The following is a 53,207-nucleotide window of genomic DNA, read 5'->3' as shown; positions in this document are numbered from 1 at the left end:
GTGTTATTCTGATCAGCTGACTAAATTGATGACTTGATTCCAATGCAATATCATTGACTGATTGAGTTACTGATTTGCCCATAGCTTGACAACTCTGTGTTCAACCCATAGTTAGCGTCGTGGTGTTTATACCGGTTTAGCCTTAGTGCTGTGTGGGCTTGATTTGATTTGTTTGGTCATATTTATACAATGGCTCAAAGGGACATCGAGTCGTATTTCGTTCCGTAAGAAACATGGGCCAGAACCATAAAGATGTGGGTGGAGATCAACCAGTCCATCCTGGAGGCTAATCAACTCTCTCTAAATTAACCCTTTGGGTGTCACAGGGCAGCAGCTGAAGGCCAGCTGGCTCAGAGCTCTGCTAGGAAAATGAGCTAACCCCACCCAGGCTTTCATGATAAGGTGGCAATGGTGTTGAGTGAGACGGGGTTGGTGATATGTGGGGGGAATCTCTGGGTAGGAATGATGGGGGGCTGGCTCTGCAGTTCTTCTCATGGCCCAGCCCAGCCTGCACAACCCCTGGGGTTGTACCTGGTCAGTCCAACTCCCCACTGAAGCTGGGGGTGTGGTTCAAAAGGTTATAAATGGAAGTGAAGAGCTTGTACATTTCCACGGCTGTGGTGCTGGCAAAGGAAATGTATTGGTGTTAAGGGGGGATATTGAGGCATTGCTGAAAGAGGGCAGAGTTAAGATGATGTGGGTAACCTTAACTGTGTGTTTCCTGTTCTTAGAATTTTGAGATTTGCTGAAAATGAGATCTGCCAGGGGGGCGGCATCCCAGCAAGCAAACTTACCTCTGGGTTCACAAAGATTTTTCCCTTTAATTAGTACCAGGAGGGGAGGCCCTGGCTGCCCACCAGGTAATAACCAGCTACAAGCCGACTCCAGGGTTAAGCTCTTAGAAACTCTGTCCCATGGTGTAATGGTCACACGTTACCTCCTGTAATCTGAATTGGAGTCTCCATGAGGCTTAATCACTCTCTTTTTCTTTGCTCCTTGTTTGGATCCAACCGTGATTTGGGACAGACTCTCATTCACAACCCTGATTGTTTCTCCTGGGCTCAGTGGGCAGGAAGAGCTCAGTTGTCAGTGGGACCTGGGACTCCAGCCTCACTCCCCTCCAGCTCCACCCAGTCCTGTTATGCATGGGGGAATTCAGCGCCACTGTGCACACGCAGAATTTTTTTTCTCTGCTGAAAATATATCCTGCTGGAGAGGCGCTACAGTTATGCCTTTCACCCACCAGGGGCTATGGTGGCACCAGAACAGAGGGCAGCCGCTCCCGGGCAGGTGCAGACAGCTGTGGATAGAGAGGAGAAGAGGCTGCATTCTTCACAGCACGCTGCCTGTGGAGCCAGGTGAGGAGGCATGGGATATGGGGGGTGGGGGTAGACACATGGGGCTCCTGGGGACTGGAGTTTAGAAGGGCTAGTCAGGGGGGAACAGAATAGGGGGGGGCTGAATGGGAGTGGGGTGCAGGGACACATGGGGACAGGGGGAGAGGGATGGCTGAGTGAGGGTGCAGGGCAGGGCCGGCTCCAGGCACCAGCTGAGCAAGCAGGTGTTTGGGGCAGCCAAGGGGAAGGGGTGGCACGTCGAGCTCTTCGGCAGCAATTCGGTGGAGAGTCCCTGTCCCTCTCGGAGGGAAGGACCTGCCGCCGAATTGCCGCCGAAGAAGAAAGCGGTGCGGTGGAGCTGCCGCCGATCGCGATCGCGGCTTTTTTTTTTTTTTTTTTTCGCCGCTTGGGGCGGCAAAAACCCTGGAGCAGGCCCTGGTGCAGGGTGTCACGGACTCACAGGACTCGTGTTCTCTCTCGGCTCTGTATGGTCCCTGGGAGGAACCCCCTTCAGTGCGACAACCCTTCTCGGGGGCCCACTCTCTCTTGGGGGTTAAGCCGTAGGCCTCTCTGCCTCCTGGAACCGCACCTCTCTGAGCCCTCAGCACGCCTGTCTCTCTCCCTGGGCCCCCTCAGGGAGTCCACTCGCTCTGGACCCCCGGGCCTCCACACCCTGATCTCTAGATGGGAGCGACTCTCAGCCAGTGTAAAACAGGAGGGTTTATTGAGCATCTGAACCCAGCACAGGAAACTCTCAAGGCCTCGGGCCTAGCAACCCTCAGCATAGCACATCTAGGTCTCTCCCGCCTCCAGGCGGGCACTGTCTGCTCCCTCTCCCCAGTCCAGGAGCCTCCTCCTTCCAGCTGGGCATCCAATATCAGAGAGGTAGGCAACCTATGGCACGGGTGCCAAAGGCGGCACGCGAGCAGATTTTCAGTGGCACTCACACTGCCCGGGTCCTGGCCACCGGTCCGGGGGGCTCTGCATTTTAATTTAATTTCAAACGAAGCTTCTTAAACATTTTTAAAAGCGTATTTGCTTTACATACAACAATAGTTTAGTTCTATATTATAGACTTATAGAAAGAGACCTTCTAAAAACGTAAAAACTTTGCACCCTCGATAATTTATATGTTATTCGCTGATAACCAGAAACTTCTATCATAGAATCTCAGGGTAGGAAGGGACCTCAGGTGGTCATCTAGTCCAACCCCCTGCTCAAAGCAGGACCAATCCCCAGTTAGATTTTTGCCCCAAATCTCTAAATGGCCCCATCAAGGATTGAACTCACAACCCTGGGTTTAGCAGGCCAATGCTCAAACCACTGAGCTATCCCCACCTTCTATGCTTAAACTCTGTACTGTTTACTTTTTTTTTTTAACATCATCTTAATAAAAATTTTAAATCTAATATCTAAAGGTTTATTGAAAGAAAGAAAGAAAGAAAGAAAGAAAGAAAGAAAGAAAGAAAGAAAGAAAGAAAGAAGAGTTAAAATTGGTTAAAGAAATCAAATACATACAATAATGGCAAAGTTCTTGGTTCAGGCTTGTAGCAGTGATGGAATAAACTGCCGGCTTAAGTCAAGTCTCTGGCTACTTCCAAATCATTGGCAGGACCTCAGGCCCTGGGTTAGAATGCTCCCATTAGGATAGTCCATGTTCCAGAGGTTTAAGCAGGGAAGAGGCAAAATGGAGGGGTTTCCAGGGCCTTTTATATCTTCTGCCCTGTGGTGGGAAACCCATTGCTTCCAACAAAGCCCTCAGCACAACTAGTGGAAAATTGCACGTGACAAGATCGTGTTTGGAGTCACATGGGCAAGTCACGTGTTCACACATGAAGGTTTGGACACAGTAGAAGCCATTACCTATACCCCAGGCAGCAGGTTTGCAGGACAGGCCATTCAGTGTAGATGGGCATCTCCCATTGTCAGTTAAGTGTTTCTTGATGAGCCACTTAATTTGACTAAGTCCCGCCAAGCTATGCTGGGTGTTACCTCGTGGGTGTTACCCCAGGAGCCAACATTTGAAATCCAGGTATAGATGCAGCCGAAGAAGTGGGCTGTAGCCCACGAAAGCTTATGCTCAAATAAATTTGTTAGTCTCTAAGGTGCCACAAATACTCCTGTTCTTTTTGAGATATAGAGCCAATACTCATAACTTCAGATACAAAAAATGATCTATATGGTCATATTTTAATCAGATAACATCATGCATTCCATTTGGGAGTATCTGGAGGATGATGGGTTAATCACTAGCAGCCAGCATGGATTTAGCAAGAAGAAATCATACAAACCAGCTTGATTTCCTTCTTTGACAGGGTAACTGGTTTGGTGGGTAGGGGGAATGTGGTGGACATCATATACCTGGACTTCAGCTTTTGACACAGTTGTCCCACGTGACATTCTGATACGTAAGCCGGAAAAATGTGGGTTTGATGGAACTACCATGAAGTGGATACATAATTGGTTAAAAGCAATAGAGTCCTGTGGCACCTTTTAGACTAACAGATGTATTGGAGCATAAGCTTTCATGGGTGAATACCCACTTCGTCGAATGCATGTAACGGAAATTTCCAGAGGCAGGTATAAATATGCTGGCAAGAATCAATCTGGAGATAACGAGGTTAGTTCAATCAGGGAGGGTGAGGTGCTCTGCTAGCAGTTGAGGTGTGAACACCAAGGGAGGAGAAACTGCTTCTGTAGTTGGATAGCCATTCACAGTCTTTGTTTAATCCTGATCTGATGATGTCAAATTTGCAAATGAACTGGAGCTCAGCAGTTTCTCTTTGGAGTCTGGTCCTGAAGTTTTTTTGCTGTAAGATGGCTACCTTTACATCTGCTATTGTGTGGCCAGGGAGGTTGAAGTGTTCTCCTACAGGTTTTTGTATATTGCCATTCCTGATATCTGACTTGTGTCCATTTATTCTTTTATGTAGTGACTGTCCAGTTTGGCCAATGTACATAGCAGAGGGGCATTGCTGGCACATGATGGCATATATAACATTGGTGGACGTGCAGGTGAATGAACCGGTGATGTTGTAGCTGATCTGGGTAGGTCCTGTGTTGGTGTTGTTGGTGTAGATATGTGGGCAGAGTTGGCATCGAGGTTTGTTGCATGGAATGGTTCCTGAGTTAGAGTTGTTATGGTGCGGTGCGTGGTTGCTGGTGAGAATATGCTTAAGGTTGGCAGGTTGTCTGTGGGTGAGGACTGGCCTGCCTCCCAAGGTCTGTGAAAGACAGGGATCATTGTCCAGGATGGGTTGTAGATCACTGATGATGCATTGGAGGGGTTTAAGCTGAGGACTGTAGGTGATGGCCAGTGGAGTTCTGTTGGTTAAATAACTGGAAACAAAGAGTTAATGGAATGATGTCAGATTGGAGAGAGATTCCACAAGGATCTGTTCTGGGTCCGATGTTGTTTAGCATCTTTATTAATGACCTGGATGTAGGAATAGAGAGCACACTGATCAAGCCTGCAGATGTCACAAAGCTGCGGGGGTTGCCAACACTTTGGAGGATAGAGCTAAAATTCAGAGGCATCTTGATAAATTGGAGACTGGGCCATAGACAACAAAATGAAATTCAACAAAGACAAATGGAAGCTGCTACACTTAGGGAAGAAAAACCAAATGCAGAATAGGGGGTAACTGGCTTGGCAGCAGCACTGTTGAGAAGGAGCTGGGAGTTGTGGTTGATCCCAACCTCAACGTGAGTCAGCAATGCGATGCTCTTGCAAAAAAAGCAAATGCAATTTTCGGTTGCATGAACAGAGGCATAGCCTGCAAGTCACGGGAGGTGACAGTACCGCTCTACTTGGTGCTGGTTAGGCTTCAGCTGGAGTATTGTGTCCAGTTTTGGTCACCAATGTATAGAAAGGATGTAGAGAAACTGGGAAGGATCCGGAGACAAGCGACAAAGATGATCAAAGGGATGGAATGCAAGTCATGTGAGCAAAGGCTGAAGGAACGGGGTATATTTAGTTCGGAAAAGAGGAGATGAAGGGGGGACAGGATAGCGGTCTTCAGATACTTGAAAGGCTGCCATAAAAAAGATGGAGATGAATTGTTCTCCCTTGCCACAGAGGGCAGGGCAAGGGGCAGTGGGTTCAAACTACAGCCCAGCAGATTCAAATTAAATCTCAAGGAAAAACTTCCTAACTGTAAGAACAGTAGGACAATGGAACTGATTGCGGACGGAGGTTGTGGAAGCTTCTTCATTGGAGGTTTTCCAAAGGAGGCTGGCGCCATCTGTCTTGGGTGGTTTAGACACAACAAATCCTGCCTCTTGGTAGGCGGTTAGACTAGATGACCCTTGCGGTGACTTCTAACCCTATGGTTCTATGATCTCTTCAGCAGGGGTGCAGGATGGGGATTGGGGTCTATTTGGGGGTACAAGGGGGGGTCTATGGGGTGCATGGCAGGGCATCAAGGATCTGTGGGGATTGGGACACAGGGTGGGGAATCTGGGGTCCTTTTTGGGGTGCAAGAGGAGCTAGGATCTATAGGGGATCTGGAGGCTGTGTGGATCCAGGATAGGGGATCTGGGTTCTGTCTGTGCGGCCTAGGAGCTGGAATGCAAGTTGGCAGGGCTGGAGTGGGGGGCTGGGGGTACAGGAGATCTAGGATCAGTTGTGTGGCCTAGGATGTATGTGATTGCCTATTAGAACCTGCATTTTACTAAACTGTAAACCAGGCTGCGGGGGCTGATTTCCCTTTTGCCCCGTCAGGAAGCAAACAGCGGGGCTCATCCCAGAGTGGGAAGGCAGCCTCCATTCCCCGCGTCAGCCCCATGGGGCCTGTCCAGCTCTGCTCAGACTTCCCCAACAGAGCCGGCAGAAATGAAACTGACCAAGGCTCAGAACCACATGGCGTTGTCAGGCTGGAAGCAGCCATTTACCAGCTGGGATGGGCGCAGCAGGGTCTGTCCAACAGCTGATCCTGCCCTCGATTCCCAGCCCTGTTTCCCGGTGCGTGCCCCCTACACCCCCGAGGACACTCAGCTCCCCCCTGCTGGCTGCTGAAAAGCTCCCTCTGTATTATGTCCAAGGCTCCTTGCTGATCCCCCTCCCTGCCAGTCCCCCATGCACAGGGCTTGAATCTCACTCACCTGCCAGCCCCTTTGTGCCAAGCATGGCCCCCTGAAACTCCCCGCCGCACAGGGGTCCTCCCATGCTGGTGGCATAAGGGGCCTGCTCCCAGCCATGGGGCACTGCATGGACCCTGGCTGAGACTGGGTGGTCCCCCTCATGCTGGGAGCTGCACCAGCCCTGACCAAGATCGGGCCACCCCTAATGTGCCGAGTGCTGCACAGACCCCAGGCGGAGTCAGGGGGTTCCCCCATCACACCAGGTGCTGCACAGACCCCAGGTAGGGTCAGGGGGTCCTCTCCGTTCGTACCAGGTGCTGCACAGACCCCAGGCAGGGTGAGGGGGTTTCCCCGTCGTGCCGGGTGCTGCACAAACCCCAGGCGGGATCGGGGGGGTTCCCCCATCGCGCTGGGTGCTGCACAGACCCCAGGCAGGGTGAGGGGTTTCCCCCCGGTCGTACCGGGTGCTGCACAGACATGGAGTCCCTGCCCCAAAGTCCTGACAGATGAAGTAGCCAAAGAGAGGACTGTTCTCCCCACCTGGCAGCTGGGGAGCCTGAGATGCAGCGTCTCACATGAGGAGTTGGGGCAGAGCTGGGAATTGAGTCTGGGGCTTTCACCCCAAGGCCAGCCAGTCTGGGGGGCTCAGCAGCGCCCTCTGCAGAACTAAGAGCCAGCACGCTCCTGGGTGTCCTCGCTGGCTGCTCCCTAGGGGTGGTGACCTCCGCTTGTTGCCATGTGTTGCTCCCCCGTCCTCCCCCCACATCAGCTTCCGCACAGCTGGGGCAGTCCCAGCCCAGCAGGGACGTTGCTGAAAGCAGAAAGCTGAAGCGTTCCCTGCGTTTGCCATTTATCAGATGTGGGAGGGGGGCATTTAGTGGTTAGAGCAAGGGGCTGGGTGCCTGGGCTCCTGGGTTCTCTCCCAGGCACTGGGAGGGGAGTGGGGTCTAGTGGGTAGAGCAGGGAGGAATGTTGGCCAGAGGCTAGAGCTGGGGGTTGGGAGTCTGGACTCCTGGGTTCTGTGGTCTAACAGAGCAGAGGACTCAGAGACAGGACTCCTGGGTTCTGTCCTCAGCTCTTGGAGGCAGTATTGGGCAGGGGGCTGGGAGCCAGGATTCCTGGGTTCCCCTTCTGGCTGTGGGAAGGAGCATGGGCTGTGTCTCTTTCTTTCCCTGCCCTGCAGTGGGACACAGCCGGCTGGGAGCACTTCCAGCTTGTCACATCCAGTGACTATGGAGGAGCAGCGTGTATGATGGAACGGACCAGGTGAGGCTGACCACGGAGCCCTTCCTAAGGGAAGGCGTCTGCGTTACGCTGGGAATGGACTTGCTGTAGCCCTTGGTTAAAAATGGCCATGGCTAATCCTGAAATATTTCACAGCCTGTATATAGCCCTGGGGTGGGACAGGATCAGATCACCCAGCACTGAGATGCAGCCACCTCTGGGGTGAGGCACAGTGGCCCTATATACAGGGATCATGTCACCTAGTGCGGAGATAAAGCTACGTCTGTGTTGGGATATGAGAGATGTTTCAACAGCTGTACAGAAACTGCATAATTTTAAGGTGGGGAAGGAAGGAGAATCCAGTATCCCAATGAAAGGGCAGGGGAACGTTTAATGGTAACTGCACGGGGATATAATTTTTAAATGAACTGTCCTTCTCTTTGGCTTCTCTGTAGCGAATACAGACCTGACTGCCTTCTGCCATGGGCTGATCTCAAATGCAGGATTTCTTCAGCGAAGCAGTGCTCTCCATGTCGTTTAAAACAGCTGCCACATTCCACCCTAGAGGCAGCCGCATGTGTTTGGTGGGCGACCTGAGTGCTGGATGCAAATGATCTTTGTGTTCTCTCAGAGCCCCTCAGTGCTAGCTAAGGGCTCTGGATAAATAACTACACAAACTTTGTAAAGTTGAGGGGTAGAAATCAAGTCTCACTGGACATTTAAATGAATCTTCTGGGCTGAATCCCAGGAGCTGCGTCGCCAGGAGTGTCTGTGTCTCTTTAAGAGAGGGGCTGCTCCGAGACTGGTTAGCTCAGCTGCTTGGGGATGGAGCTAGGGAGCCTTTCCCTCCAGGCTGTGGGTTCTAATCCCGCTAAGGGGAGTAATGACTGACAGTCACTCCCACTTAATGGCCGCTCTGGGGGACACGTGTGTGTGTGTGATAGAAGCTGGTGGGTCTCAGTCTGGTTTGGATGGGAAGGCGTACTGTATTTAACACAAGGTGCTATTTTCTCCCTCCCAAGGAGGAAATGGACTTGTAGAGCGCAATCCCACCCTGGCTGGGGATGGACTAGGTGAAGGCTGATGGAGCTGCTCCCATCTGTAGATGGGCATTAGACTGCAGGCAATGGTCTTGCCCTGATTCCCCAGCAGCAGATCCTCCCAGAGGGAAGAGCTGGGCTCTGTGGAAGGGGCGGCAGGGGCTGGGTGCTCTCGGAGCCTCTCCCAGGACTCAATCAGCAACATGCTCCTGTGGCTAGAGGCCGGCAAGAAGGTGCTGGATTACACCACGGCCAAGGGCAGGCCCTGGGAGGGGCAGATTAGTACACCCTGAAACCCCAGGCCACAAGCACCGATAATCCAGGGGGAGGCGGGAGGGGAGGACTCCCGTGAATAACAAGGAGATCCTGGCATAAGACATGGTCAGCTGGGGGGGGGGGGGGGGGCGAATCTACAAGCCCCCTTCCTAGCGCCATAGGGACGCAGCAGCTGAGCGTGGAAACCTCTTGGCTACGCCCTGCAATCCTCGGTTGTTTGACCACTGCCCGCAGCTGGCACCAGGTAGCAGCCCCCACTCTGCATGCTGGGGGAGGGGGCAGCTGTACCTACGCACACCCAGCAGCTGTCTGGCACGCCCTGTGGAGACCAGCCCCAAGAACGCCACCAACATGGAGCGGGCCTCCGTCACCATGGCAGCCGAGCTCAAGAACCCGGTGATCCCCCGGCAATGACAACCACAAGCCCAGCCCCCCACACCCAGAGTGCCCCCCTGCAGCAGGGCTGGGCTGGAGCAGGGAGGGCAGAGATGGGGGCATGGGCGGCTGTTGGGAAGGGGCTTTTCCTCACTCCCCAGTGGGGAGCTGCTCTGTATCTGGGACTACGGCTGAGGGCCAGGACTGCTGGACAGGGGGGGTCTTTGCAGCACCCCATTTATTTGCAATAGATTTTTCTAGGCTCCTGTGCACCTCTCCCCTCCCGCCCCCCCCGCCCCCCCCAAGCCACAAGGCGCACAGTGTTGACTACTAATCTGGGCTCCTGGCTGAGCTACGCCACGATCCATCTTCTCCTCCCACAGCCATTCCCAGCCTGGATGAGCCCTACTGCACCGCTGCGTGCACGGGCCATACAGCCAGCCCCGCTCTGCACTCTTCAGGCCTTTGGAGGGGCGCGAGCTGCTCCAAACCACGCGGGAAGGAATCCCTGAACGCTGGAGGATGTGCAGCACAGCGCAGCACCTTCCTGGGTGGAGCTGGAAGTGGCTTGTTAAGGAAATGCAGCCACGCAGCCCAAGGAGCGAGGACCCAGGCTGCGACGTCCAGGGCAAGCAGGAATCTTCTCAAGCTGCTCCGTAGTCTGCATCCCCTCTTAACGCAGCCTCACGGGAGCCTAGAGCTGAGTTAGTGTCTTGGGATGAGTCTTGGACACGACCCTGGACGTTGGTTCTTCCTGTAGTTGGCGTGAAATGGAATTGGGGAGTGTGTGAAATTGTCTTGCTGGTTCAGGCGACAGCGTTGGCGTAGCTGGGTTGGTCCTGGGGCACGAGAGGGACAAGGTGGGGGAGGGAACCAGCTTGTGCCAGTGAGAGACACGGTTGTGGGGCTGCACGGGCATGACAAGGAGCCCCGTGGAGCTCCAAAGCCTCGAATCATCGACTTTAAGGTCAGAAGGGACCATTATGATCGTCTAGTCTGACCTCCTGCACAACGCAGGCCACAGAATCTCACCCACCCACTCCCGTATCAAACCCCGGACCTATGTCTGAGCCACTGCCGTCCTCAAATCATGGCTTAAAGACTTCAAGGTGCAGAGAATCCTCCAGCAAGTGACCCGTGCCCCACGCTGCAGAGGAAGGGGAAAAACCCCCAGGGCCTCTGCCAATCTGCCCTGGAGGAAAATTCCTTCCCGACCCCAAATATGGCGATCAGCTAAACCCTGAGCACGTGAAGTGCGTCAACGAATGATATTCCCGCACCCCATTTGTGTCTCTTTGCAAATGTCATTGCAGTCAGAGCATGAGTGCTTGACTTTCTCCCCCTTCCACCCCCGGCTCAAGGCTGAGTATGGCTGGAAGGGGAGCTGGAAAAGGTGAAGCGATGTGGGTGTCGCAGGACCTGCAGCAGCAGGTGATGTCGGACAGCAGGGGCCTTGCTAATGCAGAGTGAGAGCCCGTGAGTGGGGAGTCTCAGCTGGGAACTGGGGTGCAGGTTTGTAACACGATGGGTGGGGGACCAATGGAACAGCTCAGAGCCAGGATGGAGCCTTCAGCTCTCTGGCTTTTCAGCGAGATTGTTGCCTCGTTCTCAAGCCGAGCGAGCTCCACCACCAGCTAGGGGCTGCCTGCAGGAAGCAGGTTTTGTGAGGCTCCAGCCTGGGTTACACAGGAGGTCATATGGGATGAGCAGAATGGGCCCTTCAAAACTGACATGAACTGGGCGGGTCTTGACTAGAACAGAGGTGGCCAACCTGAGCCTGAGAAGGAGCCAAAATTTACCAATGTACATTGCCAAAGAGCCACAGTAACATGTCAGTAGCCCCCCATCAGCTCCCCCCCACACTCCCAGCATCTCCCGCCCAGCAGCAGTCCTGCCGCTCAGCCCCTCCCCATCCCTCCCTGCACCTCCCAATCAGCTGTTTCATGGCATGCAGGAGGCTCTGGGGGCAAGAGGGGAGGAGCGAGGGCACTCCAAGCTCAGAAGACGGGGCAGGAAGGGGTGGAGTGAGGGCAAGGCCTGTGGCAGAGCCAGGGGTTGAACAGTGAGCACCCCCTGGCACGCTGGAAAGTTGGCGCCTGTAGCTCCAGCCCCAGAGTTGGTGCCTATACAAGGAGCCACCTATTAACTTCTGAAGAGCCGCATGTGGCTCTCGAGCCACAGGTTCGTCACCCCTGGACTAGAAAGATTGGGGGCAGGTGACAGGAGATCCTGGGTTAAAATTTGCCCCTCTGTCTCCCTGGCAGAATCTCTCCCCCACCCCCTTGGCTCACAGCTGATCTTTTGGCAGGATACCCCCCACACACACCCCCACACCCACACCCAGCTCCTGTGGAGGGACAAGGACCTTGCTGCATTAATTGGCTCATGCATGATCCCAATGGGACGGGATGTTCCCTGTCCTGAGGCATGGGGGATTTAAGGGATGTGTGTTCGATGGGGCCGGAGGTGATGGGTGTTGGTGGGGAAGGGCTGGAACGGGCTGCTGGATTAAAGGACTTCCTGGCAAAATTGTTCTGCGTATTTATCTTATTGCCTTTGAAATAAAGTTAACGCTCTGAACAAGAGCTTGTCTGCCAGGGTTTGACTGTCACCAGCCACCACTGGCAGTAGGTCACAGGGCCCAGAAATGGCACACGCCGGCCTGGGCCAGCAATTTATTCCTCGTATTTAACACCGCTGAGATTTGCAGGGCTTGCTGGTGCCTTATGAATTAAAGGCTCCACCTATCATTGATTCCTAGCTCGCAGCTACAGCTGTGCATCAGTCCAGCTCAAAGCACATTGCAAAGCCGGTCAGCAGCCTTGTCTCTAGTTTACAGATGGGGAAACTGAGGCACAGAGCAGGGAAATGACTCACCCATGGTCCCCCAGCAGGCCCAGGCATTGCACTAGGAATAGAATCAGGTGTCCAGTGCTCTAACCCCTGGGCCATGCTCCCTCCTGCCTGCATCACATTCCCCAGCCAGCAGGCTCCAGCTCGCTCCTTGAGGTTCTTGCGTTTCTTAAGGCCAGACTGCAGCGACTCAAACAACCCCCAGCAGCTTCGGAGCAGGACGAAAGGTTAAAATAAATGGGCCGGTGAAGCAAGTCCTGCACAGCTGCGGAACGGGAAGCCAGGCAGGGGTGCAAAGCACAAAGCTAACAAAAGGCACAGTGCTGAGGGGCCAGGCTGCTAAAACCCAGTTTGGATCTCAGCTTGGCCACCCAGGAGCCTTTATTTTATCTAGGGAAGAGAGAGAGATGCGACGGTGTCATGGATTTAGCTCCCAGTGTGGCCAGGGCAGCTCAGTACAGCCGTTGTCCAAAGCATCTGATTGTGGAAGGACCCCGACCCTCTGCATTGAAGGTATTTAGGCACGTACCACTTCTTGGTGTCCCCCCCCATTCCCCCAGCATACAGCCATGCACCCACGCATACTCCCCCAGTGTATCCTGCCCCCCTTCCTATTGATTTCAAGAGCCAGGCCAAACCCTCTGAGCACAGGGAGCAGCTGGGCTCACGCTTTGCTTGCAACCAGTGCCGGCAGCTAAACGGGCCGGCCGGCCAGCGGGGGCCCAGAACTGCACGCATGCAGCCAGCTCGGGGTGGGGCTGTAGCCTGGCGTGCCACAGGCAGCAACCGGATTGCGCTGCGTCTGGTGGCAGACCACTGCACAGGTGCACTCGGGTGAACGGCCAAGGGGGATCCTATAGGAGCAAAGTCGGGGGGTGGGACCGCTCAGTGCAGCCTGGGGCACACGTCCTGTTCTGATGGACACACTTCAGACGGGCTGCGGACACACTGGAAAGGGCTCAAAGAGCTACGAGAATGATTCCAGGGCTGGAAAATCTGCCTGAGAGCGAGCGAGACTAAAAGCAGCTCAGTCTAGGGGATAGATGAGTGTAATTAACCACTGGACAAGGCTGATACAGAGGGAGACATTCTGGGCTAAATGCACCGGCACTAACCCATCCGTGAAAGCAGGTTGCCAGCTGCTCCGCGCCAACAGGGCTGAACCAGCCGGAGCACTCTGGGGAAATCGACGGCGCTCGCAATTCAAAGACAAATCAAATGAAAAGTGGGCCTTCTTCACAGCCCTGGCCCCTCCCCCATGCAGAACAGCAAACAGAGTTTAAAAGCCCTAACCCCAACTTCCGAAATTTGCAACAGTCTCTAGATTTTACTCCTTCCTGTGGCCCCCCCCGGCATTTCTGGGAGGCAGGTGGCCAGACCCCCCCCGGGTCTATTTCACTGCCTGACCGGTGAAGTTGTCCACCAGGTGCTTCTGAGGCCACTTGCCAAGCCCTTGGGAGGTCAGGTGAGCGAAGAGCTGGTCCTTGGCGCTCTGGTAAGACTCCGCCTGGGTCTAAAGAGGGAGAAAGAGAAACACTCTGAATTGGCCAGGGCACGGCGGGGTTAACGAACTAGAGCAATAAGGTTTAAGTCTGGCAGTGAGACGTGGGTCAGAATCAGCCCCATGTTACGGAGCCGGAGCTGGGGGAGGGGGGCGGGACACACAGAACGAGGACTGAGGCATAAACTGGGGAAGCGATCTGACTAAAGTCACATGCAGAGTTAGTGGCAGATGGGAACAGAACCCAGGAGTCCTGACCCCAAGTCCCCATCCCCCTCCTCCTCTTCTAACCACTAGACCTCTCCCCTCCCACAGCTGGGAGCAGAACCCAGGAGTCCTGACTCCTAGCATTCTTCCTGACATACTCACATACCCCACCCTCCTGTGTCTTCCCTTCCGCACTTGGCAGCCCCTCCCCCCTTGTATAACATGCCCCCTTCCCCACCCCTACCCCCCGCAGCGCCCAACCTTGGCTTGGTGGTACGTGGGCAGCGCCAGCAGGGCGTTCTTGTTCATCTGCTGCGCCACCTCCCTGAAGTATCGCAGCATGGCGGCTTTGCAGATCTGGCTGGGGAAGACCTGGTCCTCCACGATGGGGTTTCTGGAGGGGCGGGGGAAGGAGACGCTCAGATGGAGGGGGCAAGGGCAGCTCCAGATGCTGATCAACAGCCGTGGGTGCTAGTGACCCGGCTTTCTGCACAGACTGGGGACAGACACACCTCTGTCCCAGTGCCCCACCCCCATCCGCAGCCACCAAGGGAGGGGCCAGTTACCACCGGGGCCTGGGCAGTTCTCTGCCATTAGGAACGGAGACGCTCGCTCACGTCACACACGGGCCACCGGGCTGGGGCGCCTCTGGGCGAACACCCAGCTGCGGCCGCACCGGAGGGTGAACCAGGCTCCAGTGCCCATTTCCGCAGCCCCCCAGCTCCAGGGGGATACAGGTTTGGATTGGGGAGGGGGCTTAGATGGGGGGCACTGCAGGAGGCAGAGACATCATCTGGGGGGAGCCCAAGCTCTGTGTTCATGGGGGATGTAACAGAGGAGCCTGGCTTTGGAGAGCAGCCCCCGGGGTACACCCCTCACCCCCGTCCATTGGGGATCACCCCCCAGCATCCCCACCCTGCTGGCACTAGAGGACCAGTCAGGGGACTCGGGGGACCCAGAGATTAATTCCCCCACACACACACACCGTGATCCCCGCCCCCCCACTCACTTCAGCACGGCCAGCCCAGTGGCACCGTCCACCTGCTCTGGGGCTGCGTCCCCGCGGCACCAGTTGAGGCTCAGCCTGCAGCACTCGGCGCTGGAGCTGAGGGGGCCGACGCGGGGTCCCAGGAAGAAGCAGACCTGGTGCTGGGCGTAGGGGGCTGGCAGGCCGGCCTCGGGGCCCAGCTGCAGCCGCTCGTTGATGACCCAGTTCAGGGCGGGCTGGTTGGGGCCAGGGTCCGCTGGGCAGCGGGAGGAGAGAGGCCGAGGCAGCTGCAAGGCCATTGCTGCGTGGCCCCTTCCAAGGCATTGAGCCCCCGCCCCGCTCCCTGCAGCACAGCGCCCCCTAGTGTGCCCCTGCCCCGCTCCCTGCAGCACAGCGCCCCCTAGTGTGCCCCTGCCCCGCTCCCTGCAGCACAGCGCCCCCTAGTGTGCCCCTGCCCCGCTCCCTGCAGCACAGCGCCCCCTAGTGTGCCCCTGCCCCGCTCCCTGCAGCACAGCGCCCCCTTGTGCCATGCTGGTGTCAGCGCTGTGTGGGGACAGCGCCCCCTAGTGTGCCCCTATCCCGCTCCCTGCAGCACAGCGCCCCCTAGTGTGCCCCTATCCCGCTCCCTGCAGCACAGCGCCGCCTTGTGCCATGCTGGCGTCAGCACTGTGTGGGGACAGCGCCCCCTAGTGTGCCCCTATCCCGCTCCCTGCAGCACAGCGCCCCCTAGTGTGCCCCTGCCCCGCTCCCTGCAGCACAGCGCCCCCTTGTGCCATGCTGGTGTCAGCGCTGTGCAGGGACAGCGCCCCCTACTGAGCCCCTGCCCCTGTCCCGCTCCCAGCGGCACAGCGCCCCCCCGAGCCCCTGCCCTGCTCCCTGCGACACAGCACCGCCTTGTAACACACGGAGATCAGCGCTATGCAGGGAGAGCACCCCCTAATGAGCCCCTGCCCCGCTGCGTGGGGAACAGCGCCCCCTTGAGCCACGCTGGGGTCAGTGCTGTGCGGGGAGAGCGCCCCCTACTGAACCCCCACCCCACTCCACAGATCCTCCCCCGACCACCCCCTCCCCCACTCCCTCAGCACCGTGCCCTCATCGAGACCCCTCCATGCTCTACTCCCTGCTGCACAGTGCCCCCTACTGAACCCCCCTGCACCATCCTGCTCCCCACTAGCCCCCCCCCCCCACACTCCCTGCAGCCTGGCACTGCTACTGACCCCCCGCCCCATTACGCCTCCCCATAAGCCCCCTGCAGCACAGCGGCCCCCACTCAGCCCCCCCTGCCCACGGTGGCCTCAGTTCTCACCTAGGATGATGCTGGAGAGGTATAGCGGCTCCATGAAGTGGCTGAGGAGCGCCCCCTGCAGGCCCAGCACGCTCCAGCGGCTCAGCTTGTCACTGCCCGAGGCGCAGCAGACCCAGGCAGCCAGCAGGCTCGGGGGGCAGCTGGAGACGGGCGTCAGCGCGCCCTTGGCATGGACGTAGAGGCCGACTGAGGGCTTCCTCCCCGGGAACGGGATGCTGCAGTGAGCGGGGCGGGGGGACGGGCACGGCGGGTCACAGGGGGGCAGGGGACAGGGGCACTGGGCTGGGGGCAGCTCGGGGTTTATCAGCCACTAGAAAGAGGGCTGATTTCTAGGGAGAAAAGACAAACAGTCCCCAGCCCCACAGCAGCACCCCCCAGCATCAACACACGCCTCTGCCCCTCAGCAGATCCCCACCATCCTGAGCACCACACCCCCAGCACCTCTCTGCCACCCCACTACCCCACATCTCAGCCCCTCAGCTCCACCCCACTGCCCTGCCACACCCTAGTTCTGCTCCCCAGCTCTGTCGTGCCCCTCTGCCCCACGGCAGCACCCTGCCTCCTAGTTCTGTCCCACTCCTCTGCCTCCGTCACCGCACTGTTGATCCCCAGCTCTAACCCCCCCCCAGCCCACCCTCCCACAGCACCACCCCACACCCATGTCCCACGGCACTGCCCTGGCACTCCCCAACACCGCCCCACACCCTCGACCCTTCTCCCCCCCCCAGCCCCCACACTCACGGGAAGTTCTCGGAGGCCCCTGTGGGTGTGCGGCTCAGATACAGGTGCACAAAGACCTTCGGCTTGAGGGCCAGCAGCCCCCCCTCCACCGAGGGCTGGAAGATGCATTTCTCCCGGTCCGCCGGCTCCTTCAGGTTGCACCACAGCAGCAGCTGTTTGTACAGGTACCTGCTGGGCGGGGTGTGTGGGGGGGGAGCAGAGATCCCCCGTCACGGCCGGGACTGGCCCCACAAGAGCTCGGACCCCTGCCTCCACCCCCACAGGATCAGACTGATCTCCCCAACCTTCACGTCCTGCCTATGGGAGGGACAGAGTCCCCTATGACAACTGCTAGGCTCTGTCCTCGATAAGGAGGATCGGGGCCCCTCCCCATCTCTAACCCAGCCAGCCAGCCTCCCATGGCAGCTTAGCGACCGGAGCACATCTCACCTCTGCAGCGCCCGGCGAGCCACCACCAGGCCGTGCGTGTCATGGAGCCGCCAGCCCCTGAAATCCAGCCAGCCACCGTAGCAGGTATCGCCAGTGCCCAGCGCCACCAGCTCAAAGCTCTCCCTGCAACCCTGCTGCGTGTCCATCACCTCTGCAGGGCAGGGAAGGGTTAAACCACAGTGCTGGGGCACCAGGAGGTCAAAGACTGAGGTGGGAGGGAGGAGGCAGCAGGGCTAGGGGTAACCTGCCCTCATCACTGCCCCAGCCTCAAACTACTGTGACTCCTCCAGTTTAGTGATCAGAGCCGGGGGGCTGGGAGCCAGGACTCCTGGGTTCCATCCCCAGCTCAGGGAGAGGAGTGGGCTCTAATGGTTAAAGAGGGGAGGGGGCTGGGAGCCAGGACTCCTGGGTTCTATTCCTGGTTCTGGGACTTCTGCATCACTTAGAATTTGGAAGGCGGCAGTGGGTAGGTTTCCTAGTTTATATTCCTGGCTCCGACCCTTAAATGACACTCCCCTCTGAAAACTGGGGATAGAACCCAGGAGTCCTGGCTCCAAGCACCAGGGAACGCACCAACCCATTTATGATCAGCCACCCATTTGTTCTTTCATCTGCGGAGGGTTCTCCCCAGTCCATACACCCCAACCTCCCACCCCACAGGGCTGGGTGCATCTCCCCTGCTGGGGAGAGCGCCACCTCTGTCCAACACACACCGCAGTGCCTGGGTCAGCCCCCTGCAGGCCATCAGCTGCCCGGCTGCATCTGCTCAACAGGTTCCTTCAAGGTGCCAGGGGAAGGGTGAGCTTCTCCTGCAGCCATCCAGCCTTGTGGGGAAGTGGGGGGGCAGGCAGGGCCTGGCCAGCCAGATGCTCCTCACCTCGCTCCAGGATGAAGGCTGCCACGCTGCTCTTACAGCTCCAGTACTGTGGGTCCCCTGCCAGGAGCCGATCGAAGGTGTCGCTGGTGAGGGCCGCACAACGATGCACGTGGGAGAACACGTTTTCTGCAGCAGGGGGACGGGGAGTGTGAAGAGAGCAGATCTGGTCCCTGGGCATTGAGGGACTCGGCCCAGACGCTGCAGTGATGGGCGTCAGTGTAACCCCCTTATGCCAGGTGGGGGTCAGACCGGGCACACGGGGGAGGGGGGGCAGTGTGACGGAATCAGACTGGGCACCCGGGGGCAGCAGCAGAGGGATTGGGCACACCAGGGGGAGCAGTGTAACGGGATCAGACCAGGCATGCAGGGAGCTGGGGCACGCTGTGGGGAGCAGTGCGACGGGGTCAGATCAGGCACACGGTTGGGGGAGTGGCACAATGGAGATCCGGGAGGGGGGAAATCAGAACTGGCCACAGAAGCATGTGGCATGACAGGCCAGAGGAGAAGGCCTGGGAGAGGGCAGGGTTCAGAGCGACGCAATGGGGTTGGACAGGGCACGTGGCATGGGAAGCAGCGTGATGGGGCCAGACAGGGATGCCCAGGCCTGGGCACGGCTGGGGGAGATGAGTTAGGAGGACCCCCAGGACTGGGCCAGGTGGGGCCAGACAGGGCTGCCCGGGGGCACCTGGCTCTTGCCTGTGACTGGAGGTCTCAGGAAATAGGCCTCTGGCCGCTGCTCTGAGGCTATAGGACGAGAGAGAAAGTGCCGCCAATCGCAAGGGGCAGGGGGAGCGGTCGCTTTAGGGAGCACCAGAGCATCCCCTGCACAAGGCAGAACCCCTGGATTCTATTCCCCAGTTCTGGGAGGGGAGTGGTGTCGAGTGGTTAGAGCGGGGGGCTGGAAACCAGGATTCCTGGGTTCTATTCCCCAGTTCTGGGAGGGGAGTGGGGTCGAATGGTTAGAGCAGGGGGCTGGGAACCAGGATTCCTGGGTTCTATTCCCCAGTTCTGGGAGGGGAGTGGGGTCGAGTGGTTAGAGCAGGGGGCTGGGAACCAGGATTCCTGGGTTCTATTCCCCAGTTCTGGGAGGGGGGTGGTGTCAAGTGGTTAGAGCGGGGGGCTGGGAACCAGGATTCCTGGGTTCTATTCCCCGGTTCTCAGAGGGGAGTGGGGTCTACTGGTTAGAGCAGGGGGCTGGGAACCAGGATGCCTGGGTTCTATTCCCCGGTTCTCGGAGGGGTGTGGGGGGTCTAGTGCTTAGAGCGGGGTCAGGAGGAGGGCTGGGAACCAGGATTCCTGGGTTCTATTCCCCAGTTCTGGGAGGGGAGTGGGGTCGACTGGTTAGAGCCGGGGGCTGGAAACCAGGATTCCTGGGTTCTATTCCCCGGTCCTCAGAGGGGAGTGGGGTCTAGTGCTTAGAGCGGGGTCGGGGGAGGGCTGGGAACCAGGATGCCTGGGTTCTACTCCCAGCTTAGCCACCAACTCCCGAGAGATTAAAGATCTTTGCTGCTGAGCATTATCAGCACAGGCTGGGGAGTCTGGGGTCCCCACCTGGCTTTATGGGACCAGCTGCCCAGTGCAGCTCTGCTCGGAGTCACTGTCACACTCACCTGGGTTCACCGTCTCCATATGGAGCAGCTGGCTCGGGGCGCACCGGCTGAGCGGCACCCTGGGGTTTCTGGCGCACGTCCTCAGGAACGGCCACTCCCAGGGCGGAATGGGCCCAGACAAGGGCTCTCCAGGGGGACTGACACCAGGGATGGATATTGGCACACGGTTGGAAATGCAGGCATGAGTCTCTCCAGCTAAACCCACTGCGGCCCAGCCTCACTGCCCACCCCATACAAAGCCATCCAGCCACCCCCTGTACCCCACCTCCTGGCCCCCCACGCTAGGCCATGCCATCCAGCCAGCCACACCCCCATCCTCACCCTCCACTATGCCACACCATCCATCCATCCCCACACTACACCATGATGTCCAGCTTTCCCTCCAACCTGCAGCCACACACCCGCCCCACGCACCCACCATGGCTCCCCCCGCTTACTAACAGGGTCCACATCTCAGTCTCGTCTGGTTAAACTGTACTGGGAGCTCCCTGCCATGTGCCAGCCTGTCCCCAAACCACCAGGGGGGATGGCAGAGGCCCCCAGCTCCCAGAGTCATGAGACCCCAGCAGGATCTCGCCTTGCACCCAAAAGCAAAATACCGTTCTTGTGGTTAGCAAGAAAAGCTCAAAAAAATGTAACCCGAGCGTAACTGAGGTGACAATGCTGCCTGAGCCCATGGCTGCAAGGGGGGAGGTACTTGGGATGTGACCGACGCTGCCTGAGTCTGCAGAGAGCCTGGGCCCATGGCTACAAGGTGGGAACTGCTCGGGATGTGACCAGCGCTACCTGAGTCTGCCGAGAGCCTGAGCCCATCACGGAGTGTGGGGGAACTGCCTCAGCTTCACTGGGTGTTGACTCCCAGCTCTACTGCTCCAGGGGGCCTGGCCAAGCCCACCCCTCTGAGAGCTGTGTGTGACAGGAGGGGGAGAGTGCCTGTCCACACCCCAGCAGACATTCCCCAGCTGCTGGGGGTAGTATGGCCCCCTGCAAGGGCTGTCAGCCCAGCCGCCCCAGAGAAGAGAGGGTCTGCTGCCACTCCCGGGGATAGGGCCCCATACCAATGCCCCTGCCTCTCGGGGAGGGGAGCCTCACCCCCTGTCACTTCAGGTGGGGCAGAGACACAGCAAGGGGATCAGAGCCCAATGCCATGATGCACCTAGGACTCCGGACTGGCTTAATCCAGCCCTGATATTTGCTCAACCCAACTCATGCCCACCAGCTGCCCCCTGCACAGCCGCACCCCCTGGCCAGGAGGCGCAACCTGGAGAGCCGGGCTCGGGCCAGGGATCCTTCCCCTCCGAGGCCAGGCACTCCCACGGGGACAAGGGCTGGAGCCAGAGCGAAGTCACCAGCCGGGGGTTTCCGTGACCCTCTGGTGGAGCCCCTTCCATGCCAGCTGAAAGGAGCAAGAAGAGCCCAGCCATGGGTCAGACAGCAGAACAGGGAGTGGGGGAGTTAGGAGGAGACCAGGGGCTGAGATTAGATCTGGGGGAGATTAGGAGGTTAGAGCCAGGCAGGGGAAGCAGAGTTAGCGCCACAGGGAGGGGATTAGAGGAGGGGGCAGGATTAGAGATGGGTCCTGGGGAGCGGGGGGTTGGAGGAGAAGGTGGGATTAGTGCCAGAAACAGATTAGGGAAGGAGGTGGGATTAGAGGAGGGGGGAGGTTTATTGCCAGGGTAAAGGGAACAGGCAGGTTTAGCGGGGAAGGAATCAGAGGAGGCAGAATTAGCGCCAGAGGCAAATTAGGGTAGGAGCTGAGATTACAACTGGGGAGGGATTATTTATTCGGATGGTCCAGCCAGCCTGTGGAGAGGGCAACGCATTCGCCCGCCCAGCTCTCGGGAACCTTTCTGGTTCCTTTCATCTCTGAAGGCTAGAGGAGGAAAGCGGGTGGGCAGGGGGTCTAGAGGACAGAGGTGCTAGGGTAGATGTTTGGGGGCGAGAGGGGGGTCCTGGATCAGTGGTTTTCAACCTATGGTACGCGGCTCCCTGGGGATCTGCAGAGTACGTCTGAGATTTCCAAAGCAGTCCGCACCTCCCTTTGAAATGTTTTGGGGGTCCGCAAATGAAAAAGGTTGAAAACCCCTGGGCTACAGGAAAGGATGTTAGAAGATCAGGGTAGGTGTTGGGGGATATAGAGGGAGAGGGGGTCAAGGCAGGTGTTGGGGGGGGTCTAAAAATGGAGGAAGTGGGGGGTCATGGTATTTGGGAGGGTCTAGAGGGAGTGCTGGGGGGTCAGTGTAGGTGTTAGGAGGGGTTAGAGGCAGGGCTGGGGGCTAGACGAGGGGGTGAGTGGTATTGGGGGGCTAGAGGAGGGGATGGAGACTAGAGGAAGGATGATGGGGGCTAGAAGAGGGGAGATTGGGAGGTATTTGGAGGAAGGGAGCTAGAAGACGGGGTGGGAGGTATTTGCGGGGTGGGGATAGAAGAGGGGGAGGAATTTCAGGGGAAGGGGCTAAAAGAGGGGGAGGAACTGGGGGGAGAGGACTTAGAAGACAAGGATGATGGGAGGTATTTGGGCAGAGGGGGGTGGGAACTATTGGGGACAAGGGGCAAGAAGAGGGGGAGGATGGAAGATATTTGGGGGGGTGGGGGCTAGAAGAGGAGGCGTGGGAGGTATTTGGGGCAGGGGGTAGAAGAGGGGGAGGTATTTGGGGAACGAGGGGGAGGATGGGAGGTATTTGGGGTGGGGGCTAGAAGAGATGGGGGAAGGCATTTGGGGGCGGGGGTAGAAGAGGGGGGAGGATGGGAGGTATTTGGGGGCAGGAGGCAGAAGAGAGGCAGGATGGGAGGTATTTGGGGGCAGGAAGTAGAAGAGGGGGGAGGTATTTGGGGAGCAAAAGAGGGGGGAGGATGAGAGACATTTGGGAGCGGGGGGTAGAAGAGGGGGAGGATGGGAGGTATTTGGGGCAGGGGCTAGAAGAAGGGCAGGATGGGAGGTATTTGGGGCAGAGGGTAGAAGAGGGGCAGGAGGTAGAAGAGGGGGGAGGATGGCATTTGGAGGCAGGGGTAGAAGAGGGGGAGGATGGGAGGATTTGGGGGCAGGAGGTAGAAGAGGGGCAGGATGGGAGGTATTTGGGGCGGGGGGTAGAAGAGGGGGGGGATGGGAGGTATTTGGGGCAGGGAGCTAGAAGAAGGGGGAGGTATTTAGGGAGCAGGGGGTAGAAGAGGGGGAGGATGGGAGGTATTTGGGGGCAAGTGGTAGAAGAGGGGGGAGGTATTTGGGGAGCAAAAGAGGGGAGAGGATGAGAGATATTTGGGAGAGGGGGAGGATGGGAGGTATTTGGGGCAGAGGCTAGAAGAGATGGGGAAGGCATTTGGGGGCAGGGGTAGAAGAGGGGGGAGGATGGGAGGTATTTGGGGGCGGGAGGTAGAAGGGGGCAGGAGGTAGAAAAGGGGAGAGGATGGAAGGTATTAGGGGAGGATGGGAGGCATTTGGGGGCGGGGGTAGAAGAAAGGCAGGATGGGAGGTATTTGGGGCAGAGGGTAGAAGAGAAGGGGGAAGGCATTTGGGGGCGGGGGGAGGATGGGAGGTATTTGGGGCGGGGGGTAGAAGAGGGGGAGGATGGAAGGTATTTGGGGGCAGGAGGTAGAAGGGGGCAGGAGGTAGAAGAGGGAGAGGATGGAAGGTATTAGGGGCGGGGTAGAAGTGGGGCAGGATGGGAGGGATTAGGGGCGGGGGGCTAGAAGAGGAGGGGGTGGAAAGCATTGGGGGGGCTGGGGTGTATTTGAGGGGGGCCCCCACCAATTTTACCCTCTCGCGCTCCAGGCCGCTCCACGTGCTGCTCAAGAGGCGCCTCGGGGCCCCCTGACGCCCAAGCCCGCCCTGGGAAGCTCCGCCCATCCCGACACAGCCAATAGGACGAGGAGACAGAGCCCTGACCAATTAGAACGCAAGAAGAAAGCTCCCTCTCCCCGCCCCCCCCCGTGTTTGGATGGGTGGGGGCTGCACGCAATGAGCCAGACACCCCTCACCGGAGGGGGGGTGTGGGGGGAGTGTGCTGCAGTGACCAGACCCCCCCTGGGGTGGGGGGGCTTCAGTGACCAGACACCCCCCACACACACACCAGGGCTGCAGCAGGGAGGGGGGGTGCAGAGACACAGGATCTGGTGGTACTTTGTGCAGCCACTGCTGTGATGAGTTGGTGAGTCTCAGCCTTGAGGGCCAGGCTTCTTGCTGTCACCCACCTCCCAGCTTCCCAGCTTGTCTAGGGGGCGCCCTCCCTTTACTGCCTCCGCCGGAGGAATTTGTTTCCCTTATAACCACTTTGTGTCCCGGAGGCGTGGGTGCCGTGTAGCCGGTGGCCGTGATTCTGTAGCAGGAGCCATGCTAACAAAATAATCCCTCGCACCAGACTCAGTCGATCCTTCCTGAGGACTTTATTCTGGTGACGGGGACCCTGATTTCCAGCCTTCCCCGAGGGAACCTTCCCAAAGGGGCTCTCTGGTGCTGAGCCACAAGACCCTCGCACTCCCCACCAGCGGGGGCAGGGGTCCCGTGTGTTCTTTTGGTTTGGAGGGAAGTAGAAGATGCGTCTCTGGTTTTTGCAGGGCCGATAGAGGGAGAAATCCCTGGTTCTCTCCTCCAGGCACCCAGCAGAGAAATTGCGGAAGAGAGAGACCTTGAGCTGCACCAGGACCTGGCGGGCCTGCAGCACACCGAGAGAGAAGAAGGGTGGTGAGGCCTAGAACCGAGGAGCAGAAATAAAAGCTTTGCCATGCATCAACTTGCGGAACTCCCTGCTGCAGGAGGGCCAGATCCTCTCATAGCTTGTGTAGAAGGCCTGGGAGTGGAGCAGGAGCTCAGCTCAGCAAAAACATATGGCCCTACCTAGCCCCACATCCCCATTCTCTGTGACCCCAAACCCCTGCTTGGCCTCAGCACCCACAATCCCCCATTGCTCCTGCACAACTCCTGTGTCCCATTCTCTGTTACCCAGAATCCCCTGGGGCTCTGCCCAACCCCAGCACCCCAGTCTCTGTTTTCCAGAATTCCCTGTAGCCCCTGCCCACACCAGTGCCCCATTGTTTATTACCCAGAATCCCCAGTGTCCCCTACTCTGCCCCACAGCTGTCGCCTGCAGGCCCCTGGGGAACACGAGAAAGCCCATGGGTCACGCACTGCAGCTCATGCTCCTTTCCCATGATGGGAACCAAAGCCTCCTGAAGGGAGTGGAGCTGCAGAAGTAGGATGGGATAAATCAGAGAGCAGGACACTGGGGTGGTGACAGGGATAGCTCAGTGGTTTGAGCATTGGCCTGCTAAACCCAGGGTTGTGAGTTCAATCCTTGAGGGGGCCACTTGGGGATCTGGGGCAAAAATCAGTACTTGGTCCTGCTAGTGAAGGCAGGGGGCTGGACTCGATGACCTTTCAAGGTCCCTTCCAGTTCTAGGAGATGGGATATCTCCATTAATTTATTTATTTAAACCATCAGCAGCCAAGGGCAAACCCAGCCAGAAAAGGCCAGGGATCCCAAGGGGGGATGAGCCAAGCCCCTCACACCAGGGATGGGGCCCCAGGGAGCCTGTGGGGCAGGAGCACAAGGGGGTACCTGGTAGCTGTGATTGCAGGACAGGAGGATCCCGGCTTTCTGGAACGCTCTGTGCGAAAGGGAAATGAATTGGGGTCAGCCGGAGTGGGGGGAGGTAAAATCACCCCATGATGCCAGCACTGCAGTGCCACCAGCCTCCTCCATGAGCCCCTACCCCACCCCATAGAGCACTAACCAGAGAGAGGGAGCCCCACCTTCAGCAATAGGCAGAACCACCCCCTGACAGAGTCCCTATTCACCCCATAATCATCCCCCTGAGAGAAAGTGCTGACCTGCAGATCACCCCATTATAGATCTCCTGATCAAGAGACCCCAGTACTGTACATCGATCCCCAAAGGAGAACTGTACCCCGTTACAGATTGTCTCGGCCTCTCTCTATACATCCCCACCACTGAGAGCTCCCCTCACTAGAGATCCCCAACACCAAGATCCCCTCACTAGAGATCCCCTCACTATGGATCTCCAACACTGAGATCCCCTCACTAGAGACCCCCAACACTGAGAGATCCCCTCACTATGGATCTCCAACACTGAGATCCCCTCACTAGAGACCCCCAACACTGAGAGATCCCCTCACTATGGATCTCCAACACTGAGATCTCCTTACTAGAGATCTCCTCACTACAGAGCTCTCAGATGAAGATCCCCTAATAATAGATCCCCACCCTATAGACCCATGCATGAGAGATCTACTTGTGATAGATCCCCGCACAGAGTCCCACCTGTCCTATGAGGTGTCCCAATCCCTTGGCCCATAACCAAGGGAGTCCAAACCCCTCTCCAAGCCCCTGCCCCAATGAGAACTTTGCTGTCCCCAAGGAGTGTGGGGTGGGGTTTGGAAGTGCCCCCCCCCCAGGAGGTCTATTCTCTCTTGCTCACCCACCTGGCTGCCAGGCTCACTCTGTGCCCAGTGCCCAGCTCACCCGTTGATGTACATGGTGCGCAGGGCGAGGGCTGCCCCGAAGCACTTGCTGGGGAGCTCAAGGCTTCCACGCACCCAGTGCAGGTCCTGTTCTTCTGCCACACTTCCCTCCTGGGGTGGGAGTGGGGTAAATGCCCCTGAGGCAGTCACATCCCCCCCCCCCCGCCTCCAGGCTACATGCTGGGAATCAAGGGTGGGAGGCAGGGGGATCTGCCAGCCGTGAGGTTCCCTGGAGCCTGGTGGCATTCACAAGGAGAACCGCGATGGCCTGACACCCCAACCCCGTACGAGCTCCCACCCGTGCCTACCACCCGTGCCTACTGCCTCTTGAGCATTCCTCCCTACAGCCTCCCCAATACCTCCCCCTGGCCGTCTCCCCTCCCCTGCAGCTTCCTATCCCCCCCCCCAGCTCCCGCCCTGTGGCATCCCCCCTCTCTACGCTTTCTCCCTGCAGCTTGCCCCATTCCCTCCCTGAGTCCCAGCTCTACCCCCCGACACATCCGTCAGTGCCCCCCACCCCGCCCCCGCCATCAGCAATCAAGCCGGGGAATCACCCCCTTCTCCCCCGCGAGGGCTCCAGGAGGAGGCAGAACCCCCTGCCCCCTGCAACACCAGCCTCCCAGCCATGTACCCTGGGGTGGGGTTGGATAAGGGTGGATTTATTCTTTCCATTCCTCAGATCTAGCCCTCAGCCCCGGCCTGCCCATACGTCATCCAGGGTCTGGAGCAGTTGGCTGCTTACCCAGGGCTACCGAGGAGACTCCGGGAGAAGGGACTAGATTCTCCACGGCTTTGCATCCATTCACACTGGTACCCATCTCACACATAGGAGAAACTGAGGCACCAGGGAGGGAGATATGGCCTGCGCCAGGTTAGATTGGGAGTCTGTGGGAGAGCCAGGAATAGAACCCAGGAGTCCTGGCTCCATGGACAGCATGGGACTCTTCCATTTGGGGAGGCTAGGCAAGCCCGGACTGCGGCCCTGCCCCAAGGCCCGCTCCCGCTCAGCCTCCTCCTGCCGAAGCCCCACCCACACTCCACCCTCAGACCCTCTCAGCACACTCCTGTGAGGCCCCCCGCCCACCTCTTCCCACCTCTCACGTCTCTTCCCCCAAGGCCTCCGCCACTTGCACCTCTTTGCCCTCTCCCCAGAGACCCCCCACTTGCCTGCCTGCCGTTTGCGCCTCCACCCCTTCCCCTGAGGCCCCCATGTGGGCGGATGGGAACTTGGGAAAGGGCGGAGTGAGGATGGGGCCTTGGGGGAAGAGGTCGAGCGGGCGCAGGGCCTCTGGGCGGAGCACGGGCCAGATGCCTCCCCTGGCCTCTTATCCCCGCCGCCCATGCCTGGCTCCCAGCCTCCCCTGCTCTACTAGACCCAGTGTCGTTGGAACAATTTTTATAGTGGGAGGTGCTGAGAGCCATTGAACAAAACTAAACTCTGTACAGGATGGAAACCACTTCAAGCCAGGGGGTGCTGCCACAGCCCCAGCACCACGACTGGACCCCACTCCCTCCCCAGAGCTAGAGGTGGGACCCAGAAATCCTGGCTCTCAACCCCCACTCTAACCACTAGACACCCACTGCCCTCCCAGAGCTGGGAATAGAACCCAGGAGTCCTGGCTGTGCCTCCCCAAACAGCCCAGTGTAGCCCTGCCCAGAAGGCCCCCTCCTGCTCGCCCTTCCCCCTTGGCCCCAGCCCAGGCAGGCTGGCAGCTCCTCCTCAGGGAAGTGTTCTGGGGCTAGGGCTAGGTGGCCACGGACAGCCTGTGGCCGGGACTTGAGGTGCCCAGGGCTGGGGGGTGCCTGGCACTGCCCACCATGTGCTTGGGAAGGGCTGGATGCCGCCTGCCCAGCACTTGGGAGCTGGAGGGGCCGTGCGCGGCCTGCCCACCCAGCATTTAGGGCCTGGGGGTCACAGGTGGACTGGGAGGGGGCATGTGCTGCCCGCTGAGCATGCTGGAGAGAGAGGCTAGTGACCACAGGTGGGCGCTCTGGGCTCCGGTGGGGGAAGGGGCCAGGAGGGGCAGGGCCGGCTGGGGAGGATAGGACGCTCCATAAAGCAAGCCAATGGGCCCACCTAACCTGGTATCCTCCCCATATCACATCAATGGGCTGATCTAACCTCACATCATAGTCATAGAATATCAGGGTTGGAAGAGATCTCAGGAGGTCATCTAGTCCAACCCCCTGTTCAAAGCAGGACCAATCCCCAGACAGATTTTTGCCCCCGATCCCTAAATGGCCCCCTCAAGGATTGAGCTCACAACCCTGGGTTTAGCAAGCCAATGCTCAAACCACTGAGCTATCTATCCCCCCCCAAAATATCACATCACTGCATTGGCTGGGAATTGAACCCAGGTCAACTGCTTGAAGGGCAGTTATGCTCACCACTATACCACCAATGCATCTGAGTGTAGTCACCCTCACACCAGCTTAATGGGCCCATCTAACCTGTATCCCCCACCCCCATCAGATCAATGGACCCATCTAACCTGGTATCCCACCCCTGATCCCCACATCAGATCAATGGGCTCATGTAACCTCGTATCCCCCCACATCAGATCACAGAATCATAGAAAATCAGGGTTGGAAGGGACCTCAGGACGTCATCTAGTCCAACCCCCTGCTCAAAGCAGGACCAATTCCCAACTAAATCATCCCAGCCAGGGCTTTGTCAAGCCTGACCTTAAAAACCTCTAAGGAAGGAGACTCCACCACCTCCCTAGGTAACCCATTCCAGTGCTTCACCACCCTCCTAGTGAAAAAGGGCGGGGGGGCGGCGCAGGGCACGGCGCAGTGCTCGGCGGGGGGGGCTCGGGGGCGGCGCTTTTTTTTGCTGCTTGGGGCAGCAAAAAAGTTAGAGCCGGCCCTGGGTGAGGGAGGGGTAAGGCTCAGCTCAGACCCCCCACTTTAGCCTGCCCACTGGGAACAGGCTGGTGACGCCCCTGCATTGGGGTAAAATTGGAGTAAGTTTTGTAGTTGAGGTCCACAATTCTGAGTGTACCCTGCTGGGAGCCTGCCTGGGCAGAGCCGGGGCACCGACTGGGTGTGTGGTCCCCTGGGAGAGGCGCTGGTGCCCGAGATGGGGCAGGGGGCTTTGGCAGAGAAAAAACAAGGGGACAGAAATTGCGGGTTCTTGGCTGCTAGCCAATAATATTTCTCCTGGTGCTTTGGAGCAGGAACTGCTAATGTCCTTTTTCCTCTCAAAGAGCTAATCCCACCCAAGGTACCCAGCACTGAGGGGCGCGGCCCTGGAAGGAGGTGCTGTGAGGCCTCTCTCAGGGTGGGCCATGGAGAGGAGACAAATGAGACACCCCCCACCCCGCTTCTTTGCTCTCTCTCTCCCTGGTGGGGGTGTGGCCCTTGCTCACTGCTGATGATTAGTATTAGAGTTGCCAACTCTCTGATCGCACAAAACCAAACACCCCTAGCCTAGGGTTACCATACATCTGGATTTTCCCGGACATGTCCGGCTTTTTGGTCCTCAAATCCCCGTCCAGGGGGAATTGCCAAAAAGCCGGACATGTCCAGGAAAATAGGGAGGGGTCTTGGGGCTTGGGTCCGGGCTGGAGCCGCTGGGGCCGGAGCCAGAGCCGCTGGGGCCGGCGCCGCTCGACCAGGGCCGGGGCCGGGCCTGAGCCGAGCTGGGCCGGAGCCATTGGGACCGGGCCTGGGGGTGCTCAGCCGCCGGCCGGAGCTGCTTGGCTGGGGCCGGGGCCGGTGCCCCGGGGCCCGAGCTGAGCTGGAATTGCTAGGGTCGGGGTGCTCGGTTGGGGTTGGAGGTGCTCGGCCGGGGGCGGCGCGCTTGGCCGGAACTAGGGCCCCAGGGCCTGAGCCGGGCCGGAGACGCCGGGGCCAGAGCCACTCGGCCGGGGGGACCGGACTGGGCCGCGCCTCCTCGCGCCTCCCCCCCCCAGCCCCAGCCCCAGCCCCAGCTTACCTGCTGCCTCCCTGTTTCAGGCTTCCCGTGAACATTTGATTCGCGGGAAGCAGGGGAGGGGGAGGAGCAGGGGGCGGACTGTTCAGGGGAGGGGGCGGAGTTGGGGCGGGGTCTTTGGGGAAGGGACGGAGTTGGGGTGGGGCTGGGGGCGGATTTGGGGCGGGGCCGGGGCCCTGTGGAGTGTCCTCCTTTTTTTTTATTAAAATATGGTAACCCTACCCTAGCCCCACCCATTGTCCGAGGCCATGCCCCTCCCGCCCTTCTCAGAGGCCCCACCCCCCACTCACTCCATCCGCACCCTGTGCTAGAGCAATGGTGCTGACCAAAGGCTCCCAGCAGAGCAGCGGAGTTTATGGCTGCACCTGGTTCATTAAGCAGACACATCCCCAGCAGCAAAGCCCCTGCGTCCCCCTCCACTACCTCACCAGCACCCAGAATGTCAGCTACACCCACCTTTCCTCCCCCCATCCCATTGCCCTGACCCCTCAGAGTCTCTGCCCCTCCCCCAGAGTCCTGTCTGCAGCCCCTGCCCAGCTCCTGCTCCCTGTTTGCACCCCGCCGCCTGCCTGACCCTCAGACACCCCCTCCTCCTTCTGCCAGCTGACGGGGAGTGCAAGGCACTTTGGAACCAACAAGGGTCAACATGCTGCTATTGGCCATGGAGGCAGGAAGAGGCCCCCAAGGCCACCCTCAGCTCCTCAGACACGTACAAAAGTGATGGGAGAGGCAGAGCCAGTGTCTGCCGGTGGGGAGCAGGGAGAGCCGGCACGGGGAAAACAAGCCCCCATTCGACCTCCTCACCCCCTGCCAGCTGGCTGCAACCCTGGCATCACAAGGGGAGATTGGCCACAGGCTTCAATGGGAGCTGGATTGTGCCTGGGGTTTTCAGCCAGAACAGTTTAAAGAAAAAACTGGGTCAGGAGGAGCCGCCCTGCTCCTGTTCACACCCCACCTGGAGAACCCTGCAGGGGCAGAAAAGGAGAAACAGCAGCAAATTCTATTCAACTCCCTTCCCACCCGGGCATCCTCCCCCCCCCCCCGCCCTTCAACCCCCATCATCCCTGCAGAGCTCCCCTTCCCCATCCCCTTCTGTGTAGAAATCCCCCTTCTCCCGTCCCACGTGGCTCCCCCATTGCAAACCTCTCTATGGGCCTCGTATAGGCTTCTCACCTCACAACCATTAGCATATTTAGCCACATCAAACCCCTGTGAGGCAGAGTTCTTACCCCATTGTACAGGAGGGGAACCAGGGCACAGCGAGACTAAGGTCACCCAGGACATCTGGGGCAAACCTCTGAGCTTGCCCACAGACTAGAGTCCCAGGTAACACCCAGCGAGAGGAGGAGATGTTGTCACCACCACCCTTGTGACTCCTAGCCCAGTGGGTGTGAACAGGAGCAGGGCTGCGCCTCCTGACTGCTCCATCCCCCCCTCTCTTGCCTTCTTAAAGTTGCTCCTCAAAGGGCTCCCTGCTACCCATGTGAATGATGCAGTGCGGGGAACCATTACTTTCTGTTTATGTATTGGCCAGTCATATAAATTCCCTTCAAACATCCCCTCTTTCCCCTTAGTTATTTAATATCAATATAGAATTCCCTCAGATCTCGGTGTTTTTCTCTCATATTATCAAATGCGTAGCGCGTGACTGATTTCTCTACCAATATCAATGATGGATATAAAATACTCCACAATTTTGCCCCACTTTCTCTCCAGTTATCTATTATTAATTTAATATGCCCTGAGATGTTTCTCTTTCTAATTATTAAAAACTAACACAAAACCTCAGTTTTAGCCCTTTTCACAAATTCTTGAATGTGAATATAAAATCTTTGCAAATATTGCCCCTTTTCTATCTATTGATTTATCAAATATTGATATGAAATACACAGTTTTTACCTCTTATCAACAACTGATAAAAAATCCCTCAGATTTTCCACTTTCCTCTCTAAATTGCAAACATGGGTCCAAAATTCCTCTGATTTCCACTCTTTTCTCTTCCATTTCTGAACATTGCTCTCATATCTCAGGTTTTCCTCTTTCTATGTAATTATCAAATGACAATTGAAAATCTTCTCAGGTTTAGGGGCTTTCCCGTGTTTTTAAATCCCAGCAACTTCTCTTTTTGTGGAGGGAACCTGTTGCCCTGAGTCATTCTCCATCCTGAAGGTTGCAGGGGGTTAAATCGCCCAATGAACATCTTTCCCCTCTCCTTTGAGAATCATTTGTTCCCCCTTTAATCTCCGTTAAAACATTTGCGGATGAGAGAGAGCAGCCACATCTTTAATACACATCAAAGCCAAAGGCCTTCACCTTTGGGGATCAGTGGTTCCCAGCTACTAACAGGAGAGTTGGCTGGACCCTTCTCTTTTCTCCAGATGGCCTGGGATGAGGAGTTCACACTGAGTGCAGCGTGGGTCCAGAAGTATCCCAACCCGCATGACAAATGGTCTTTATGAAGAGTTGCTTCCCACAATGCTATGATGTAGCCACCTGTGCGGTGGGTCCCCGGTGGCCATTATTTGCTAGTGACTGTGAATGGAAACTTCTTAAATGTTTTGGCCCCTCCATGCCTTCCAATCTGCTGTTAAAGCAACATCCCCCAGGGCTCCCTCTGCCTGTGTGAATGTCCAGCAGGGGTGGTGATAACTTTCTATCCACTTATCAAACACTGTGAGTAATATAAGGGCCCTACCATCAATCAGATGTAGGCCCCATCCCCTGACCCCTCAGGCCCCGTGCACCTGTCACCCTAAGACCTGCCCCTCCAGGGGTATTACTTCTGGGGTCAAGACGGACACATGACCGCAAGCAAAGGGTGTCATGTGACCCCTCTAAGAACTCCTCCCACCATCCTCTACCTATCAGGATGGGTTTTGCTCCACATAGGACCAACCCGAGAGGAGATTTGACCAATCAGGGGGTGTTCCGGGCAGGGTGATCCACCAGGAAGTGGGTCATGTGACCCCTCTAAGAACTCCTCCCACTGCCCTCTACCAATCAGGATGGGTTTCAGCTGCAGAAGACCTCCCCGAGAGTGGATTTGACCAACTGGGGGGAGTTCTGGGGCAGGGTGACCTACCCAGAAGAGAGTTGTGTGACCCCTCTAAGAGCTCCCTCTACCACCCTCTGCCAGTCAGAGTGCAGCACTGCCCCTGGAAGTTCCAGTGCTGCGTGGAAAAGGCCCTTCATTCCAAGAATGCATGTTTTAGAAATCGTGGAAATGCTGAGAGAAAACATGGACTCTTTCACAACTCCAGTGAGAACTTCGGACTTTGTTTTAGCTTAGAGACAGTGAGACCCCAGGTAAAAATCACATTGAGAAGAAAGCTACTAGAGCCTCCCCTGAGATAGTGCCTGGGGTGTGCTATAGACCGCCAGGATCCGATTTGGATATGGATAGAGACCTTTTTAATGTTTTTAGTGAAATAAACACTAATGGGAATTGTGTGATCATGGGAGACATTAACTTCCCAGATATAGACTGGAGGACAAGTGCTAGTAGTAATAATAGGGCTCAGATTTTCCTGGATGCGATAGCTGATGGATTCCTTCACCAAGTAGTTGCTGAACCAACAAGAGGGGATGCCATTTTAGATTTGGTTTTGAGGACCTCATAGAAGAAATGGTTGTAGGGGACAACCTTGGTTCGCGCAATCATGAGCTAATTCAGTTCAAACTAAATGGAAGGATAAACAAAAATAGATCTGTGACTAGGGTTTTTGATTTCAAAAGGGCTAACTTAAAAAAATTAAGGAAATTAGTTAGAGAAGTGGATTGGACTGGAGAACTTGTGGATCTAAAGGCAGAGGAGGCCTGGATTTACTTCAAGGCAAGGTTGCAGAAACTATCAGAAGCCTGCATCCCAAGAAAGGGGGGGGGGGAAATCATAGGCAGGAGTTGTAGACCAAGCTGGATGAGCAAGCATCTCAGAGAGGTGATTAAGAAAAAGCAGAAAGCCTACAAAGACTGGAAGATGGGAAGGATCAGCAAGGAAAGCTACCTTATTGAGGTCAGAACATGTAGGGATAAAGTGAGAAGGGCCAAAAGCCATTTAGAGAACCTTGCAAAGGGAATTAAAACCAACAGTAAAAGATTCTTTAGCCATATAAATAAGAAGATAACAAAGAAAGAAGAAGTGGGACCGCTAAACACTGAGGATGGAGTGGAGGTTAAGGATAATCTAGGCATGGCCCAATATCTAAACAAATACTTTGCCTCAGTCTTAATGAGGCTAATGAGGAGCTTAGGGATAATGGTAGGGTGACAAATGGGAATGAGGATATGGAGGTAGATATTACCACATCCGAGGTAGAAGCCGAACTCGAACAGTTTAATGGGACTAAATCGGGGGGCCCAGATAATCTTCATCCAAGAATATTAAAGGAACTGGCACATGGAATTGCAAGCCCATTAGCAAGAATTTTTAATGAATCTGTAAACTCAGGGGTTGTACCGTATGACTGGAGAATTGCTAACATAGTTCCTATTTTTAAGAAAGGAGAAAAAAAAAGTGATCTGGGTAACTACAGGCCTGTTAGTTTGACATTTGTAGTATGCAAGGTCTTGGAAAAAATTTTGAAGGAGAAAGTAGTTAAGGACATTGAGGTCAATGGTAATTGGGACAAAATACAACATGGTTTTACAAAAGGTAGATCATGCCAAACCAACCTGATCTCCTTCTTTGAAAAGTTAACAGATTTTTTAAACAAAGGAAACACAGTGGATCTAATTTACCTCGATTTCAGTAAGGCATTTTATACAGTTCCACATGGGGAATTATTAGCTAAATTGGAAAAGATGGAGATCAATATGAAAACTGAAAGGTGGATAAAGAACTGGTTAAAGGGGAGGCTATAACGGGTCATACTGAAAGGTGAACTGTCAGGCTGGAAGGAGGTTACTAGTGGAGTTCCTCAGGGATCGGTTTTGGTGCCAATGTTATTTAATCTTTTTATTACTGACCTTGGCACAAAAAGTGGGAATGTGCTAATAAAGTTTGTGGATGACACAAAGCTGGGAGGTATTGCCAATATAGAGAGGGACCGGGATATCCTACAGGAAGATCTGGATGACCTTGTAAACTGGAGTAATAGTAATAGGATGAAATGTAATAGTGAACAGTGCAAGGTCATGCATTTAGGGATTAATAACAAGAATTTTTGTTATAAATTGGGGATGCATCACTTGGAAATAACAGAGCAGGAGAAGGACCTCAGAGTGTTGGTTGATCACAGAATGACTATGAGCCGCCAATGTGATATGGCTGTGAAAAAAGCTAATACGGTTTTGGGATGCATCAGGTGAGGTATTTCCAGTAGTGATAAGGAGGTTTTATTCCCTTTATACGAGGCACTGGTGAGATCTCATCTGGAATATTGTGTGCTGTTCTGGTCTCCCATGTTTAAGAAGGATGAATTCAAACTGGACCAGGTACAGAGAAGGGCTACTAGGATGATCCGAGGAATGGAAAACCTCTGTCTTATGAAAAAAGAACAGGAGTACTTGTGGCACCTTAGAGACTAACAAATTTATTACAGCATAAGCTTTCGTGGGCTACCGTGATAAAGTTTTTTCTTCTGCTGCTACTGATAGCTCATCTCAATTGGCCTCTTACAATTGGTATGCGTACTTCCACCTTTTCATGTTCTCTGTATGTATAAATATCTTCTGTCTGTGTGTTTCACTCTATGCATCTGAAGAAGTGGGCTGTAGCCCACAAAAGCTTATGCTGAAATAAATGTGTTAGTCACAAGTACTCCTGTTCTTTTTGCGGATACAGACTAACACGGCTGCTACTTTGAAACCTGTCTTATGAAAGGAGACACAAAGAGCTTGGCTTGTTTAGCCTAACCAAAAGAAGGCTGAGGGGAGATATGATTGCTCTCTATAAATATACCAGAGGGATAAATACCAGGGAGGGAGAGGAATTATTTAAGCTTAGTACCAATGTGGACACAAAAACAAATGGATATAAACTGACCATCAGGAAGTTTAGACTTGAAATCAGACGAAGGTTTCTAACCATCAGAGGAGTGAAGTTCTGGAACAGCCTTCCAAGGGGAGCAGTGGAGGCAAAAGACATATCTGGCTTCAAGACTAAATTGATAAGTTTATGGAGGGGATGGTATGATGGGATAGCCTAATTCTGGCAATTAACTGATCTTTGACTATTAGCGGTAAATATGCCCAATGGTCTGTGAGGGGATGTTAGATGGGGTGGGATCTGAGTTACTACAGAGAATTCTTTCCTGGGTGCTGGCTGATGAGTCTTGCTCACATGCTCAGGGTTTAGCTGATCGCCATATTTGGGGTCAGGAAGGAATTTTCCTCCAGTGCAGATTGTCAGAGGCCCTGGGTTTTTTTCGCCTTCCTCTGCAGCATGGGGCACGGGTCACTTGCTGGAGGATTCTCTGCACCTTGAAGTCTTTAAACCACAAGTTGAGGACTTCAATAGCTCAAACATATGTCCCTGAGCTCCCCCACAGACCTGAGAGGGGGCTGCCCACGGCTGCAGTAGGACAGGGTGGACAAGTATCCCAGACAGTGCAGAGAGGAGCAGCCTCTGCTGCAGGGTCGATGAAACTGAGCCAGGGAGTAGCTGGGCCCAGGGAGCTGAAAGAGGAGATCAGGGCCTAGAACTGGTGCAGATCTTGCAGCCCAGGCTACGCCCTGAGTGTGAGGGGACCATCGCAGCTTGGGGCGGGTGTATCTGGCGGTTCAGAGCTAGGGTTGGAGGAATGGCTGGAGTTAGGGATCATGAGTCTGCTTGGGTTTGGAGTGCATGTTTGGAGCTGGGTCTTTGGGATGTACCGTACGTGGGGTACAGAACTGGGTATTTGGGGACCAACAGCTGGGTGCCTGCTATTTCTATCTGAGTTCTTGCCAAATCCTTCACCGTGCTAAAAGTACACTTCCCTGGAGTAGAATCGTTTAGCAAACCACCCAAAATCTCAGCAGTGCTAGTCAGGAATAGCTTCTGCAAACATGGCCAGTTTATTCCTTTAAACTGGTGGCACAGGTGTCAGTTAGGAACTAGACATAAGTTTAGGTCAATCTCTGTTAGCTACCTGAGATGGGGTTTCTAAGCAAAAATAGTTATTTATTTTCCTGCAGCTCTCTCAGCTTCAATGCTGATTATATTTCACACACAGTTGCAGTTCCTGCTGAGGGGTGAAGTCAACGAAAACACACTTTTATTTCCTCCACATCGCCATAGTTAGGGACAGCATTTCCCAAACCACAGGCTTAGCTAGGAGATGACGTCAGGAGTAACGTCCTGTAGAGCTGTGACATACCAGGGTACAATCCAGCCTCATGAGTAGCTGTATTACCCCTGCCCTGAAATCCTGGGTGCCTTACAATGCCTTGCTGAAGTAGTTCCCACCTGGGCCGCTCACGAACAGCCTTCCAGCATGCAAGCCACACCCTGAGTGTGTGTGTGTGTGTGTGTGTAACTTCAGCCTGCCAGCCACACTTGGGTTACACTCTGTCTCTTCCCAGCCCTGCTTACACCAGCACGGTGACCCCCCAATACATCCCCAGTCCCAGATTTCCCCAGAAATGTATCTCCTGGACAGTACACAATATTTGAAGTCCAATAAACCTTTAAGAGAATAATATGTAAGATTATTTCAAATAGTTATTCAGAAACATCAGTTTAAACACACCAACTTATATAGAGTTATATATAGTTTATCAACTACAAAGAGAGATTTTATATGCGTACAAACTTAAACCTGTATTCCTATATGCGTACAGTCACTGAGGCATAACAATCATAATTGGCTACAAGAAAAATAAAGATAAAATGCTTACTAACACATACTTAAGAAATTATTTTAGTTGCAAAGCAAATTTTTCTAAACACGTTTCAGCCGTCTTACTGACCAAACTCCTTAGGGCAGGACCCCTCCATCAAAGTTAAACAATTGTGTCATTTTGTCTTCTCAGGTGTGGAGAATGCAATAGGCGGGAAGAGATGTGTTTTGTGGGTGTCTTCCCCGTCTGTCCCTAGGGGGAACCTGGTGACTAACAGCTGCTTTGCAGTGTGAAGAAAAGCTTAAATGTGATGCTCCAAATTCATTTGGACTATAGAACAGTGATTGAGGTCATGTCAAGTCTTGAGGAAATCTGCTAAATTAACCTGCCCACTAAATATGGGCTATTTTCTTTAATTTTAAAAATAGTTATAGTTTTACATCAGGATAGCTAATACAAGTTAGCTAACCCCATGGAAAATCCTAGTGGAATCAAGACCCAGATAGATTTAACATCCGTGTACCTAGCTGCATTCACTCCTGGTTCCCCCACCCGGAGTTGATTGACATTTCTGTTGGAGGGACGCACACTTCCATGACATAGGACAAAGAAGTTGATTTATTTTTTATTTATTCACTCCAAGTGAGGCTGAGATGCACAAGGGAAAAGCACACAACTCAGCTGGTGGAAGTGAAAGAAAATGGTGACACAAATGCTGCCTTAAAGCTCACTATGTGGGCATCAGCAAAAGGGAAACAAAATCTTTTCTCAGCCCTACACAAAGTTTTGGTGTTTATCTCCTCTTGCAGCTTCCTTAGTGATAAATGAGGGCTGCTCCTGGAGGAAGTCTGTGCCACTGAGCGTATGCAGAATTCATGTCCCCTGCAGATTTCTTTCCTTCCCTGCAGAAAAATGACTTTCTGACAAGGAAGCTGCAAGAGCAGTTACGCACCACCCCCTAGCTGCACAGGTACATCATTTCATGCACCCGGAGCAGCTGTTGGAGAGGTAAATCCCCACAGGGCTGGGGATACCCCAACCAATGCCTCCTACCCTGAGCTGGGATCAGCTGCTAGTCCCGACTGGGCTGGAGGCAGGAGAGGATGGGACTTCCTCTTCCCCTGCAAGAAGTGGCTGGGACTGTGTCAGACCCACCCCCAGAAACTGCAGGAAACTCAGCATCCTCCCCCATCACTCCTCAGCTGTGGGGGGGAGGGGTCACTGTACATCCAACTTACATGCATCTGGACCTCCCATACCCAGACACCCCTGCCAAGCCTCACCCCTGTACACCCAGAACCCCTCTAGCCCTCCATAACCAAACCCCATCCCACTGAAGCTCAACCCCTGCATCGGGAGCCCCCCAGTCTCCAGAGCCCAACCCCTGCACCCAGATCACCCCCCACTGAGCTCCCTGCACTCAAACCCCCACCCTCCTGCAACACCCTGAGTCCCCACATCCACACCCCCATGCCACTGACCCCCAACTAACTGCACCCAGACCCCCACCAAGCCCCACTCCCCCAGCATCCAGACCCCCCTGCTGAGACCCTCACACCCAGACCCCTCCGCTGAGCCCCAACCACTTTCATCTGGAAGCACTTGCAGAGTCCCATTACCCCTGCACATGGAATCCCAACAAGTCACTGTGCATCCAGATCCCCTCCACATCTACACCCTACACTGAGCTGCCTGCACCCAGATTGTCCCACGCACAATCCTCTCACCCCACACCTGGATTCCTCCACACTGAGCCCCTTCACACTTGGTTCCTGCCTGGTTGAGCCTGCCTGCCCCACACCGGATGCTCCTGGCACAGATGGGCAGGGCCCCAGAGTGTTTCTGGGGCAGGCCTTGTGCTGTGTCAGGGTTGGGTGCAGCCTCACCACTGATTCCGTGTTCCAGGGGTGGAGGGTGGGGAGGCTGCAAGGTGATCTCCCACCTGCATAAAGCCAGTGGCCTGTGCTCCCCACTGCCAGGCTGTAGCCTCTGCATTTATTTATTTATTTATTTCTGCAGAATTTTAAAATATTGTGCGTATAATTTTTAATTTTTGGCACAGAATGCCCTCGGGAGTAATAAGGGCTGAGCTCTGATGGAAGAATTCCCCACATTCGAAACATTAATAGAGTTCCTCCCTGGCGTGGATCCTCTGATGTTTATTAAGGTGTGAGCACCGAACGAATGTTTTCCTGCACTCCCAGCATTCATAGGGTTTCTCCCCTGTGTGGATTCTCTGATGTTTAATCAGGGATGAGTCTTGAGTGAAGGTTTTCCCGCACTCACAGCATTCATAGGGTTTCTCCCCTGTGTGGATTCTGTGGTGTCTGATAAGGTGTGAGCTCCGAGTGAAGGTTTTCCCGCACTCACAGCATTCGTAGGGTTTCTCCCCTGTGTGGATTCTCTGATGCCTATTAAGATGTGAGCTCTGCGCAAAGGTTTTCCCACACTCACAGCATTTATAGGGTTTCTCCCCTGTGTGGATCCTCTGATGCTGAATAAGGGATGAGCACTCAGTGAATGTTTTCCCGCACTCACAGCATTCGTAGGGTTTCTCCTGTGTGTGGATTCTGTGATGCCTAATAAGGTGTGAGCTCCGAGCAAAGGTCTTCCCACACTTACAGCATTCATAGGGTTTCTCCCCTGTGTGGATCCTCTGATGTTGAATAAGTGTTGAGCGCTCAGTGAAGGTTTGCCCACACTCACAGCATTCGTAGGGTTTCTCCCCTGTGTGGATCCTCTGATGTTTAATAAGGGTTGAGCGCTCAGTGAAGGTTTTCCCACACTCACAGCATCCATAGGGTTTCTCCCCTGTGTGGATTCTCTGATGGCTAAGAAGCAGTGCAGGCCTACTGAACTTTTTTCCACACTCAACACATGTGTTATTTCTCTCTCCCATAGGGATTCTCTGCTGGGTCGTGGTTTCCTTGAGGCCTTTGTGAGTTCCCCGACAATTAACAGATTTACCAACTTTCTGTGTTGGCTGGTTTCCCTGCCACTTCTCTGGCCTGTGCTGACTCTCACAGGCTTTTCCCTGCTCACAACTCCTGGTCACACTCCCTTTGCATTTTTGCAATAACGTCCCATATGGTTTGATTTGCTCATCATCTTCCTGCTGAGGCTTCTGCTCCGAGGTCTCACTCACCATCCCATCACCTGCTGGGACAGAGAAAAAAAATCTGAAACAGGAATGGAAAAGGGGAGAACAAATGAAAAGAACAGCTGGAGATGGGGGGGAAAAATGAGGGACTGAATTTCCCCAAACTCATCCCCAAAGAGAAGAGAGGAGGGGATCAATTCTACATCCAGTCCCATTTAAACACTCAGGGAGAAGGAAGTTCAGGGAGGAAGCTAGTGACAGGAGATAGTCAGGATGGGTAGGAAGCCATGAGCAATATCTGCCCTGAGGATATGACACTTGCTGCAGACAAGCCTGAACAAAGAGAGCTCGCAAGGTCTTTGTTGGGAATCCCAGCTGTTTCCTTCTGGCACTGAGTTCATTTAATGATTACTCACCTGTGTAGATGCCTCTCGGGAGCTCTCTTTTCTCTAAGCCCTGGAGATCTGGGGAGAACAGTTCTTCCCATCTTTCCAGCCGGGAGATATCAGGTTTGGAAACTGGAAACCCTGCCCAGGGAAAAGAAGACAAGTGAGATCAGGTGAATTCATGGGACATTCGTGACACACAAAAGAAGTTCTGTTATTTTAAACGCTTCTCGTTTTAAAGCAGTAAAATCCTGGGGCCAGCTCCCCAGATGCTCGAAGGTGCAGGAAACTCTTCTTATGAGGGATTTAACTCTGCCCATGTTTACTGGGAACACACACAGCCAGACACTCACAATCAAAGGGGCTCCTAAAACCCAGAGCAGCTAACTGCATGTCCCAGAAAGGGAAGACTCAAGCTGGAGAGGAAATCCTCCTGGAACTGCTTCTTACTGATAGAGAGAGGCCCAGAGACACTGCAGGAGTGGGAAAGGCACAAGGCCCGACAGCTATGTGGGGGGGGGACACTCAGAGAGACAAGGAAGGGCACAGAGATGCAATTACCCCTGTCAATCACAGTGATCTTCAAACCCTTTCTCTAACTGCTCTCACCCTTCCCCACCTCCTGGGACCCATAGGCGCCGACTTCATGGGTGCTCCGGGGCTGAAGCACCCCCGGGGGAAAATTAGCAGGTGCTCCACACCCACTGGCAGCCAAGCTCCCCCGTCCTCACTTCCTTCTCCCATCCCGCCGAGCACACCGCGTCCAAGCTCCCTCCTCTCCCTCCCAGCGCTTCCCGCCCTCCCCTCCGCCACCTAATAGCTGTTTGGTGGCGCTTAGGACTTTCCGGGAGGAACGGAGATGTGGCACGCTCAGGGGAGGAGGCGGAGAAGAGGTGGGGCAGGGGGCAGGGATTTGGGGGAGAGGGTGGAATGGGGACGGGAAGGAGGCGGGAACTTTGGGAAAGGGGTGGAGTGGGGGCAGGGTGAGTGCAGTGCAGGGACGGGAAGAGGCGGGGTCGAGCACTCACCGGGTAGAGCGGAATTTGGCGCCTATGCTGGGACCCCAGGAGCAATCACTCCTTGTGTTCTCTCCTCCCCTCCTATTGCCCATAGCCCTCCTCACTACCAGTTTCCCAAATTTTCTGCTCCCCAGCCATTTCCACCCTATTATCCCACTGTCTCAATGGTTTCTTTGTCCTGATTCCCAACAGCTCCTGCCAAAACCGTGTCCCTTTGCTCGTCCCATTGCTAGCACGCCTATTTCCTGAAGTATCCACTACAAAACCCATGCTCCCTTTTCTCTAACCAGCACCAACCCTTCCAGATCCTTGAGCTAGAATTATAGAAGAATAGGGTTAGAAGAGACCTCAGGAGAACATCTAGTCCAATCCCCTGCTCAAAGCAGGACCAACACCAACTAAGTCATCCCAGCCAGGGCTTTGTCAAGCTGGGCCTTAAAAACCTCTAAGGAAGGAGATTCCACTACCTCCCTAGGTAACCCATTCCAGTGCTTCACCACCCTCCTAGTGAAAAAGTTTTTCCTAATATCCAAACTAGACCTCCCCCACTGCAACTTGAGACCATTGCTCCTCCTTCTGTCATCTGCCACCACTGAGAACAGCCGAGCTCCATCCCCTTTGGAACCCCCCTTCAGGTAGTTGAAGGCTGCTATCAAATCCCCCCTCACTCTTCAATTCTCCAGACTAAACAAGTCCAGTTCCCTCAGCCTTTCCTCATAAATCATGTGCCCCAGCTCCCTAATAATTTCCATTGCCCTCCATTGGACTCTCTCCAATTTGTCCACATACTTTCTGTAGTGGGGGGCCCAAACCTAGATGCAATACTCCAGATGTGGCCTCACCAATGCCGAACAGAGGGGAATAATCATTGCCCATGCATCTGTGAGTCACCACTTCCCTCGATCTCCTGGCAATTCTCCTACTAATGCAGACCAATATGCCATTAGCCTTCTTGGCAACAAGGGCATATGTTGACTCATATCCAGTTTCTTGTCCGCTTGTAATCCCCAGGTCCTTTTCTGCAGAACTGCCGCTTAGCCAGTCAGTCTCCAGCCTTTCCCTTCCCACCCCCAGCAGACCCTGCTGCTTCCTAGACCAACCACTCTCCAACCCCGTCACTCCCCTTGTCCCTCTAACCCCAGTGTTCCCCTCCCCCAGATAACTCACATCACCTACCCAACTCTCCCTCAACACGACCACTGCTGGGCCCTCCACTCCCTTTCCCCCATTCTCCCAGCTCATAGGAGCTCTTCTCCCTGACTCCCTTCATCCTCCTCCTTCCACTATACCCAACCATCCCTGATTCCCTCTATTCCTTGTCCTCCACACACCCCTCCCCTTCGTCCCTTCTGTTCTCAGTCCTCCCTGCCTTGTGTCACCCCACAAACGCCAGCTCCCCATCATCTTCTCCCCTCCTCCTACTCTCTGCTCTCGCTTGGCTCAAGGACTACTGAATGAGACCCTTACACTCTCTCCTGTCCACAGATGGGTGCACCTAATTGTCACATCCTCCATGCAGTTGGAAAGTTATCATAGCAGACCACCAGCTCCACTAGATTTAGGGTTCAGCATTACTTTCTATTTAAAGGCCAACTATTCTAATTTCTCAAGAATTTACATGCTTACTCACATTGTCCTGAAATACACTGCTCACCATATGGGTGCAAGACAGGGTTAGTGGCCCAAAGATGGGATTAATTGCTCCAGAGATTCCTGAGCTATAGCCCTTCTAACCCAAGCTTTTGACCAAAAGCACCTTGCTGTTATAACATTCCTTGCACACAACCGGGGCTCAAACTATGGTTCTAATTTTCCCCTAAATAACGTCAGTCATTTGGCATCTATTTCAGCTGGTGTACGGCACACTGCCTCTTTGGGGAAGCAGTATTAAACAAGTTAGTAACTGGAGAGCTTGGAACTTCAGATCAGCAAAAGCCAAACTGATAAGAACATAAGAATGGCCACACTGAGTTAAAACAGTGCTCCAGCTATCCCAGTATCCTGTCTTCCAACAGTAGCCAATGTCAGAATCTTGAGAGAGAAAAAACAGAAGGGGGTAATGATCGAGTAATCTATCTCCTGTCTTCCACTCAGAGTACGTGGCAGTCAGAGGCTTAGGGACACCCAAAGCATGGGGTTGCATTTATGACCATCTTTACTAATAGCCATTGATGGTGCTGTCTTCCTTGTATTTATCGAATTCTGTTTTGAACCCACTTATAATTACAGCCTTCACAACATCCCCGGCAATGAATTCCACAGGATGACTGTGCATTGTGTGAAAAAGTACTTACCTTTGTTTGTTATAAATCTGCTCCCTATTAATTTAATCACATAACCCCTAGTTCTTGTATTATGTGAAGGGGTAAATAACACTTCCTTATCCACTTTCTCCACACCATTCATAGTTTTATAGATCTCTATTATATCCCCCCTTAGTCGTCTCTTTTCCAAGCTGAACACTCCCAGTCTTTTTAATCTTTTAACCCTCATATGGAAGCTGTTCCATACCCCTAATAATTTTTGTTGTCCTTCTCTGCACCTTTTTCAATTCTAACGTATCTTTTTTGAGATGAGGTGACCAGAACTGCATACAGTATTTAAGGTGTGGCATACCATGGATTTATATAGTGGCATTACGATATTTTCTGTCTTATTACCTATTGCTTCCCTAACGGTTCCTAACATTTTGCTAGCTTTTTTAATTGCCACTGTACATTGAGTGGATGTGTTCAGATAACTATCCACAATGACTCCAAGATTTCTTTCTTGTGTGGTAACAGCTTTTAGACACCATCATTTTGAATTTATAGTTGGGACTGTGTTTTCTAATGTGCATTACTTTGCATTTATTAACACCAAATTTCATCTTCCATTTTGTTGCCCAGTCACTTAATGTTGTGAGACCCCTTTGTAACTCTTCATAGTCTGCTTTGGACTTAACTATCTTTAGTAATTTTGCATTATCTGCAAAGTTTGCCACCTTTATGTTTCCCCATGTTTCCAGTTCATTTATGAATATGTTGAACAACAGTGGGCACAGTACAGATCCCTGGTGGACCCCACTATTTACCTCTCTCTACTGTGAAAACTGACCATTTATTCCTATCCTTTGTTTCCCATGTTTTAACTAGTTACCGATCCATGAGAGGACCTTCCCTCTTATGCCATGACTGCCTACTTTGCTTAAGAGACTTTGGTGACGTTTTCTGAAATTCTAAGCACACTGTATCCACTGCATCACCCTTGGCCAGGGCCGGCTCCAGGCACCAGCAAACCAAGCAGGTGCTTGGGGCAGCACATTTTCAGGGGCGGCATTCCAGCCAGCCTCTTTTTTTTTTTTTTTTGGGGCGCTTGGGCGGCAAAAGCCTAGAGCCGGCCCTGGCAGCAGCAGCACGTCCTGCACCGGGGGCGCCCTGGGGCTGCTGCGGTTTGCGTCGGGGAGCAGCGCCCGCACCTTATGGCCGGGCGGGCTCCGAGCGCGGGAGACTCGGGCTGGGGGGCCACCCCTCGGGGCACACGGAGCCGCCTGCAGGTGCCGCAGGGCGGCCGCCCTCCCGCGCCGCAGCCAGGGCTGGGCGAAGCAGCCAGAGCTGCCCAGGGACTGCGGCAGGGCGGCCAGGAGCAGCAGCAGCAGCAGGGCCATAAAGGGCGGGGTGCCCACGAAAGCTTATGCCCAAATAAATCTGTTAGTCTTTAAGGGGCCAGCAGACTCCTTGTTGTTTTCATCTAGTGCTGGTGACTTATTAATGTTTAAATTATCAATTTGTTCCAAAACCTCCTGTATCAACACCTCAATCTGGGACAGTTCCTGATTCGTCACCTAAAAAGAATGGCTCGGGTGGAGGAAAGTCCCTCACATCCTCTGCAGTGAAGACTGATATAAAGGATTAATTTAGTTGTTCTGTAATGGTCTTGGCTTCCTTGAGTGCTTGTTTAGCACGTCAATCAGCCAGTGGTCCCACTGATTCTTTGGCAGGGCTTCCTGCTGCTGATGTACTTCAAAAAAAATTGTTGTTAGTTTCAGTGAGTTTTGTTAGTTGCTCTTCAAATTCTTTTTTTGGCCTGCCTACTTTGACACTTGACCTGCCAGAGTTTATGCTCCTTTCTATTTTCTTCAGTAGCGTTTGACTTCCAATTTTTAAAAGATGGCTTTTTGCCTCTAAATGCCTTAGCTGTGGTTGTACTTTTTAGTCCTCTTACAGTTTTCCCCCACTCCCATTTGGGGTACACATTTATTTTGAGCCTGTAATATGGCATTTTAAACAGTTTTCATGCAGCTTGTAGGCATTTCACTTTTGTGAGTGTTCCTTTCAATTTCCATTTAATTAGCTCTCAATTTTGTGTAGTTCCCCTTTCTGTAGTTAAATGCTACTGCAGTGGGCTTCTTTGGTATTTTCCCCCTTGCAAGGATGTTAAATTTAATGATATTATGGTCTTTATTACCAAATAGTTCAACTGCATTAACCTCTTGGACCAGATCTTGTGTGCCACTTAGGACAAAATCAAGAACTGCCTCTCCCCTTGTGGGTTCCAGGATTAGGGGCTCCTAAAAGCAGCCATTAATGGTTTCTAAATACTTTATCTCTTCATCCCACCCTGAGGTGACATGTTCCCAGTAAACATGGGGATAGTTGAAATCCCCCATTATTATTGAGATTTCTATTCATATAGCCTCTAATCTCCCTTAGCATTTCATATTCACTATCCTGGTCAGATGGTCAGTAGCATATTCCTACTGCTATATTCTTATTATTCAAGCATAGAATTACTATCCATACAAATTCTATGGCACAGTTTGAATTATTTATTTATTTTTTTACTATATTTGACTCTATTCTTTCTTTCACATATAGTGTCACTCCCCCACCAGCACAACCTACTCTGTCATTCCTATATAGTTTGTATCTTGGTATTACCATGTCCCATTGATTATCATTATTTCACCAAGTTTTTATGATACCTATTGTTTCAATATTCTCATTTAAATCCAGGCACTCAAGTTCACCCATCTTAGTATCTAGCCTTCTAAAAATTTTGTCAATATTTAGCTGTCTGACTTCATGTGATGTAATGGAACAGGACTCTCTTTCATTTAACTGTTTCTCTTCAGTTATTACCTGTACTTTATGAACTTCTAGCCGCTCTTCTTTACTAGGATACAGGGAATCCCCATTAAGAGATCCTCCTCTAAGGGAAAACTCCATCTGAACCATGTGCTCCTCCACACCTGTTGCCTTTCCCCCAGCCCTTAATTTAATCTCCTCTATAAACTTTCTAATTTTACATGCCAGAAGTCAGGTTCCATTTTGGTTTAGGTGGACCCCATCCTTCCTCTACAGGCTCCTCCTTTCCCAAGAGGTTCCCCAGTTCCTAATAAATCTAAAAGCTTCCTCCTTCAAGGAGCAGGTACTGAGTGTGGGCATTTGCTCTTTCAGGGGCCGTTGACCTTCGAGGAGATGGCTGATGAATGATAAATCAAAGAGATGGAAATTCACATGTGCAGAAAGATGAAGGTCTTTTAACAGCTAGAGGGTTTCCAGCAGTCTGCTGTCAGAGTAATTGGTTGGCTCAAGAGGACATGCTAGGGCCTTGAACCTGAGCTACATCATGCATTTGAGTATGGGCCCTATCATTGACAACTTTCAGACAATGTGTGTTATGGATTTTGCTTGCATTCTGAGGAGTCTCTCTTTGAAGTTTCCAACACTTCTGTGTTAAGAACAATATTTTAAAGTACTCTCAAATCTACACGGAGATATTAGACTGGCTGTTAATTAAGAGTTTTGCCAGGATTGCTGTCGGTTAGTGGTGTGAAAAATCATATCCCTACCTGCCATAGTTTGCCGATAAAAGCTCTAATGTAGACACACTTATACTGGCAAAAACAGTCCATTAAAAAGAAATCAAGGAAATTAAATGCCAAGAAACTACATTAAAACAGAGTTAAGGATGTCATAGAATAGAATCATAGAAACATAGAATATTAGGGTTAAAAGAGACCTCAGGAGGTCATCTAGTCCAATCCCCTGCTCAAAGCAGGACCAACACCAACTAAATCATCCCAGCCAGGGCTTTGTCAAGCCAGGCCTTAAAAACCTCTAAGGATGGAGATTCTACCACCTCCCTAGGTAACCCAATCCAGTGCTTCACCACCCTCTTAGTGAAATAGTGTTTCCTAATATCCAACCTAGACCTCCCCCACTGCAACTTGAGACCATTGCTTCTTGTTCCGTCATCTGCCACCACTGAGAACAGCCGAGCTCCATCCTCTTTGGAACCCCCCTTCAGGTAGTTGAAGGCTGCTATCAAATCCCCCCTCATTCTTCTCTTCTGCAGATTAAATAACCCATTCCCTCAGCCTCTCCTCGTAAGTAATGTGCCCCAGCCCCGATCATTTTTGTTGCCAGGGCTGCCTCATGTCCTTCCAGCATGTGAATGGTGGAGATAGTTAAAACCTCTGAAAACCAGCAAATGAGAAGAAAAACTACACACCAGCCCCGCAATGCAACCTTAACTCTGCCCCTATCTCCTAATTCTGGAACTGGCAAATGTCACTGGAAATAGGTCAGTAAGGGTGGTACAAAGGTTAACTAACTACCAGGGAAGTGGCAAATTTTCCATCTCTTGAACTGTTCAAAGCAAGCCTGGATGCCTTTCTGGAAGATATTTTCATGAAAACACCAGGTATTCATCTCACTACAATGATAAATAGATGAAGCTGTATGGTATGGCCTGTATTATACAGGAGGTCAGACGGATGACCTAATCGTATTCCCTGGCATTCAAACGTGTTGATGAATAATTAACAGGAGGAAGAACTAAGAGAACATGCCATTGTTTGTGTTGCGTTGTACAGATTTGAATGCCAGCCTTTATCTGCATGCACTCCTGCTACGTGCACTGTGTCGGCTGTAGCTTTAAATGAACGGTGGAAGGAATTGTTGGAGCAGTTTGGCAGAGCTGTGACTGTGATATGAAGAGAGGTGCATGTGACAGTTGAAGGAACAGATGTTCCTAATTTCAGTGCTGAGTGTTGTAGGTTGTGTCAATAAAGGTGCACAAGGGTGTGTTCTTCCCACGAGGGTTGTCAGTAGTCTGGTGCCATAGTGAGGGGTAAGTGAAGGCAATGACTCATAAGGAATCCTCACTGCAAGGGTAAAGGGGTGGTAACATTAGGAAAGTGTGAGATGGATTGTGGGTAGCAGGCTCAATGTTTGAGTGCAGGCCAGGTGTACGTAGCTTCTGTTCCATACACTGGACCTAATCCTAACCTTTGCCTGAGCAAACAGAAGATGTTAGACTTGGTGCTATCCTGCTTCTCTGCTCTGTTCCCAAAGCGTTCTGTAGCAGGGAGGGTAGAATACTAGTATATGTGTCACTGGCCTGCTGGTGTGTTGCTGAAACAAGGCAGAGTTGAGGTTGCATCGCGAGGTATTGTGAACCTTAACTCTTCATTTCCCCTTCTGATAACCGAGGGGACAGGAATCCTTACCCAGCGAGGTCACATTCTCATAGTTCTCCTGCATGACATCTCTGTAGAGGGCTCTCTGAGTGGGGTCCAGCAGAGCCCACTCTTCTCTGGTGAAATACACAGCCACCTCCTCGAAGGCCACCGGCCCCTGAAAGAGCAAAGCCCCCTACTCAGTACCTGGTGCCCAGTGACAACCCCACTACTCCCAAGGGAGAAGGGCCAATCACATGGGAATTCTGGGAGTCAGGCAGGCAACATAGTCCCACACCTACCCCATCAGAGCAGCCAGGAAGCCTGAGGGTGAGGGGAGAAAGAGAACGCCCCTCAGCCCTCCCAGCAGACAGAGGGGGCAGGAGTCTTCACATTCACCACTCACCGACTAGCCAGAGGCTGATACAGGAGATGGAGCCCCAAATAGGGTCCAAGGACAACTCCCTGGTGTGAATCGGAACCCCCTCCCCATTGCCAGAAACCATATTGTAGGGATGGGGTGTCTTCCCTGGGCTTCACTGGTGGGTGCCCCTTTATAACTCACAACAGGCCTAATAGGTTCAGACTCCAGTACTGGAGTCTGGTAAGTTTTCCCAGCCCAGTCCAGCAGGGTTGTTTTCTGTTTCACAAATCAGGGAATTCCCACCCACCAAGTCCATGGGTCTATTACTAGGATCTAGGCCTCACAGTAAACAAATCTCAGCAGGTTTATCAGATCCTGTCCCCCTCCCTTTCTCCACCTGGTATATTTCCTGACCAACCCCCCCAAAGGTCCCCTCCTCCTATGTATTTACAGCCCTTCTCCCGCCAAAGGGAACCCACCAGCAACTCCCTGATAATCCCTACCTCAACTGGCTCCACTGCAGCCATTTCCCTTCCCTGTTCCCTGGAAGGATGGAATGATCTGGAGCAAAACAGGGATGTTATGACGCAGCCTGTTAGGGCAAAAAGAGCGATAAGAAACATGTCAGAATAGGCACAATTCCCCCCAGGCGCTTTCCCTGCACACTGATGTTCTAGACTGTCATACATACAATAGAAAAATTCAAAACATAGTTAGTAATGGGGGGAGGGGGACTTTATCTACCCAGACATCTGTTAGAAAAGATAATTCAACCAAACACAAAGTATCCAATAAGTTCTTGCAATGTACTGGGGACTCCTCTTTCTTTCAGAAGATTGAAGAAGTATCCGGAGGATGGCCATTTTACACCTGATTCTGACTCACAAGAAGGAGTTAGTTAGGAAACTGAAGGTGGAAAGCAATATGGGCAAAAGTGATCATGAAATGATAGATTTCAAGATTCTATGAGAAGGCAGGCATGGGAGTAACAGACTAAGGACAATGGAAATCAAAAAGGCAGACTTCAATAGACGCGGAGATCTGGTAGGTGAGGTCCCATGGGAATAAAATCTGAGGTGAAAAAATTGTTGAAGAGATCTGGCAGTTTCTCAGAGACAATATTAAAGGAGCAACACCAAACTATCACAATGTGAAGGAAAGATAGAAAGAATAGTAAGCGGGCAATATGGCTCTATCAGGAACTCTTTAATGACCAGAAAATAAAAAGGAATCCTAAAAAAAAGTGGAATCATGAACAAATTGCTACGGATGAGTACAAAAGAGTAGCACAAGCATGTGGGAACAAAATCAGAAAGATTAACTCACAAAATGAGTTACACCTAGCAAGTGACATAAAAGGCAATAAGATAAAGGTTCTATAAATATATTAGGAGCAAGACAAAGGTAAAGGAAAGGGTAGGCCCTCTATTTACAAGGGAAGGAGAGCTCATAACAGATGACTAAAAGAAGAATAAGGTGTTTAATGCCTTTTTACATTCACTAAAAAAGATTAATTGTGACCAGATACGTAAAACAATAATTCTTAACCAAGAGGGGGAAGGAACAGAAACCACAATGGGGAAATAACCGGTTAATAATAGGGCTGTCAAGCAATTAAAAAAATTAATTGTGATTAATCGCACTGTTAAACAATAATGAAAAACCTTTTAAATATATTGATTTCAATTATAACACAGTGTAAGTGAACACTTCAATCTCCCTGGTCATTCTATTACAGATTTAAAAGTCACTATCATTGAACAAAAAAATGTCAGAAACAGACTTCAAAGAGAAACAGCAGAACTAAAATTCATTTGCAAATTTAACACCATTAATCTGGGCTTGAATAGGGACTGGGAGTGGCTGGCTCATTACAGAAGCAGCTTTTCCTCTCCTGGAATTGACACCTCCTCATCTATTATTGGGAGTGGACTACATCCACGTTGATTGAACTAGGCCTGTCAACACTGGTTCTCCACTTGCAAAGTAACTCCCTGCTCTCTATGTATCAGTATATAATGCCTGCATCTGTAACTTTCACTCTATGCATCTGAAGAAGTGAGGTTTTTACCCACGAAAGCTTATGCCCAAATAAATCTGTTAGTCTTTAAAGTGCCACCAGACTCCTTGTAGCTATTTTTAGAAATCTCACATTGGTACCTTCTTTGTGTTTTGTCAAATCAGCAGTGAAAGTGTTCTAAAAACAAACAACATGTGCTGGGTCATCATCTGAGACTGCTATAACATGAAATATATGGCAGAATGCGAGTAAAACAGAGTAGGGGACGTAAAATTCTCCCCCAAGGAGTTCAGTCACAAATTTAATTAACGTATTTTTTTTTAACGAGTGTCATCAGCATGGAAGCATGTCCTCTGGAATGGTGGCTGAAGCATGAAGGAGCATATGAATGTTTAGCATATCTGGCACATAAATACCTTGCAATGCCGGCTGCAAAAGTGCCATGCAAATACCTGTTCTCACTTTCTGGTGACATTGTAACTAAGAAGAGGGCAGCATTATCTCCTGTAAATGTAAACAAACTTGTTTGTCTTCGAGATTGGCTGAACAAGAAGTAGGACTGAGTGGACTTCTAGGTTCTGAAGTTTTACAGTTTTGTTTTTGTGTGCAGCTATGTAACAAAAAAAAATCTACATTTGTAAATTGCACTTTCATGACAAAGAGATTGCACTACAGTACTTGTATGAGGTGAATTGAAAAATAGTATTTCTTTTATCATTTTTACAGTGCAAATATTTGTAATAAAAAATAATGTACACCTTGATTTCAATTACAACACAGAATACAGTATATATGAAAATGTAAAAAAAACATCCAAAATACTTAAACAATAGAATACCAATTGAAATTTATTAA

The 53,207-nt window shown here is 53.2% G+C and overlaps 2 protein-coding genes and 1 non-coding gene across 7 annotated transcripts; all 3 read right to left on the bottom strand.

Annotated features, from left to right (window-relative positions):
• Positions 1 to 13,217: 13,217 nt before the first annotated feature.
• On the bottom strand, positions 13,218 to 23,702 carry ADAD2 (adenosine deaminase domain containing 2). Of its 4 annotated transcripts, none has more exons than XM_024113479.3 (9): positions 23,601 to 23,702; positions 19,847 to 19,983; positions 18,237 to 18,362; positions 17,360 to 17,510; positions 16,931 to 17,101; positions 16,190 to 16,404; positions 14,905 to 15,139; positions 14,157 to 14,289; positions 13,218 to 13,700 (listed from the first exon to the last, which is right to left on the bottom strand). In XM_024113479.3, the coding sequence occupies exons 2-9, from the start codon at positions 19,863 to 19,865 to the stop codon at positions 13,578 to 13,580; spliced, it is 1,173 nt and encodes a 390-aa protein (XP_023969247.2). In that variant the 5' UTR covers positions 19,866 to 19,983; positions 23,601 to 23,702; the 3' UTR covers positions 13,218 to 13,577. The 4 variants fall into 4 exon arrangements, with proteins under 4 accessions (XP_023969247.2, XP_005313337.3, XP_065427090.1 ...); XM_005313280.4 differs by having other exon boundaries at positions 16,931 to 17,098; XM_065571018.1 differs by having other exon boundaries at positions 16,931 to 17,098; positions 23,592 to 23,639.
• A 4,952-nt stretch (positions 23,703 to 28,654) lies between these two features.
• TRNAE-UUC (transfer RNA glutamic acid (anticodon UUC)) lies at positions 28,655 to 28,726 on the bottom strand. Its single transcript has one exon. It is a non-coding gene; the product is annotated as a tRNA-Glu (tRNA).
• Positions 28,727 to 37,462: 8,736 nt separating this feature from the next.
• On the bottom strand, positions 37,463 to 52,762 carry LOC101936598 (zinc finger protein 501-like). Of its 2 annotated transcripts, none has more exons than XM_065570703.1 (5): positions 50,836 to 52,762; positions 50,020 to 50,146; positions 44,490 to 44,555; positions 41,536 to 41,646; positions 37,463 to 41,178 (listed from the first exon to the last, which is right to left on the bottom strand). In XM_065570703.1, exons 1-5 carry the CDS (start codon positions 51,019 to 51,021, stop codon positions 40,142 to 40,144), a joined length of 1,527 nt encoding a protein of 508 aa, XP_065426775.1. In that variant the 5' UTR covers positions 51,022 to 52,762; the 3' UTR covers positions 37,463 to 40,141. The 2 variants fall into 2 exon arrangements, with proteins under 2 accessions (XP_065426775.1, XP_065426777.1); XM_065570705.1 differs by having other exon boundaries at positions 37,463 to 41,175; positions 50,836 to 52,761.
• Positions 52,763 to 53,207: the final 445 nt, after the last annotated feature.

Source organism: Chrysemys picta, chromosome 17 (assembly GCF_011386835.1).
Source record: "Chrysemys picta bellii isolate R12L10 chromosome 17, ASM1138683v2, whole genome shotgun sequence".
NCBI lineage: Eukaryota > Metazoa > Chordata > Testudines > Emydidae > Chrysemys > Chrysemys picta.
Note: the sequence above shows the minus strand (reverse complement) of the source record. Positions and strands in the feature narration are given on the sequence as shown.

Bases quoted from the DNA above. Each gene is read 5' to 3' on its own strand.
- ADAD2 (XM_024113479.3), bottom strand. The intron at 17,102-17,359 runs GTGAGATGTGCT...CACCCCGCCCAG, and splicing joins GCTCGCCGGGCGCTGCAGAG to CAGGTACCTGTACAAACAGC. The intron at 14,290-14,904 runs GTGAGTGGGGGG...CCGCCCCTCCAG, and splicing joins ACTGGGCTGGCCGTGCTGAA to AAACCCCATCGTGGAGGACC.
- LOC101936598 (XM_065570703.1), bottom strand. From the start codon at position 51,021: ATGTATGACAGTCTAGAACATCAGTGTGCAGGGAAAGCGCCTGGGGGG. The intron at 50,147-50,835 runs GTAGGGATTATC...TTGCTCTTTCAG, and splicing joins CTGCAGTGGAGCCAGTTGAG to GGGCCGGTGGCCTTCGAGGA. The intron at 41,179-41,535 runs GTGAGTAATCAT...TCTCTGTCCCAG, and splicing joins CCCGAGAGGCATCTACACAG to CAGGTGATGGGATGGTGAGT.